Source organism: Procambarus clarkii, chromosome 69 (assembly GCF_040958095.1).
Source record: "Procambarus clarkii isolate CNS0578487 chromosome 69, FALCON_Pclarkii_2.0, whole genome shotgun sequence".
Taxonomy (NCBI): Eukaryota; Metazoa; Arthropoda; class Malacostraca; order Decapoda; family Cambaridae; genus Procambarus; species Procambarus clarkii.
In genome coordinates, this window is record NC_091218.1 from 23796484 (window position 1) to 23867514 (window position 71031).

Genomic DNA, 71031 nt, shown 5'->3' on the forward strand with positions numbered 1-71031 from the left:
TATACAAGAGTTGTTACATTCTTGTACAGCCACTAGTACGCGTAGCGTTTCGGGCAAGTCCTTAATCCTATGGTCCCTGGAATACGATCCCCTGCCGCGAAGAATCGTTTTTTCATCCAAGTACACATTTTACTGTTGCGTTAAACAGAGGCTACAGTTAAGGAATTGCGCCCAGTAAATCCTCCCCGGCCAGGATACGAACCCATGACATAGCGCTCGCGGAACGCCAGGCGAGTGTCTTACCACTACACCACGGAGACTGCAAAATCCTTATCCCTGATTGATTGATGAAGATTAAGCCACCCAAGAGGTGGCACGGACATGAATATCTCGTAAGTGGTAGATTTTGGGGAAGTGAATGTGATCTTTGGTCGTGCATTATCCTGGTGATTGATTGATAAAGATTAAGCCACCCAAAAGGTGGCACGGGCATGAATAGCCCGTAAGTGGAGACACTTTGGAGCCATTACCAGTATTAATAGCTGATACCGGAGATCTGTGGAAGTATCCTGGTGGTGATTTCTCCTGATAGTTCCCCCTCTATACATGCAGTTAATTTAACATAATAACTACCAATTAATGATCAAACTTTAATTATTAATTAAACTACATGCAACCATTTAATTAATTGGATTACCATTGATAGCCTGAGGGCAGTCATATACCGAGAACCCTAACAAAAATCAGCAGACCTAGTTGAGGCAAAGTCTAATTTTGCAGTACGACCCTTTAAGATCGGGATATTAGATGCACTTGAATTATAATGTAAGGTTCTTCTCTTTTGCAGTTTCAGGAAGTCGTCATCCTTTCATTTAATGCTGTTCAATAGGTCTTCTTGCTCTTTCCCCAAGTCTCTTAACCTTAACGTTATCTGGGTTGAAGCCTATAGGCATTTCTCCAACAATCCCTGAAACTTATTTTGCTCGCCTTGCATCTTTTCATAAACCTCATATATTATGACTCTCTTCGGTCGAAATTGAGGGTTTCTGTAAATGTCAAGAAGTTATGTCAGTTTAAAATCCAGCTTAAAAATATCCTCAGGAATAATGGGGGTCTTTGACTAGTCGTCGGCTTCGTGTCCCCTTCGAGGCCACTAGATATGGTGGCTCTCAGGTAAAATAAATGTTTAGTTCTGACGATAAGATGAGTTCCCTATATAGCTGCTTTATCAGATTATCAGGTTAGAGTGGAGTGGCGACTCTCAAGTTCTGCTTGGAAGCTGCCATCTCACCGTGAAGCATCAACACTAGTTCACCCTACTACCAGCTGCTTGCACCAACACTCCTCACTCTCAGTCCTTCTCCTACCTCATACTTTTTTTTAGTGAATACATGCACAAGCACACATACTTGTGCATGTGTGCGCATTGCTACCTAATTTGTGGTTTTATAATACAGAATTCAATCAATATAGTGGCGTACTATCCACGTCTGTCTTTTCATATTTTCACATTTACTTATACATTTTATATACCTTTTTAACACGTTATTTCGTTTTGCAGGACGTGCTTTCCAGCTATCTACAACATCTCTCAGAAAAATGGTTTGCTGACATTCTTCAGTTATTTTTTCCTTATTTGAATTAGTGTAACTCATGTCATGGCAGGTGGCTGCAGGTAATGAATCCCCCAATGGTGAACATTCCAATTGTGAACTAAGTGAACAAGAGCTAGGACATACACTATATGTGATTGCCCTGTTATCAGCGATTTCAGACCAAATGGTATGAGGTACTTTGAACTCTGTAATTACTTAATACACTCACAAATATTGGAAGATATTCTTGTCTTGTACCCAGATAGGGAACTCATCCTAGAGCAACTCGCTTTTTTTGGAGTCAGGGAAGATTTGTTGAATTGAATTAGGGGGTTATTTGAGGAACTTCTGCAGTCATCAATAAAGGGGTTAACATCATGTAACATTGTCATTCATTTCCTCATCTTAAAAAGTCAATATTATGCTTTGCTGTTATTGTAAATATTAAATACTATATAAAACTAAACATATTCTATAATTAAGTAGTCAATGCTCTTCTTCCTCGTTAAGTAAGCTTCAGTTAGACAATGTTAACATTAGCAATAGAAATGACGGAAAGTTCCTTGGCCTATATATAGACAAGAGACTCAATTTCAACACCCACATACAACACATAACCGAAAAGTCTAAAAAACGGTCGGTATATTTTCTGAAATTAGATATTATGTTCCAAACTATGCTATCCTCTCATTATACTACTCGCTAATCTATCCCTATCTTACATACGGTATCTGTGCAGAGGGTTCAATCACTGCAAACTACCTGAAGCTCATCATCACCCAGCAAATACCTACAATCGGAACAATAACAAACTCTGTTTTCAGACAACACACAGCCCTCTGTTAAAATCCCACAGCCTCTCTGTTAAAATCTCACAGCCCCTCTGTTAAAATCCCACAGCCCCTCTGTTAAAATCCCTCAGCCCCTCTGTTAAAATCCCACGGCCCCTCTGTTAAAATCCCACAACCCCTCTGTTAAAATCCCACAGCCCCTCGGTTAAAATCCCTCAGCCCCTCTGTTAAAATCCCTAAGCATGTTAAACATAAACTCCACACATTCTCTTGTGCCATTTACATGTGCAACACCTGTTCCTAAATGCAAATCCTCATATGAAACTCTTCCTTGACAGATATAATAGAACCCATAATCACCAAACCAGAAATCCCCAGAGTAAAACTAAATCTGCGTAAACACTCTTTGCAAATAAAGAGTATGGAACTCACGCCCTAACAAATTGAAAAAATGTCCAACCTACGCCGTATTCAAAAGTAAAACCAAAAAGTACCTCATTTCATCCTCATAGTTTCGTACCTAGTGCTATAACTCGCGCTGTTTCTTGTGCTACCCACTACCGCAATATATGTGCCTAAGCAATACAACTTCACCATTGTAATCACTGCTATCATCTTATATCATGGTTGTTATATTAAACGCAGATTTTACTACAATATACCTAGCAATAATCCTCAAATTATACTACAATGTTCCTGTTGATAATCCTCAAATTTTACTATAGTGTAACTACTAATATTCTTCAAATTTCTTACAATGTACCTGTTAACATTTTCCAAATTTTGCTAGAAATTACCTACTTAAAATTATATGTTAGATTAAGGACCTGCTTGAAACGCTATGCATGTTAGTGGCTTTACAAGAATGTAAAAGCATCAATGCTATGTACTCTCATAAACCCAGTGTACCTTCTTGTATATAAATAAATAAATAAATAAATAAATAAATAAATACAAGTGTGCTTGCAACAAGCCCTAAATATTTAAACATTCTGCTTCCATAATGAACATGTCCTATGCTTGTGGGGACCCCAGGCAAATGCCCCATAGGACCTATGCGATAAGCCGGCTCTGATTATTATAATAATTATTATTGTAATATATACATTTAAATAACCCGGGGAACCATTCATAGAAAACGTAAACCTTGCCACAAAGAAATTAGCGATCATCCGACGCCATCATCACAACATCCGTCCCTCACCGCTCAGTAGCAAGTCTCAGAGAAACGACAACAAACAACATTCAAACTTTTCCTAACCTTCAAACGTTGATCCATTACTGTGACTCCCAATATCACCACTCGTGCAATCATCGGGAGGGAAAACATTCAAGCACACTGCACATATAAAGAAGAGAGGAGCTGAAAGTTTTTTTGAGATTACCTTGTGCTCTCCCTGCTAAGTCAAGATGTCGTACATGCTTCAGCATCTACACAATGGGTGGCAAGTGGACCAGGCAATACTCAGCGAGGAGGACAGAGCAGTGGTAAGTTGAAAGGTGTCACTTCTTGATACTCTTACTATTGCCACAGTTTACAAAGAGATCCCTGCTGTAAGTCGTTAAACGATCTAGCGTGTTTTATTCCGGGGAAGATTTGGATTAAGGACCTGCCCGAAACGCAATGCGTGATTGTGGCTGTACAAATGTGTAAGAATTCTTGTATATATAAATTAATAAATATAAGAATTGTTACCTTTGACATTGCTTATATCCTTTTGCTCTCATATCGTTATCCTGAATGATATCAAGGAACGTTTTATTGTTCTGTGACAGGCAGTGCTAAATAGTCTTCAGGCTTTAGCACCTTTTATTACTGTAATTACTTTGTTAGATAATCTCCCCAAGTGTAACCCGAGGTTGTCTTGAATTTGCTGCAGTGTGGTTAATTAATAGCTGCAAGGCATTGCTATAAGTTGAGGTGATGTATAGCCCCAAGGTTTAGCATTTTTTCCAACAAGGGAACAAGTTGAGCTCATAAATCCCTGTGCCATTGTAGTCCTAAATCAACAACTTTATCATCCATTCATAACTTTTTACTTTATCTATATTAAATAAATTGTAGCTAAATTCTGGTTCCGACTTCCAGTAGGCTCGGCTTGTGCCTGGGAGCCCTGGTGCAAATCCCTAATGCTTGGTAGGCTGTGTGTTATAGCTTGGTGAGCTACTGAATGGTCCACCAGAAAAGGGAATTTTATTATATCCAATGCTATTTTTTTCATATTGTATATGCCAGAATCATGATCCTTTGTTGGGCACTGACTGGGTCTACTATCCATATTGCCCTCCTCTTAATCTGCCATTGAAATAAAGATTTTGACATTGGATTGTACATTCTGTTTGGTACTGATTCAGTAAAAGCATAAAAAAAATAATTTGTAGTTATACTGTATTTAAATTCAATGTACCGTTATCTTGAGGTTATCTTGAGATGATTTCGGGGCTTTAGTGTCCCCGCGGCCCGGTCCTCGACCAGGCCTCCACCCCCAGGAAGCAGCCCGTGACAGCTGACTAACTCCCAGGTACCTATTTACTGCTAGGTAACAGGGGCATTCAGGGTGAAAGAAACTTTGCCCATTTGTTTCTGCCTCGTGCGGGAATCGAACCCGCGCCACAGAATTACGAGTCCTGCGCGCTATCCACCAGGCTACGAGGCCCCATTATGTACACGAAACACGTACACGAAAGCCAACAGCTAATATGAGCAAACTTTTTAATTGCAAAATTGTAATATCATTATACTATGCTCACTATCCTTTAGACATAAGCACATGCTTACACTTGTTGGCAATTGACATTATTAGGATTATAATGGCATTAACCTAAATCAAATGGAAAATTCTTAATGCATAAATAAATTGATAATGGGGGCCAGAATAAGTAAACTATGCTAAATATTTTTCTTGCCGGCTTTTGGAAGTACTGTATGGTATGTACAGTACAGTACTGTATTTCTTTTATTGACAAGTTATGTGTGTGTTCTGTTTTTTCTATATAAACTAGCTGAAGGAAGTTGATATGTATTCGTTTTAATTTCAATTAAAAAATGAGAAACTAATAAACACTGGCAAGGACAATTGTCATCCACATTTCCGTGTAAATAAACATTCCATTCACCTGGGCTGTATGGGTCTCGAACCGTGGACGTCACACATGTGAAGCCGACACACTATCGGGAATGGGCTATGAGCAGTCTTAAAAAGGAAAGTTTCCAGAAGCAGCATCCTGCTGCCAAACTGGAAATTTCGACTTTCCCTGACTACTGTACAGTACTACTGAAACCCAGAGGAATTAATGACCCATGCCCACGTCATATAAATTGTCATCCACACTTCTGTGGAAATAACCATTCCATTCACCTGGGCTGTATGAGTCAAACCGTGGACCTTCACGCGTGGGGTCCATGGTTCGAGACCCATACAGCCCAGGTGAATGGAACTGGTGAGGCCTTTTGGTGATGGAGACAATCTTTCAAACAGTTTTTTTTTTTTTTTAAAGAACTGTGTATTGTCCTGTTTTGCTTTTGCATTAATGGACACTTACTTCTTCTAATTGTTTCTGTATAATGCAAAACGACTGACTTGGATGTGTTGATGCATTGAGATATGTATTCTATGAATGACAAATTTTAATAAACAGATGGTCATTGGCATTTTATAGATAAAATTAAAATTTTTGCATAAAATATTTATTATTGTTTTCTATATAATTAATCTCTACATTGCTGTAGTTAAAATGGGTCTAAAGTAATTTGAGTTAGAGGGAATGGTGTTAGTTTTGTAAATTCTGGATCTAAATGTTTCTGGATTTGATACCATTGTGTGTATTATAGTAATGGCTGCATTCAGATTAGTGAAAGTATATTGTAGGCAGCATAAGTAGTATATTGTATATATACATAGTAAAAGTATATTGTAGGCACCTGCAAGAAACAAGGCAATAGCCTTGCTTCTTGCAGGTTAGCATTTGATCCCAAATGGTCCAAGTAGTTGGACAACATTCTTTCACTCCGTTTTCCGATCCTAGCTTCTATCCTGTCCTAGTATTCTGTGCTATACCAAGTGCTTTATAGCTATTTTAGCTTAGCACGTTCACCTCATAATTTGCTCTCAGCTTGCTATTAACTTGTAAAATTGCCAAACTATATATTGGTGTAAAATACATTAGTCCTTAAAATATTATATCACAGTACAATATTTACTTTGACATAAGGTATTAACTTTTTAACTGAATTCTTTAGAGGTGTGAGAATGTTTTAGCTTCAGTGTGGATTTTCTATGCTTCAGGTACACAAGATGCTGTACCTCCAGGTCTCGCAACCAGAATCATTTCATTTCAGCTCTAACCCAGCTCTTTACAGTAAGACAATTAAATTTTAATAAACTTAGGTTAGGCTTGATGGTACATTACCATATTGATTTGTACATGAACCATAAGAAACAACTCACTGATACCTAAACTGGGATGGTTGTCTGATTGTTAAATTCTCTGCTATTGTTACATTTTCATTATTAAAAAAAAAAAAATCATTTATCACCAGCTTTTGACAAATTTGATTTGATGTTATATAAAGATTTTTATATCGTTTGCATAGAAGTGTGCACGATAAGTGATGTTAAACATGTAATGTTTAACATCACTAAAAGTGACCTTTTCCCTTGTACACTATATGTAAATAATATAAATCCCCCATTTACTGTTCAGTACAGTATTTGTAAAAGTTGAATGAGGCCTAATTGAAATATTTGAAGTTTAGGTTAATTACTTCCACCATTGCTAACCCTTAGACAGCAGTTATGATCGATTGTTGATTCACAACGTAATGCAGTTATCATCATATGAAGATTTAGACAAATTATTGTCTGGTTTTACATGTATGATGCAAATATGGATATAATGGGTCTATGTGGATGTAATGGAGTTTACCTTGACCCATGAAAAAATTCTGTTACCATTTCATGGTACAAATTCAGTTTTTGTCATGAATGTTACTTGGGAAATGCAGTCATCATCATAAGATTATTCACACAGTTGTCTGGGTTTTACATGTGTGATGTAAATATGGATATAAAAGCTCTCTGGATGTAAATAATGAAAAACACATGATAAAACAAACAGTGAAACGTGAGAGAAAAATTCAGGAAGCATCAGCAAAATCGAGCACCAGGCGTTGACAAGTGCCAGACAGAATTAGAGCAACTCCACTCAGTGAAACAATAAATGCTCACTTATCTTAGCGTTTTTATCATATTCTGTATACAAATGAATAATTCTATAATTTTTTTAGGGGGGATATTTTCAGTTTTATTTTTTGTATATAGGCAGGTATGACAGTTTCTCTATAGCCACTGTCTAATGGTTAAAACTACTGTATAATTATGATAATGCTGAGCTATGCTTAATAAATTTTTAGCCACTTTTATTAATTGGCGAAGGTGATGTTTGCGCTCGAAGCATATCTTTCCAAGAATGCTTCCATCGGTGGCGCCTTGAGGTAACTTCCTGGTTAGCTCTAATTTTAAAGCACTGCTTCAGGGCTTGTGAATCATTAATAAGAATAAGAATTTTGTTTTTTACTTAAATTCTTGTTGTCAGGGACAGGAAACCTGTACAATTAAAGGGCTTATCGAGGTCTTCAGAGCAACTACTGACCTCCTGCCGGGTATCAATTTTACTGCTATAGATAAACAAAGGAAATGTGCCCAACATCTGTCTGTGGATTGAACCCGGGTCTCTTGATTATGAGCCGGGGATATAGAATACTGTACTGTGCTTCAGAAAATAATGGACACAGTATTTGTCTATTTTATAAAGCTACTAGTCACATGGCATTTCAGGCATATCTTAAAGCTCAATTCACTCATTGTTTTAAGTGTTTTGGTTTAATACTTAATATCATATGAGAAGTAAGCTAATACTGTTTATATGAATTGTTAAAGAAATTTAGCAAATGGTATTGGCTGGCTTTGCAATTCAGCAGGCAACATTGTCCTTTGTTTTTTAATAAATAAATTATTATGCCAGTGTTTTTTCTTTTTTAGAAATATAGGACGGGCAATAGTTTGCAAACATTTATAGTTAATAAAAAATTCAAGGGCAACTATAGTAAATGGCTGAATGTAAAATGATCATGAACATTAATTCTTGGGGTTCAGCCTACTCGCTCATGCCCTGTACACCTGAGAGGGTGCTGAGAAGTGCATTTATGGAAATACAAAAAGTGTTATTTTAAAAATGGCAGCCTTGGGGTATACACCATAGTAAAAATTATTTTGGCTTGACAGTTAAAATTGTGTGTTCCACATGTGGTAATGATGGGCCCTTTCTATTCTTAAGCAAAATGCACCTTTTAATTCTGACTTCTTTTTAAATTGCTTGACAAATTAATAATATGATGGTTTCTTCACAGGTGATCCGCTTTGGCCACGATTGGGATCCAACCTGCATGAAGATGGATGAAGTTCTATACAACATTGCTGAAAAAGTGAAAAATTTTGCAGTGATATACTTGGTTGATATTACCAAGGTGCCAGATTTTAATAAGATGTATGAACTGTATGACCCCTGCACATGCATGTTTTTCTTCAGGAACAAGCATATTATGATTGATCTTGGCACTGGTAATAACAACAAGATCAACTGGGCTTTGGAGGACAAGCAGGAAATGATTGACATTGTGGAGACAGTGTACCGTGGAGCACGAAAAGGAAGAGGTTTAGTAGTGTCGCCAAAAGATTATTCTACTAAATACAGATATTAAAATACTTCTACTGTACTTGTAAGTTTTGTTTCATATCTACAACTGTGTAATTCTTACCTTTACAATGAAAATGAACTAGAATAGGCTTTGCCAAGATAATTCTGATTCAAAAGATGGTCGGCACCATTTACTTGGTGTTATACAGGGTTGGTTAAAAGGATAATCACACTAGTAGTGGGAGGTCTCTCCAGCTGAGCTCCTGTAGTCTTTAATGAACTGTGAGGCTTTTATTTATTTACTTTGGACCTACTCCATTTCAGTTTAATGCGTTCACCAGAGTAGCCTCAATTATTACCAACTGTGGAAGTCGCCTGATCAGTCTTAGTGTCCCTAGTGAGTATTAGTCATTAAGGCATGGTACATCACCTATCTTCGGAGCCATATCACCTTAACCTCATTGTAGGTCGACCAGATGCTGTCATTAGGTGTACACACTTTCTCTGGTCACTGTTGGCTCACTCCTTAAAGTATTAAGCTGACTTCCTTTGATGTCACTCAATGGTCCCACTTGTAGTTCTAATATACTGTAGTAATATTATGGATGTGCCCCTAAAGATTTATCGCCAGTATACTTTGTAGTAGAAGCAAAGAAAAGAAAGTGTGTAAAACATCATAATTTTCTAAAATAAACATTAACATGCATCAGTAGCCTTTTGATAAACCTCTGGTCCATCATTCTGGAAATTTCTTAAATCACACCTAATATTTACACCTATTGTAGTCTAAAGTAATTATCAAAGAAATTTTTCTTTAGTTGCTCACTGGGAACAAACTAATATTTTGTCAATTTATCAATACTATTTCCAGTAAATATTCCACAACTCTAATTAACCCTCAGACTATATGCCAATATTGAATACCTTTTCCCTTGCACAGTACAGCATATGTAAATAATATAAACCCCATATTATTTTTTTCTTACAATTACTGTGTTGCTAACTAACTGTCCTGTCTTGAGGACCGCTTGGTATTCGCTACCTTGGAATTGAGTTAATTTTAGGGCAGGAGAGATTTCTGAAATAGAGGGATTACAGAAAACATATTCTGCATGCATACACATGATAATGCACCTAAATTATTGGGACCATCTTCCCTCAAAATGTACTCTCTGGAAACGAGACGAGAGATGTCATAATATTTATACGAAAGATACGAGGACAGGTTGCAAAGTTTTACTGCAGAATAAGGACTTGCTAAAGTGAAGGATATGGAAGAAAATTCAGAATAGAACCCGAGAGGTCTAGAGGTGCCATAGGCACAATCAGAGAGCACTGCATGAACATCAGAGGTACATGGCTGTTCAATACTCTCCCAGCAAGCATTAAAAATATTGCTGGAACAAAGGTGGACTTGTTCAAAAAGCAATTGATAGCTTCGTGCAAGAAGTGCTGAACCAACCATGTTGTAGTGGATGTGTTATCCACTACATTTCACATCCACTCTGGGCATTTCTAACTACTGGCCCATGCCTATTCTAAATGGCCATGGGGGGCATTTCTGACTACTGTACATACCATTAGTGAGCTGTAATGTTAGCACCTGCTTAACCGCCTGTTGGACTAAGTTATCACAGGTAGAGGATTGGGCTCTGGGAGTAGAAAAACTGGAACCCATATCCAGATATGCATAAAGCACAAATACTGTGCCATAAAATAAGTTCTCTACAGGCCATTTGTTTAGTTGTGCTGGAGTTGTAAATTTGGTTAGTTTTGGTAGCTGGGGGGTAGTATAGTTATTGGCGGTGAGGTGCAGAGCAACAATCTCTCTCCATTTTATTTTCTTATTTATTTCTTTATTTACTGTGTGATCAAATGAAATATTGGAATATTGCTAATGGTTTCAAAGTATCATATAATGTGAAACATGTATGTACAGATATACTGTCTACATATCACTATATGCACACCCTATATTTATTTAGATCCATATTTATATGAGCTTATTTCTTACAACTGCACTTAACACACATTTTACATGCTAATATATATATGTGGATGTGAGTGATTTGCCGTTTTTAAAAGTTCTGGAGAGTGATGAACAGTGAAATGGTGTAGAGCACACGACTACATCACTTCTATTGCATGAGTATATGCATCATGCCACAAATTTGGGGTAGTGAGGGTTACTCAATACAATCTGATTTCCCTTACTGGTATAGAAGATTGTTTCACTTATGATGGATATTATTCAGGATTCCATGCTCAATAAAACAAACTAACTTTTTCTCCATCAAAATTTGTTTCTTGTGGCATAAAATTTGTTCTACTTGACACATTCTCTCCTTCATGATCATGATATAGAGCCTGCACAATGATCAGTGCTCAATGATGATCACTAGTACTACAATTAGTACAAAACACTATCACTTATTTTCACATTATTAATTGTGGAAGCAAATTTTCTGCAATGGACAACATACAATTTATTGCAATGAAGCTGGTTTTACCTTGGACTATGAACACCAGCATATAGTCTCCACTATAATGATCACTTTCCCACCACATTTTCACCAGACTCTGATGTTGCAACAAATGTGTCATTTTGGATCTCAAAATTTGAGTGCTGTGAGTGCATCATCATGTTAGTCAGCAGCTACACCTCCACTCCTCAGTCACACTTTTCTTGCTGTTAGAGCAGTTTATTTCATATTCTTAGGAATAATATTCAGGTTAACTACCTGTAATATATTCATCACCAAGATCTTCCAGGTTCTTCCAAGTGCTTGCCATTTTTCATGGCATTAATGGTCTGCCAATGGTCTCTAGTGTGGTTACACTGAACATTCAGTGGCTGGATTGTGATGCATCAGACATGGTGTTCATTTTGTCCAATGCCCTGGAAAGAAACTGAGGCTCTTGGGATTTGTTTTCCAATATGGCAAACGATCGCTAGGGGTTTCTAGTGTCAAATGACATTCACACAGAATTGGCTGGACTTATAAATACAGTATTACAAGGGCAGAACAAATCACCTAGGCAAATACCCAATAGTTTGAAAGGGATTGCAGTGGTTTATGGGTTAATTACAAATCACTTTGTTAGATAGTTAGCTTGAATGTACAGTACATACATCAAAACAATAATGATAATAAGAAAATAAAAATCTTAATTTCTCATTAATCAGTGATTATTTTCAAATTACTCATATTACAGTACACCCACCTTTCCATTCACCAAGTCTCTCGTATTTCCTCACTATTCCCTGAACAGAAATTACTTGTGTAGCCATTTGATAAATCCGGCCCAGGGACTGGAGCTTCCCCTACCTAAACACAGCTAGGGGAGGTTCACCTATGAATGACAGGCAGTGCTTTGGGATATGTCCAAATGACTGATCAACTGGGTTTAGATATTTATTTGTTTAACCAATCTTGTTGCATCATTCAATATAGTTAATGCAGTAAATATTGTAATGGGAGAGAAATCAGTTAAAACATACTACAGTCTTTACTTTAATAAACTGTTTTGGCCACTGAAGATATTGATAACAAATGATTAAAGGAGTAGAGTCCAAGCAGATATATATTAATTCACTGTCAACTTACATTAATAAGCATTAAAGTAAAGTAATTTCACAGAGAACATTACAATTATAGCAGATATGGCGGGTGTGTAATAATATTATGTTATTTATGTAAAAAGTACAAACATTTGATGAATGATACAGTGGAGAGTTTGTAGGTAAGAAATGTACAAAGCCACTAATACACACAATGTTTCTAGCACAAGACCTTTAAATTGGGGTCTGTTGAAGATGTCCATAGTGGTACGAAAGCATAACCACGGAACATGAGTAAATTCCTGAGGATACAGGCTTTATTAGTAGCTTTACAAACCTGCACAGAAAATAAGAAACACTTGACTATTTTTACATAGTGTGTATCGTTTCTATAAATATTATAATTATTTGAAGTCTACCTTTTTCTCAAAAACCATTAAATCTATCCTCCGAAGGTTTCAGAGAGCATGGCAATATCTTTAATTACCGTGAGAGCCCTGATAGGTCAAAGGCAGAGGCCTGATAATGTTCTTAAGTTCACGAAATGACAGGTAATATTGATTTAAAGCATGGTATTTTGGATTTTGTGTTAATATTTAATTGTTAGCTGAGAAAGACAAATCTTGTGTAAAGTTATCCGGCCATGTGTTTTTGTTCACATACGTGTTTAGAAGTCATCTCGGGCAATCCGTCGATGGTGTTCAAGAAATGTGTAAATACTTCATTCAAAATGATGTACAGTACTACCAGAAATCATCCAAGTATCCAAAGTTTGCTTACAGTAAGGCAACACATGCACATGACTAAAAGCTGTCAGCCAGTTGAGTGGATGTGAGCAGGATTAGTTTTTTTTTTTTTTTTGTGATATATACAAGAGTTGTTTCATTCTTGTACAACCACTAGTACGCATAGCGTTTCGGGCAGGTCCCTGGAATACGACCCCTGGGAAGAATTGTTTTTACAACCAAGTACCCATTTTACCGTTGAGTTAAACAGAGGCTACAGTTAAGGATTTGCGCCCAGTAAATCCTCCCCGGCCAGGATACGAACCCAGGACAAAGCGCTCGCGGAACGCCAGGCGAGCGTCGCCTGACATGACAATATTTATAAAGATATTGTCATGAAATGGAAAATGCAAGCAGCCTCCCCATGTAGGCTTAGTGTGTATATTTTTAATATCAGTTGTCTAGGGCAGGAAGCTTGAACTTATGCTTATTTAACCCACTACATGACAGTTGCCTAAATCCCTATCTATTTACTGCTAGGTGAACTGAGGCATTATGTGAAAAGAAATGTGTACAACCTTTTTTGCCTGCCGGAAGGTTGAACCCGGGTCCCTGGAATGTGAGTCAAGGATGTAAACGTCTGTGCAACAGGTCCCGATTTATGGTATTCAACTGTCAGGTTCAGGAAGGCAGTTAGGCTTATCGAAATCTCCACTAGTCAAGAGCAAGCCATCCGTGTTGCCACCCAACCAGTTACTGGCCAGTCCCAACAGTATTTAACCGCGACTGACCAGGTGAGGTGCAGTTACAGCCCCTTTCCTGTGCCAGGAAAGTTCACTACAGGCTCACCAGAGCCCGTGCTACTTGGAACTTTTTGTTCAGAGTAGCTGAATCTAAAACAACAACAGGTGAGGTGCAACTCATTCTCTGCAACATTATATTTATTTGCAGTATCACTTGTCAAAGACGGGCAGCATTAGGGTAGATGGGCAGATCCGAACCAACTGAGAATGACAGTTGTCACATAACAGTGCTCAAAACATGTACATCTCTGTTAGGCTATATAGCAAATGCTCAGCATAGTTAGTTCACAGCCCAATGATCCTGGGTAAGACGAGATGTTTAGGAGTTTACTTTCACCTGATGCCTCTGTTCACCTAGCAGTAAAATAGGTACCCGGGAGTTTGACAATTCTTGGGGGTTGCATCATGCTGAAGGTTTGTTTTATTGGCCTAGAGGGACCTTTATAAGCCTAACTGGCTTTCTGTCCCAGATAACTGGAAACAATGTTCCTTTTATTTGGCAAATCAGTAATGAATAATACTGTAATACATACTGTATTTATTTATTTTTTCCTGGGTAGTGTTATTTTCTGACTGTAGTAGCAGGTGAGTAGATAACGTAGGGACTTTTGTTTCTGGGTTTTACTCTGCTCCTTTATCTGTGTGTTTGTCATAGCCAAATAGTATTTAGTGAGTAGATAGTGTTTTTTTGTATGCAATTATTTAACTGTAGTTACAGAATGAAAACTAAGCCTGTTATGTCCCATTTTTCTTTAATATTTGCTGTATAAAGTTTTGAAGCTTCTAATGGTGTTGGCATACACTACCCTCTCATTTAACGGATTTCATCCATCTACCACTGCATAAACAATGTGTCGAGTGAATTGAAACACTCCTGGACCGGGCCGCGGGTACGCTAAGCCCCGAAATCATCTCAAGATAACCTCTAGATAAGGAGATAGATCATAGTGGCTCTAAAGTATAGAAAGTAGCTATTATTCACCTCAAACTTTGCTTTGACTTTTACCTAAGACATCTAAGGAAAGACGTCTTGAAAGTACCTAAAGGTTGTCAACTTAAACAATGTGTCACAACTCTAGGTGAGGAGTCGACATGTCCATCATCCCGCCGTCACTAGTGGAGAACCTCACCACCACTCTGTCGACGTAAATGACCAAATCGTACAATTTCACCTACCATCAGTGTTTCTGATCACCCCGAGATACATAGTCACCCGAATATCTACTGCCTTTTGAACATACTTTTGCCCGAAACGCTATGTGTGCTAGTGGCTTTACAAGAATGTAAAATCAACTTAATTTCTATGTTCTCCGTTAACCCCAATGTAATTTCTTGTATATAAATAAATACTACAGGTAAAAACCAGCCCAGCCGACTCCTTCCTCCTCAGCGGCGTCACTCAGGTCCCCATACTGGGCCAACATCACCCAGTCCGTGGCAAACAACCACTCGTCCAATATAAATACAGGCCAAGAAATGCAGCAGTGGAGAGCCCCCGGCTCGACTTGCCCGGTGGTTACCACCCAACTCTAGAAATTGGGTGTGATAATGAACTGAAAACTTCTGTTAATAGATGTTTTTGTGAAGCAAGAAATCTTTGATGTATCAGAGGACTTGTGACCTTAATTATTGATTCGTAGCCTTATATAAATGGCTGTTGAAGACCTGAGACGATCATTAGCCTACACTTCCCCGCAGATGGTTTGGTTTTCCACCGTATTGTAAGTTGCATCGCTCAGCTTGATTCAACATTTTTTGAACGATAGATTACCACTAAAGCTATTGGTTTTTATTGGTTTTTGTAGTAGGTGGCGCATTCCGTCCTCAGATTATGGATCGTCCATGCAGCGGTCGATCCCAAAGACGACTTCAGCAATTCCAATGTATCGTTGCAGTCATGTGTAAAGTGTTTTTCGTTCATAAACGTGGTTTGGCGGCCGGAGTAACGAGCATTTTGTATTTCTGAGAACAGGCTGCACCCTCATAAACAATGGATGTAACTTGCTTAGTTAAGCTAATTTTGCAGTTAATTTGCTTATCCCATTTTTTGACTCTATATCCATTTTTTCATTACCACTCACAGGATTGGAATGTAAGATGCATTATAAATTAACTAAATAAACTACAGTATCTGCATGCTTATCACTAAGGTCTAGGGTTCAATCCTTATAGTTGGAAAGAAGAGTATTGATATTATAATCTGATGTGACGTAATATTTGATAATTCGTGTGCATTCGTGTCCTGTAGGGTTGTGGTGGTGGGCGTGCGGGTCCAGGCTGCTCCACCACCGCTCCCCCGCTGGGTTCTGGAGGACACCGGCTCGCAGCCTGGCACCCTCCCACTCATCATTCAGTATGTGGTGCAGAGGTGAGTATGAGCGACATTCGTTTTTTTTCACCCGTGCAGGCGGCCAGGAGTTGGACTTGGTTGACAGAGGTTATTGGAGACGCACGCCGTACGGGAACATTTTATAGGTAATGGGAGCTCGTTCCCCATTACCACCCCCTGGCTATGACAATCCTTTGGAACCACCTATGCATCAAAGTGGGATCACCCGCCATGGTGTAAAATGGTGGGTGATCCTACTTTGATGAATGTAGCCTCATTACTTGTATATCTTAATTATCTCGTAAATTGTTGACCTCAGATGCACACATTTAACTTGCTCCTACCTCTCCACTCAAAAAAAAGTATTATCCATCAATCTTAAAAAGTTATAATTTCACTTAAATGTTTTAGAAAAAGTATAAACCTTCTCTTCCAGAGGTTACGAAGATCTGTTTATAAGTATTTTAAATACAATTTATCTCATCCTTCGAAGAAACCATGTAGAGCCTCACCACTCTTAACGAACAACAATACTGCTTTTCCCAGCTTCCTGAAGAATTGTGGTATGGCTCTGTTCTACGACTCCAGAGATGACTCTGGAGATGTAGAAGGCATACTTCATGTGGTTCATCAACCAATAACGGTGTTCGCTCTGGTGAGGTCTCCTGACGGAGGCCTCAGACTACCCGCGGGTACCAAGATCCCGCTCCTCACCACCTGCTCTGCCTATATAATCCTCTCGCAGGATGTAAGTATACACGGGAGACATCTCCCGTCACGCAGGGGTGCAGTCGCACCTCCACAGATCTCCAGTATCAGCTCTTGATACTGGTAATGGCCCAAAAAGGCCACCACTTACGGGCTATTCATGGCCGTGCCACCTTTTAGGTGGCTTAATCTTCATCAATCAATCTGTAAGTATACACACACTACACCAGACGGCACCGCTCCTGTGCCAGGTAAGTCCACTACGGGCTCACCATAGCCCGTTCTACTTGCCACGCTCCTGTGCCAGGTAAGTTACGGGCTCACCATAGCCCGTGCTACTTGGAGCTTGTTCCGAGTAGCTGAATCTATAACAACAACAACATTTAAAGTATATTTACTCACCTAATCAACTACATCAAATATAGTTGTATTTACGGCTGATCAGCTGCTGTTGGGCTCTGTCATGTTTATAATTAAAGCTGAGAGTATATTCTATTTACACCACTTCTATGCCCATTATATTTGTTCACTGCGTTCATATCGTTCACGCGGCACGATTAAGGGGTCTATCTTGTTTGATTCCTGGAATCTCCTGTTGAGTTGGTTTCTCATATACTTCCTTATCATTCTTAGTAAATGTGTACTATCCTATCTTCAGTTGTATCACCTCTTACTTTACTGTTAATTTCCTTGGAAATTAAAGCAACTTGGTTTGGGTGTTTATTTTTATATGCAATGTCCTATTTAAATTGTTGGTGCTGTTGTGTTGCTTTTAGCTTTAGTGTTAATATTTGTGTATAATATTTTGATAGCTATTGTGTTGATATTTGTTGTTGCTGTGTTGATATTTGTTGTTGCTGTGTTAACATTTGTTGTTGCTGTGTTAATATTTGTTGTTGCTGTGTTGATATTTGTTGTTGCTGTGTTGATATTTATGTTTTGTGTTTATATTTATGTTTTGTGTTGATATTTATGTTTTGTGTTGATATTTATGTTTTGTGTTTATATTTATGTTTTGTGTTGATATTTATGTTTTGTGTTGATATTTATGTTTTGTGTTTATATTTATGTTTTGTGTTGATATTTATGTTTTATGTTGATATTTATGTTTTGTGTTGATATTTATGTTTTATGTTGATATTTATGTTTTGTGTTGATTTTTATGTTTTATGTTGATATTTATGTTTTATGTTATCCGTCAATCTTAAAAAGTTATAATTTCACTGTGTTGTCCATGCTGTAGTGTGACAGCCTTATGGCAGGAACTATCTCGCATACTGTTCATTAGCTTGAGGGCACGAACTGTTATTATGTCTAAACTTCAACATAAGGGCAAGGTCTTACCATTTTTAACATAAGTCCGATGACTGGAACTATTTCTTTATTTTTTCCAGCCTGAGAACATAAATTATCTCATTGAGTCGCCTCAAAACGAAAGAGAAGAATTATCTCTCAATGTGTCTCATAGCACTGGGGCAGGAACAATACGTACGCGTTTCTCTTCACTAACCACAGGGACAAAATCTATCTCATGGTATCTCTCTTTCCCAGCATGAAGGTCTGTTGTCTCTGGTGTTGTCAACAGAGTTCCAGACTACGCTCAGCTACCTTGGTCGCTTCATATTCGTGACGGGTTCGGCGTGCAGGGCAGCCAAGGTCATACTGGACAACGAGGTCATGGCTTGGCGACCCCACGCTCTCGTCGTTACCAAGGTCGACAAAGTTAGTGGACTCACACAACTTTCTGGTAGAGGAAACACGTGTTCACTGCACCAACGGCAGTACCTGACTGATACATGATGCTAAGTTTCAGATCAGCTAAAAATATTATATAAAATTAAAGCTGATTTAATTTAAGATCTCTATTTATAAATGGGTTAATTAATATTCTATCATATTGACAAAGGAGTATCTTGGCCTTGATATATCTGTTTGATATATCAAGGAATATATCAAACATACTTCTAATTTATCATATTTGAGACCATACATATATTTTTGTCTAAGATCCAAGCTCACGATAAAAATAATTATATCACGCATGTCACAATAACTAAAAATTAATATTTATGGTTGAGTTTGAACTTTTTATATTTTGTACACATACTAGAGATAACTTTGTTCATCTCTCATGAGAAAAGTTGAACATGTTAGAGCGGTGAAGAGAGAGCAGTTAAAATTCGGTTTTACTACACACTTACAAATTAATCTAATAGGTAACTTTTAAGTTACCTTCGAACCAAGATTGCTTCAAGGGTAGGTTAGACATATATAAATGAGTTTAGTTTGGAGTATATAGGAGTTGCCTCGTATGGACCAATAGGCCACAGGATAGTTGGTGTTGGAATTAAAGCCAATCAACCTCTGGAGAACATTTAAGGCCGTGGTAATAGCTTAATGACCAATCAGCAACAATAATTAAATCGTAAACATACTTCATGACTAAAGTAAACTCACTGTGTATACGCCGACATGCAGGGTACACCTTTTGGTGTATGTATGTCCCTGGTGCCACATCTTCCACACAACTACCAATATCATATATATACGTTGAATGTGCAATAACCTTCGGTCGACAGACACGACGTGGTAAGTTATTCGTGATGGGAATCAGCATATGGCTGCTTAAGAAAAATAACCATTCTAGAGTCCAACCATAACAAAATTATTTTGCATGGAGATGTAGGAACAGGGATAACTGCCTTCAACACTCACACGCGACTCAGGACTAGTGACTGTAGTGAGTCACCCTTGCTTACCCCTGGCAGGAGAGTGACAAGAGGCGCGGCACAGACTACCACCTCTGGAGCCACCAGGTGTTCCGGAAGGACGTGGCGGAGGTCGTGTACCTGGCAGGGCGCTGGCAGCGGGAATCAACTCAGCGTCCCTCCCACCTCTTCCCCGACAAGCTGAACAACTTCCACGGCAACGAGCTGCGGGCGGTGACCTTCGAGCACGCTCCCTCCATAGTGCAGATTCAGGAGGCCTCGGGCGTCTACCACTATGACGGTAGGTCCACTATATAAAATAACAAATTCACCATAATCATCTAAAATTATTTTAATTTTAATCATTTAACAGGTAGGAGATACCACAGTGTTGACAGATGGTGTCTGAGGGCTAGGTCCTCCCAGACACAAGGCTGGTGTAAAGGGCTACACTGTATTCCCGTGTTACTTTAGACGTAACTTTATCACAGTTGGGTGGCTGAGTTATGGCTGTGGTGGCCGTGTTGTGTACAGTACCTACAACAAGGTTATACAAATAAACGTGTTGTGTACATTACCTTAAATAAAGTCATAACGGTCATAAAGTCATGAATACAGTTCACCAGTTGATTGACAGTTGAAAGGCGGGACCAAAGAGCCAGAACTCAACCCCCGCAAGCACAACTAGATGAGTACGGTGTGTCTGAAGTATGTCTGATAAAGTCATAAGGTATGTTTAAGGGATTTAAGGCATAAACATAAGGCATGTTTAGAGATTTAAACAGGGGGGGGTCTGAGTGTTGTCTAAAAGCCGAGTTTGTTATTGTTCTGATAGCAGATTTTTGCTGGGTGATGATAGGCTTGAGGTGGTTTGCAAAGGTTAAACCCCATGCACAGATACCATATGTAAGATAGGAATGGATTAGTGCATAGTATAGTGAGAGGAGAGCAGGGTTTGGAACATAATATCTGATTTTAGAGAGTATACCAACCGTTTTTGAGACTTTCTTGGTTATGTGTTGTATGTGGGTGCTGAAGTTGAGTCTCTTGTCTAAGTATAGGCCAAGGAACTTTCCATAATTTTTATTGCTGATGTCAACATTGTCTATCTGAAGCTGAATTGCATTTGTTGATTTGCTTCTAAATAAGATGTAGTAGGTCTTTTTTTATGTTTAGTGTGAGTTTGTTGGTTGACATCCATAAGTGAACTTTTTTTAGTTCATTGTTTAAACATTATTTAGTGTGTATGGGTTGGGGTCTGAGTAGATGAGGGTAGTATCGTCAGCAAATAATATAGGTCTAAGAATGTTAGAGATATTAGGCAGATCATTGATGTATATAAGAAATAGGAGAGGTCCTAGGATGCTGCCTTGTGGCACCCCTACGGTTAGTGGTAGAGTTGGAGAGGTTTTATCATTGATGGCTACATATTGGTGTCTGTCACTAAGATAGGATCGGGTATAGTTCAGGGCATGGCCTCGGACTCCATAATGGCGGAGTTTAAGTAAAACTCTAATAAAGTAATATGTTGTCTGTAGTATGTCTAATAAACTTATAACGTGTATGAACTACGTTTAATAACGTGTTGTATACAGTGCGTCTAATAACGTATTGTCTGCAGTAAGTGTAAGGTGTTACTGTAATACGTCCAATAAAATCAGTGTTGTCTGTAGGAGGTTATCTCTAACATGACTATTATCGCCTCAGGAATCGACATTCGTCTCCTGCACATCCTGGCTGACGCTCTCAACTTCCGTCTGAAGATCGTGAATCCTTCGGATGGAGACAAGTGGGGCTCGCCCATGGCCAATGGTTCCTGGTCAGGGCTCACGGGGGACCTAACCCAGCACAGAGCACACATGGGTGTCGCCAACCTCTTCATTCACATTCATTATCTTGAGGTTAGTACTGCAAACACGCGCCCTTTGATGGTGTAGGATGAAGCCCTTAGGCAGACGCCGGCTTTGTTGATGGAACGTTTCAAACGCTTGCCAATTGGCCTAAATTTCACCATTCAGGTCAAAGGTGGGCAGGTTATACAATAATTAACCACCACTTCTTTAGTCTCGAAGATGAATAATTTTTTATATTGATGTACCTATAATATATTTATTAACTTCTACCTTTCTTGCTTATTGACAGTAGGCTTTTAAAATAGAAGAAAAGTGGTAAGCCTTTGAATTTTTGCTCATAGATGGAGTGTCTACCACTTTACTGCTTGTTCTTCTATTGCCTTAGGGTTCAAGGAACGTTTCAACAGCTTCACGTTGTTAGGCGTCCAGATAGTCTTTAGCACTGGTAAAGGATTTCTTAATATAATGAAATGGTTTGTTTTAGCTAGAATAATTCAAAATTTATTCTATCTAGAATATATAATAGCATATATAATGCGAAAAGGTAATTTAATAAATTTTTGTGTTCAAACCGTATTATATTTTACACTATGATTTGTTTTCAAGATGAATTATTATATTGATACGAACTATGAATAGATTTAAGCATAAACTATGCAAATTATGCATGGAAACGCTTAGTCAGAGGAGCATCTTACTGACTGATCTTTTCAAAGGCATTTTTTTTACCATACCATGTCTGAAGTATGTATATCAGTCTGAAGCTCATGCATTTTGAACAGTTGAAGGTCCATTTTAACTACCTGCTCTTAAATACAAATCCCCATGCAGGCCTTAAGCATAATGGTTGGCCATTATTTGTCCGGAGAGTATTTGTTGTTGTTTGTGATGTATGACCAATCAGCTTTGTCTGACGACCTTATGCTGCTTCACATCCTAGTCTGACGACCCATGCTGCTTCACATCCTAGTCTGACGACCTTATGCTGCTTCACATCCTAGTCTGACGACCCATGCTGCTTCACATCCTAGTCTGACGACCTTATGCTGCTTCACATCCTAGTCTGACGACCCATGCTGCTTCACATCCTAGTCTGACGACTCATGCTGCTTCACATCCTAGTCTGACGACTCATGCTGCTTCACATCCTAGTCTGACGACTCATGCTGCTTCACATCCTAGTCTGACGACTCATGCTGCTTCACAACCTAGTCTGACGACTCATGCTGCTTCACATCCTAGTCTGACGACTCATGCTGCTTCACATCCTAGTCTGACGACCCATGCTGCTTCACATCCTAGTCTGACGACTCATGCTGCTTCACAACCTAGTCTGACGACTCATGCTGCTTCACATCCTAGTCTGACGACCCATGCTGCTTAACTTGAATCACAATAATTAGTCCCTTCGTTGTTGAAGATGCAGATCATAATGGTCCTTCATCTGTCAGAGTGTCGTCAAGAGTGAGGTGCTAATTGTAGCCTCCAAGAAAACAAAACGCAGACATACGACGGAAGTTGATTACATATTTTGCTTACATGTTAATGTGCTATTAAGTGTATGACGGTCATCTGGGAACAGGTGGTGGATATGACGGTGCCCTATGATATGGAGTTCGGCTGTTTCATCACTCCCTTACCCAAGCCGCTGCCACAGTGGGTCGCCCTTGTCTACCCCTTCAGTTCTCAGGTATTTAAAAGGTGCAAGAGAACATACGCGTCAAAAAAAAAACGGCAACTAGATCAAACAGCCCCGCTCCTGTGCCAGGTAAGTCCACTACGGGCTCACCATAGTCCGTGCTACTTGCCCCGCTCCTGTGCCAGGTAAGCTACGGGCTCATCATAGCCCGTGCTACTTGGAACTTGTTCCGAGTAGCTGAATCTATAACAACAACAACAAACAACATACGCGTTTAGTTATGGAGGTATCAGCAACCTACTCCATTAGCTGCTAAATCAATTTGAATTTAATTTTTAATATGTGCTTTTTATGAAGTTATAATTTCATAAATATTTTCTTTGTAGGTTGCAAGAATTCACAAAGAACAAAATTTTGCTCATTGTCACTACTGCACTGTTGATAGATGTAGTTAGGAAAGCAGTCCACGTTACCAGTGACAATGTTACTAGCATAAGCTCAATATCAAAACATAAACCCCAAACCACAAATGCAATGTGTAAAAGTTATCAAACTTATTAGAAACTTTATTACTGCTCTAAAGTGATTTTTTGTAATAATGTGATAATTACAATAATGGACGTGATAAAGTTTCGGAATATTCGTAATACTTTTTATTCTTTATCAATAAAAAAATGCCTAGCCGTATTCAGAATCCACTTTAGTTATACCAACTGGGAGCCAGATTATTTCTGAATTGAGAATAAAGTATGCCAATTAAGGTAAAATAAATCTAGCCATTAGTTGCTGTTATTAAATTTGATTCCGAGTATGTCCAGAGAGATATAGCTCGTGTGTTGTTCCTTGACAGGTGTGGTGGCTTACCCTGGCGTTCCTGATGGCGGGGACGCCGCTCCTGTACCTCGCGTCCCGCCTCGCCCACTACTTCCTCCAAGACGAGACGACGTGGGCCACCAACCTCGGTAACAACCTCTTCTACGGCACCGCTATCTTCTTCGGCATGGGGATGCCAAAGGTTAGGCCAGGGGCTGCCTGCAAGAGGATCATGCTCATCACCATTTTTATTCCAAAAACAAATTTAAGATCCTGTTTAGGACAGAGGCGTTGGGCGCCAGAGGTGCCGGACCAGCCGCGTTTTAATGTGTATGTGTACCTGCGGGCCTCTCCAAGCAACAACAGCCTTTTAAATCAATTTATCACAAGATAAGCCTGCTCTCAAGCCGGGTTTGGGAAGTAGATGAACTCCCAGAACCCACTTCAGACTTACTTAAGAGTGTATTTTGCCTTAAATAGTCACTTGGTGACTTCTTAAGAAAGAAAATGATTTAAACATTTATAGGAGGCTAAGTCAGAGTAATAAAAATAATGACTTGTCTTTGCCTCAGATATAAAGACAAGATTTTGAGAACTTTGTTAAGATTAAATGAATATAATCATGTCAGTGTTAATTTAAGCTGAAAATGGTAGATCCTCAGTGTTATTGTGTATGGTTCTGGGTAACCATTGATCAATATCAAATATAATGTAGATAAATATAATGTAGTTATGATTGATACGGAGTGTCCTACATTATAACTAACATGGTCCACATTATAACTAACATGGCCCACATTATAACTAACATGGTTCACATTATAACTAAGAGGGTGGCCATTGCTTGGTGCTGCAGTTGCCTGAGAGCGACGTGACGCGGGGGTACTTCATCATGTGGGTGTGGTACGGTCTGCTGGTGACGGTGGTGTACCGCTCCGCCCTCACCGCCTTCCTCACCATCCCCCTGGAGCCGCCGCCCATCAACACCCTCAACCAGGTCATCATTTCCTTGTGTCTAACTCTCTGTGGTTCGCCAACGGAGTTTTTGTTGCATTAAAACCCAACTTGGCGTAACCCAACCTAAGCCAAGTTAACCTGTGGATTCAGGGGACGCCTAGGTTGTATAACTTACATGTGCCATGTACTGGTCCACAGGTTAAGTGTGCGGCTTGGGAGTACTCAGATCCAGGGTTCGATTCTCCGCATTGCTCTGATATTCACATTGATATATAACGGTAGTGTAATGTCCTTGCGTATTATTATTATTATTATTATTATTATTATTATTATTATTATTATTATTATTATTATTATTATTATTATTATTATTATTACCAACCACTTGGGGTGGACCGTAGAGCGACGGTCTCGCTTCATGCAGGTCGGCGTTCAATTCCCGACCGTCCAAGTGGTTGGGCACCATTCCTTTCCCCCGTCCCATCCCAAATTCTTATCCTGACCTCCTTCCAGGTGCTATAAAGTTGTAATGGCTTGGCGCTTTCCCTGATAATTAAACATTATTATTATTATTATTATTATTATTATTATAAGCCTTAGCTTTATCTCGACATTATTACAATAATTCCTGTTGTTGGGAACAGGAAGCCTGCGTATGTACTTCAGGCCTGTATGGTCAGTGTACTGACCCTCCCCAGGATGCAACCCAACAACAATTTCCCAACTTTCTGGTACCTATTTACTGCTAGGTGAACAGAGGCATTAGGTGAAATGAAACGTGCCTAACCATGTCTCTTCCACTCGGGATCCCTAAGCGAGTCAAGAACAAGGTACTACGAGACTACCATATAACTACATGTCCACAGCAAACATAATAATGTTTGCTGTTGTTATGCTGAAATGTAAGCTAAGGGTTATGCTGCAGCTGGCCGGGTCATCACTACCGGCATGGGGAGCCCCGGGGCTCACCTTCAAGAAGATGCTGGAGGAGAACCCGGACCCGACGGTACAGAGGCTGGCCCGCCGCTACCTGCCCGTCAGCGACGCTCAAGAGGGCATCACTCTCACCGCCCAGGGCAAGTGGGTACTGCTGACCCTCTTATTCACTCACCAATTAACGTACATGTTGACGATTGTTTACAATGATTAGGGCAACATCTTTATTTTTGACAGTTGATGCAACTGAGCATAAGAACATATGAGACTGCATAAGAGTATAATAAAGGGGATACTACAGTCTCCGTGGTGTAGTGGTATGACACTCGCCTGGCGTTCCGTGAGCGCTTTGTCCTAGACACAGCAGGAGTGAGCGCCTGTATCAGAGGGGGGGGGGGAACTGTAGAAGTAACGTATGAATAGCAAGTCAATATAAGAATATGATAATAATCGATTCTGCAGAACGTTTATATTTATTAACAGACACAACAGGTGTGTCCCCTTCAGGTGTGGCATTTGGTACTGGTCAACGCTCGGAAGTTTTTCAACATTTTGGCTCTTGCTTTGTCGTATATTTCATCCTTCAACGGCCTCACCCATCTCTCTCACCCATCTCTCTCACCCCTCACTGTCACTCCTGCCACATCCAACCCTCACACGCCTCACTCCTCCCTCTCACTCAACTTTTGCAGAGATCTAAAAAAAAAAGAAAAAAACATACCCGCTGGCATTTCTTCTATTTTATATTCGAACAACTCCAACAGAATTATTTTCTTGACACCTCGGGCTGAGTAAATATATTTCGCTTCGGTACTGCGGCCGGTAGGTTGCCGACCCTGCACTAAATAGTACCCTATTTAAATACATAAAAAGATAATTACAGATAGTGTAAAAAAGCCTATGGATTCATTAACATAACACAAAGGCTATGGTCAGGCACGCTAAACATATATGTGTAGAAGGTGGTATGAAGAGTCTGGCGGTCGGCAGGTACGCCTTGATGGAGAACCGCCAGTTTCTGGAGTACACCATCGCTACCAGCTACACCAACCAGCACGGCGAGGAGACCCTCCATGTTATGAAGGAGTGCTTCCTCCCCTTCAGGTGAGTGCTCACTCCCCTTCAGGTGAGTGGTCCCTCCCCTTCAGGTGAGTGGTCCCTCCCCTTCAGGTGAGTGGTCCCTCCCCTTCAGGTGAGTGGTCCCTCCCCTTCAGGCGAGTGGTCCCTCCCCTTCAGGTGAGTGGTACCTCCCCTTCAGGTGAGTGGTCCCTCCCCTTCAGGTGAGTGGTCCCTCCCCTTCAGGTGAGTGGTCCCTCCCCTTCAGGTGAGTGGTCCCTTCCCTTTAGGTGAGTGGTCCCTCAGCACTCCTCCCTCACACCTCGCTAAGACATTTAATACTCATCACCTATCATTGTATACTGATGAGGTATATTTAGGACCTAATGTCATATGCTGGTGAGCTAACTTTATGTACTGATGATGTAACATCATAACATATAGCCGTCTTCCTCTCAGGATAGGGATGGCGATGCCCAAGAGATCACCATACAAACCCAACTTCGACAAGATCGTCACCAGAGTGGTCGAGGCAGGTCTGGTGAGTTTGCACGTGCATGTGTGTACGTATGTGTGTGTGCATGTCTGTATACACGTGCTCACCTAGTTGTGTTTATCGGGTCGAATTATTTAAAGGCGAGGCTAGGGGTAAACTCTCCGTTCCAGCAGATTGAAAGTTACCCTAGACTCGCCTTTCCATCTTCTGGTCAGTTAATGCAATGGCTTTCATTCGTCCTATTTCTTGTCGTATTTCTCTTTGCATTTAATAGGTGTTCTTACGCTGAAGAAATTTTCTTGACGTGTCTTCCGCTCACCTGTGTCTCCAGCTTCCTCCCGTGTCCTCTGGTCCTACCGTTGCTTATTTAGAGAATTGCCTCTCTGTTCACCCTATACGTTCTCGTTAATATCTTGTTAGCTGTTATCAATTCCCTCTTCCTTTGCATTTCCTCTAACGTGGCGAGTTTGAGCTCGCTCAACCTTACCCTGTAGGTCTGTAGGTGAGGTCCCATCACCTCTAGGTGTGGATTCCATGCCTGTACTGACCACTCAAAACTTTGACGTAAGTTATATATAGCATTCTGAAGGGTTCTTTGTCTAGGTTCATGAAGGCTATCCTGGTTGTTATCTTTCTAAGCCATCTTGCTCCACTTTTTAACCTGCAGACAACTATCAATTTGCGCTTTGTCTTCCAAGTCCGTGTTGGTGCTATGTATCTGTGTATGAATGAATGTATGCGTGTAGGTGTTGACCGCATCATGGCCCGGCCTGCCCTCTTCTCTACAGGTCCGGAAGTGGTTCCATGATATCCTCTTCATGAGTCGCCATCGTGGGTCGGACGAGGACCAGGACACCAGGAGTGGGGCCTTCTCCCTTGACAACCTCCAGGTATTGCCCTCAACCCTCACTCCACCTCACCTCTCAGCCCCACACCACTTCTTATCTTAACCTAAATTCCCATATCTTTATCTCACCTGTATCCTTCCCAACTATTCTCCTTCATCACTGACCTCACACCACATCTCCCATATCCCTAAATCCCATCTCTCCTTAATATTCAATGAATATCCGCCTTACTCTAAACTCCCCCACGCTCCAATCCTCCCTCTCACCCCACTCCTCTCCCTCACCCCACTCCTCCCCCTCACCCCACTCCTCCCCCTCACCCCACTCCTCCCCCTCACCCAACTCCTTTGATTGAATTCTCAAGTCAGCTCGTGTGCACTACAATACTACATTGTTCTCCCACCTGCAAACGGCTGTTATAATCCCCACCTGATGTGTGGTGCAGGGCGCGTGGCTGTTGCTGGGGGCCGGGCTCCTCGTGTCCCTGGTGGCGTTCCTGCTGGAGTCCCTCACCGGGTACATGTGCCGTCACAGGGACCTCTCCCTAGGACACTAGGAGCGCGTATGCTTGCTACAAGGATCTCTACCCTAGGTACTAGGGGCGCCCTATGGCTGCTGCAGCAGAAGGATGCTAGTCCCGTGAACATATAAACGATGCTGAAAATACAGCTGAAGAAATTTGCCGAGTAAATTTGAGAATATTTACATATAAACAAATTATGAAATGAAAATTATAAACATTTTCTTTATGTCCTCACTTATAATTCAAATACGTAGTTTAACAAATGTATTGCTATTTTATTCTAGGGATCAATTGCCATGGAAATATAATTTTGTATACTTTAATACCAGAGGTATATGTGTTGTAATAATATAAATTTAGTATATATTTATTTTTATTAAATTGAAGGCATCATGTAAAATAAAGCTTTTAATCGACAAATTATATTTTTAGTTTGCAAATATATAGTACACGGAACCTTAAAAACTATATAAAAATGAGCTTCAGTGAATAATATACGTTCAGACGTCAAAGCTGAATGGCTGACTCCCGCTGTCGGGGACAGGATGCCTGCACATTGGCTTCTTGAAATCCCCCACCTCCCTACACCACCACCTGACCTTCCCCAGGGTGAAACACACAATAGTTGCTTAGCTAACTCCCAGGTAACTATTTAACTGCTAGATGATATCAGGTGAATGGATGCTGTACCCATAATAGATACTCCATCTCCTTTAACCACAATAGATATTTCACCAGCTGCAACCATAACAGACACACCCCTTGCTGTAACTATACCAGATATAACTATCTAAAAAAATATTTAAAGTTTTTTGCATTTCTCCACAAAGTGACAGAGGGGAGGGTGCACGAAGAATTTCAGCCTAGCCTAACAATATATATATTTTTAACAATCATAAAACGAGCTGTCGAACCGTTTTGTGTACGAGTTAACCTTAACCCCTTGTCATTTTCTTAGAAAAACCCAACTCTCAGATATTTAATTGTTATTCAAGCCTGTCTCATGGTCTACCTGGCTTGATGAGTTCAAGCCAGGTAGACCGCTTCAATTTGAGTTAACAGACTCTAATAACGCCCCAGAAGGCTAGAATATATAATAATAATAATAATAATAATAATAATAATAATTGTGTTGATAAGAATGTGTACAAAGGACATTATATAAAGGGACAATTGTAGGTTCAGGGGTTACTCATAAAAATGAAGCAACTAACTACTACGCAAATCCTTTCTAGCAAACTCAAGAAATAATACATTTCTCGAGTTTGAAAAAAGTAAAGAAGAAATTATCAATAGTATAAACACACTAACAATTAACTGCAAATGATTAAGACATAAAGAAGGAGTGGAAAACCGGCATTATAACAAACACAAGAGTTAAACTCCCATACCATTATTTTCCACGATATAAAAAAGATAGTTGTTGCTAACCTCCGCCACCACCTTCACTCTCACTGGGACTGCAACTGCCGTCACCGTGGGAACCCGTCCATACTTGTCTTCCGTTATCTGTGTACGGGTTCAGCCGCTAGGTTTACACCACATTTACACGCACTCATTATTGTACATTGTGCAGGAATATGTTGACTTGTTTAGTCTATGTTCATTCGTTTATTAAATCAATTCTATTTGTACACACGGCTGCTCTTTCTCAAGCTTTGAAGGCTTTGTTTATATTTATTTCTTCCTATCCAGCAGGATGGCGAGTGTTTCTTTCCAACATGATGTTAGTTGTTTCTATCCAGCAGAGTAGCGGTTCTTCTTATTAGGCAGGACGACATATACTTCTATCCTTGCACCACACTGCAAAATTCATCTATCAGTTTAATCACCCAAACTTTGACTTTCATAACCAGTCCGCTACTTCCCTGTTCTTCATCTATATTCTCCCGTTTCACGGAGGTATACTGTCAGTCATTATCTTCCTTATAACATCTCCTATGCGTAATTATTGGCTTTATATAATATACAATTATTATTGTTAATATTTGTATTAATAATTGTAATTACAAGTACTCTCGTTGTAATTGTTATCTCCATTACAATATGGGGCGTGTTGTTGCTAGTGTGAGAGCCAGAGCCACGCCGCCACTGTCAAGACGCTAGTTACTAGGACAAGTGTCGAGGTTCCCAGCGACGACCATGGCTGGCTACCCGGACTTACCCTGTGTCATCACTCTCAACTCTTATGTTCCTGTTGACGGCGGCCAGTGTCACACTGCATCACGCACCAAACTTGTGTATCACCTTCATGGTTCAGGGTAAACCTAGGTATCATACTCGTGGCTCAGGGTAAACATTTGCATCATACTCGTGGCTCAGGGTAAACTTATAATGAAGGATCAGTGTAAACTTTTGTATGATACTCAGAGTTTAGAGTAAACTCAGTTCGACTGAAAAAATAAAATTTTTAAATAAACAATAGGTTGACAGTCACGCGTTAAGATATTTTCACATGAAACAGCTGGAGATTGAAGAAATTTCAGGTATGCACGAAATCCATGATAACCTGTTCGGATTGGAACAGTTAACAAGCCTAAATTATTCACTTTAAATGAATAATCCATTCTCAAGTTTACGAAGTTCTAAATAGGATTTTATGATGTTATCGACTGAATTACTCATCCTTCAGTTACAAAGTTTTCAGGAGAACTTAATAATGATTTTCCTACTTGGAACATAATAGATATTCAACGATGAACTAAATTCTAGATTCAAGATCGATATGTTGAGAGAATACTTAACCCATTGATTCATACAACGGATATGTCTTGGAAGCTGTCTCTGAGAGTGCTTCTTTATGTTCTATTTGAAGCCTACTTCAGAGGAAGCTTCATCCATGTACCTAAAACACAAAACACACGTTTGCCATACACAATATAAGGATTTGCCGACCTTATGCAGAATGCGGTGGGGCAAGGGGGATTGATCAGTTGTCAGGGAGGTGACCCTGGGAGACTGGCCCTGAGAGTCTACCCTGGGAGACTGACCCTGAGAGTGTACCCCCTGATAGTACCGCCACGGCCCTCCACGCTGCCTCTGCACACGAAACGCTAATGGGTTTTTTCCACACGTTTTCTGGTTAGCGCAGTCGGTATACTAATTATCACCGACTAGATGGGGTATCCGGCGGTGCCCGGGTCTCGCTATCTCGATTCTCTTTTTCGCTATCTATCCCATTCTCCCCCCCCCTCTCCTCAAACATACAGACAGACAGACTTTCTATTTTATAGATACAATCTAGATAGGGTCCCCAGAGGTGCCCCGGTCTATGTCGATTTGTTTCTCTCCTTCCCTCCTAGTCTCCCATTCTTCCCTCTTTCATTCTCTATCCCTTTATCCATCCCTATTTCTCTCCCAGTGGACAAGGTATACTCGAGGAATGTTGACTCAACGTTATCGACGTTGTTGTTGTTAGCGTTGACTCAACGTTATCGACGTTCTTGTTAATAACGTTGATTTATTGTCGATAACAAACCCCCCCCCCCCCCTCAAAAAAATAAATATGTTGGTTAACACTGTATGGACACTCAAACCTATATTTTAGACTTCGTAGCAGTCGTTGGTTGTCGTTGTAAGTCAATCCTCTTTAAGGAGTGGCATAGGAAATCACATGAAAGAAAGCATCCTGCTTATATGAGAGCCTCTCACCATGTCATATGAGAGCCTCTCATCATGTCATATGAGAGCCTCTCATCATGTCATATGAGAGCCTCTCATCATGTCATATGAGAGCCTCTCATCATGTCATATAAGAGCCTCTCATCATGTCATATGAGAGCCTCTCATCATGTCATATGAGAGCCTCTCATCATGCATATGAGAGCCTCTCATCATGTCATATGAGAGCCTCTCATCATGTCATATGAGAGCCTCTCATCATGTCATATGAAAGCCTCTCATCATGTGATATGAGAGCCTCTCATCATGTCATATGACAGCCTCTCATCATGTCATATGAGAGCCTCTCACCATATGCCCACGGAAGCCTTAACTTCTTGAATAAACCTTCCAAAACCCCAGGCTCATCACTGAACCATTTTTATTGCAGAATAAATTTATCTTGTTGACGAATAGGCTCTCTGCCTCGTCTTGTTGACGAACAGGCTCTCTGCCTCGTCTTGTTGACGAACAGGCTCTCTGCTTCGTCTTGTTGACGAACAGGCTCTCTGCTTCGTCTTGTTGACGAACAGGCTCTCTGCTTCGTCTTGTTGACGAACAGGCTCTCTGCCTCGTCTTGTTGACGAACAGGCTCTCTGCTTCGTCTTGTTGACGAACAGGCTCTCTGCTTCGTCTTGTTGACGAACAGGCTCTCTGCTTCGTCTTGTTGACGAACAGGCTCTCTGCTTCGTCTTGTTGACGAACAGGCTCTCTGTTTCGTCTTGTTGACGAACAGGCTCTCTGCTTCGTCTTGTTGACGAACAGGCTCTCTGCTTCGTCTTGTTGACGAACAGGCTCTCTGCTTCGTCTTGTTGACGAACAGGCTCTCTGCTTCGTCTTGTTGACGAGTCAGGAGAGTAAATTTTACACTTTATTAAATAAATCACTCTAGCATTATCATAGTGCTCGATAATCTTAGACCAGCGAACTTTAACAAATAAAATCACGCTTTCAGTCATTGGTTGTATATTTATTTAACTAGTATTCTGTTTGGGACTGCTTTTGAATATGCTCTTTGTTTTATCAATGCAATTTAGGAAATAGAACAATAATAACACTAGTAAATAATTATACCACCACTCCTACTACTGCCAATAATGATAATAATAATAATAATAAATAAAAATAATAATATATATAGTAAAAAAGTAATACTACTAATTGCAATAATAATAATAATTATAATAATAAATAAAAATAATGTTATGATAATAAAAACGTAATACTAATAATTGCAATAATAATAATTATAATAATAAATAAAAATAAAGTTATGATAATAAAAATGTAATACTACTAATTGCAATAATAATAATAAGTTAATCAAAATAATTAAAATAAAAATCTCCCATACATGCGACTTTTGAGACGTGCAGAAGACGCTGAGTCAGCCGTCTAGGAGCCCCGTAGAGACTGCTGGCTATCTTCTCAAGGACAAATAGCATGTCTTGTAGCTCAGGTACAAAGATTTCTTCTATCTTTAGTGAAAATTTATAACACATGTTGGTGGTTTCAGGAAACTGTGGTGAGAGGGTGGAGGTATATAATGGGCAGTGGGTCTCCAGCTCCCCACAGTCAGCACCATGTCGCTCCTAACACAGGTCATCCTCGCTTCAGCTCTGGCTTTGGCCGGTGAGTCCAGTTACCGCTGTTATTTTGGTTGACAACAGTACATTTTGCTTATAGAGAATAACAAAGGAGATATATACTCTGAGAAATGTACCAAGCTTTTCGGTGTGTATACATTGAGAGTTTACGTTAATTCCGAGATACGTCTAGGACTAAAGTATACTTGTAGTTAGTCAATGAGTACGTGTGTAGCCTTCATATCCCTCCAGAGGTTGATTGGCCGAAAGCAAATAATAAATAACTCAAAACCATTTATCATTCATTCGGTGATATTCATTATATTATTAATATCTCCACTACACAGTAATCGCACTAACGTGATGTATCAATGAGAAAATCCGTAGGAGCCGTGATGAGGATTCGAACCTATGCGGTGGGTAGTCCCACGCACACGCCCCAGACAATCTGGCCACATGGTCAAGTATTGCAATCTGGAGTTCTTCTGAACACACGAGAGTATCACACGAGCATCTGAGGTAGAATATTCCTAGATGACAGCCAGAGTACATAAGGGGATTGTGTGAAAATCCTGGACCAGCTTCAGTGGAAGCCTCAGGAAAGCCTCGTGTGTTCATCAGAACTTCAGGTTGCAAGCCTTGACCATGTCGTGGTCAGATTGTCTGGGGCGTGTACGTGGAACTACCCACAGCATAGGTTCGAATCGTCATCACGGCTCCTATGGTTTTCTCAATATCTGTACTCTTAACAGTCTGGTTATTTCCATAAAATTTAAAATAATGTTGAAATTTAACAATTTAAAATATCAGCTTCATAATTTAAAACCATCAAGCTTCTCATTCTATAACTATTGCAAGTCTATGCACATGGGTCTGTACAGTACATTCATTTATTTCGTTGCCTTCCTGGAACAAGTATTTTTGGCCTTATTTTCCTCCAGGCCGTATGCATCTACATCACAATTTCTTGATTCGGAAATTTCTCTTTTTTTTTACAAATCTCTTTCCTTGGCTATCTCCTAAATGTGATAAACTGTGTATACTCCCAAGCTACAAGAAATTTATTTCATCCTAAACCTGTTTCCAGCACTAGAAGACCTGTGCTTTGCCTTCCTTTCATATCTGAACTTTAACAATCCTCACTAACACCCCCCCCCCCCTTCGTCTTCTTGATGTAAAACTGCTCTATAGATTGATCTTCTAAATTAATCATTCCTGCCTCTACGCTCCACAGACGGTGTCTTGTTGAACCGGCTGTCATACACAACAGGGGCTAAACAAAACTGTTGACTCTTCCCTTTTTCACTACATTGATAATGTTCTAATCTTCTTAGCAAGCACGATCTGACTTACCTGTTTACCCCTATATGCTCGCCTTTTTTCTTTTTGTTTCCATCTCTTTGTCTTAATTTTAATTCTCTGACGTCATTTTCACTTTTTTCCTTCTAGCATGTCTCCGTTTCTGCTTACTTTGCTAAGCTGCCATTAGATTTTCTGTAATGACGTTTATTCCTCAGAATGTTACCTCAGGTTTCATTCTTCTCCACTTTCCCCTTCCTCACTTTCTTTCCCTTCACCTTCCTTCTTGCCTTATACTGACACTCTCCCACTCTTCCTTGTCACGACGTCATCACTTTCATATCATTTCATATGTGTGGGCTGGGTTATTTTCTTATTATATATCCATTGCTGGGTGTTCTATTTGTATTGATATATTTAAAACTTAATTCTTATTTAATTTATTACACCCTTCTTTAGTCTCCTTCTTTCAAAGGTAAACAAGGTATGCCCAATAATTTTAATTTCACACGTGTGGGTTCTGTTATTTGTTTCAGCCACATTATTACGACTCATTATTTGCATTATGTAATAGTATATTTGTGGTTGTGTCAGCGAGTCAGTGCCCCAGTGAATTCTTCGAGGCCGGCACTAATTGCTACGCTGTCATCGACGAACCGGGTTCAAACATAACGTGGAGTGAGTGTCGCACCCTCTGCCAGGGACTGGCCTTCGATGCTTGGAGCGTCGACCTCGCCACCTTCGACAATGCTGAGCAACTGGAAGCCTTCTCAATCGCCTGGCTCACAGAAAGTAAGTTAAGGTGAAATATTGTTCGTAAATGTGTCAAGAAAGTTAAGTTTAGCATCTCTTCGCTATCAACAATGGTACTTTTTTATACTAATTATTGATATCACTCATGCTTTTCTGCAGCCGCCAACTATGATCCCTACCCCTACATGTGGATTGGCGTTAGCAAAGTTGACGGAGCATGGCAGTCGCTGGATGGAACGCCTCTATCCCTGCAGAGCAACATGTGGGGTCAAGGTCACCCACACGAGATGGGAATGACGGCGTTCCTCGACGACGTTACCATGGCAAACGACGAGGAATCCTATGGTCGTCAGTACTTCCACTGTTCCATGGGCATGTACGAGTACCACCGACGCTGCCTGTGTAGAGCCCAATAGTTGCTGGACTGGTTGGCCACGCAAGACTGTCACCTCCCTGGGGAGTTTTTTTTTTAAGTCTTTCACGTAATTTTTTAAATATCCCATCAGCAAATGATAATGCAAATTAATTTGTTGTCACAACATCGACACTGATCGCGTTATTCCAAGATGTAATTAATAATTTGATAGGCACATATATAGCCTTGTTATTCATTAATAAACAATTAATAAAACTTTTCTCAGTAGTTATCGGGTTTCCTTTGCTCGTGAAACTAATATATCTGGTAACCAATAAAACTAGCCTCAGAAGGAGCTGCTACCGGAAAGTACCCTCTCAGGGAAAACCTTAAAGATGTGATTAAAAATGGAAATATGTGGATATGAGTTTATGTACTTTAGCAAGAATCAAATAATTAACTAGGAAAGTTGTATAGCCGATTATATATATTTTGTCCGACTTTATGGTAATGCAACAGATACATGACAATATCTTTCTAGGAACCAACTATGAATCACTTAGTTTGATAGAAGAGTTTCATATATGTTTGATATATATAATCGGCAGTAGAACAACAGAAGTACACTTATATCACATCAGGCTTGGATACCCATGTGCTTGGGAAATAGGCTTAGAGGTTCCGGAAGATGAGACGAAATGTCAGCACTGTGGAGAAATGCCCGACAGACCACTGGAACATTATTTAACACAGTGCAGAGTTACAAACCCATTAAGATTTCAACTTAGATTCAACAGAGCAGAAGAAGTTGTTAAACTCATGGAACAAAATCTTACTGAATCGACCATACGAGTCCTAAATACTCATACTCCGCCCAAGTAAAACAGAAACAAGCAACACTTATTGGGCCAGCCAGAGGCTAAGTAAATTTGTATCCCTGCAAAAAAAAAAAAAAAATGATGAAGCCAAGGCTGCCTTCGTCTGTTAAGAACACAAGAATAAAGGTAACTGAAGTAGCCTACTGGTCCGTACGAGGCAATACCAAGTTATATCCGCCTAAACTCATTCCTATATATGAACATAAAGTTACTGCCCTGACTTAAGTGGCCTCAGCTTGCCTCGCCGAGTCACTGCATAGAGCAAATCTTTCATGTGGAATGTCTTGGTGTGCTATTTATGGTGTTTCATTTAATACTTGTATAGTCACATTCAATATGACTGGCAACTCTTTGCCTTCTTTAGTCTAGGAAGATGGTTGAAGCTTTCTTTGATAATTTGATAATACTTTCATCCAGTAGCATCCTAACTCAAGACCCGGCTCAACTACTCATTAAGACCCGATTCAGCTACTCAGAATATAAAGATACAATTCAAAATCATGTTATCAAAGATTTTTTAATATGAATTATTTTGTGATTTATATTGATAAGAAAGTGGCGAAAACAATCTTCCTTCATTTCTCTCATAATATTTAATATCAATACGTTCATTGTTGATGTAATTAGTAAACCAGCCAGAGACTTCTCCATCCAACCCCCCACTCCAAAAAAAATGTTTATGTAATATGGTTAAGCGTCATCGTCAGCGCCATCTACTATTTAGCAACCAAACTTCAAGAGTTAAAGATTTCGCGCTCCCACTTACTGTATATGAGTTAGTTGCCGACCTGGGTATACAGTCTGATGTTATTGCAGCAGTTTTCATTGTCCAGGCAAGTGCGTCTTCCTTACGTCTTATTGGCAAAAAGGGTACGGGTCTCTTGTGAATAACATTTTGCAAGTTATATACTTTATGACTAGTAAGATTACGTTAGATTGTATCGGAGATGATTTTCAAGTGCTCGTCATTTCGGAGTGCGTCTGACAAGAGGAATGTTCCGTGGTGGTGATAAACATGGCAGCGGACAGTGAAGTGATGTGGCCAGTGACGACCGTTATGGCGGGGACAGGCTTGGCTGTATCGTCCGTTGGACGTCTACTGTAAACACGTTGTATGCATCAGGTAATGTTAAAAGGTTATTTGCACTAGTAACTGCATTTTCTCTATATAATTACATTGTATAAGTAAATTTTGTGTAACAAAACTGCTTATTTTTTCCGTTGAATGGCATGTTGGTTTTTATTGTTGAAAACTTAATAGGTCTAATTTTAGGTTTAAGTAATTTGTTAATTTTTAAATTAAGAATATTTTAAAACGTTACTGCAAATTATTCGTTGTAATAGGCTGGCCAAGCCTAGTCCACATCCGTCTACCCCCTGGCCAACATAGTCATAGTCCTTCCCTTCCGTGGTGCAATATCTGGCACGAAGGACTGTAGTTCTCATGGATAACACTCTGTGCTTTAAGCTGTGGAAGTGATCACTAGTTAGTGGTGGTGGTGGTGGAGGAGCAGCCTGAAGCACCAGACACCCTGCAGCACCAGCTGTGGGAGGGCTCAGACATCACTAGAAACTCTTTACTTAACCTTGTGACATTCATAATTGGGTCACCAACATTGTACATCAATGTTAAATAGTATGTTCTAGGCTTGTGACCATCCATAATACTTGTTGCTTATTAATCTGAGAAACGTAAAGCAGAACTTCATTATTTACTCATGATGTACAAAGAAAATTCGAAATGCATGTTAAATTTACAGGCAAAAAATGTAGTGACCGTTGACAGAATTAATACAAAAATAAATTATGCATTTTATATAATAGAAATTATCTCCAGCCCTCTAGACTGTTGAGAAGACAGACAAGTAGGTATCATGAGTATTCTGGCGAAGCGGCTGTCCACCTGTGTGCCCCCGGAGGTGGTAACCTCTCCCAGGCGTGCTTCCTTCAGCGCGTGTGAGGGCGCTGCTTCTCTCCTTCAGCCCGACACCCCTGCCTCTCCATTTTTGAAGCATGCCAGCTTTCATCTGCTTCGCAGTCCTGTACAACTTCTACCTGGCAAGTCTACATGCACATCAGATCATAGAGCTTCTGTTGGACCCTCTGATTTGCTGCTAGAACAGCCGTCCGCCAGTTATCTTCGCCGTAAGAGGACATCTCTAGACCCTTCTTGGCTTTCCTCAAGCCTAAATTATCAGGATGAATCGATCCGGTTAGTAAATATTCGTTGTTGTTGTTGTTTCAGATTTAGCTACTCAGAACGAAGTGTCCATGTAGCACGGGCTATGGTAAGCCCGTAAGGTCAAAAGGTAAATATTCACTAACTGGTTATTAAATATCAGTTGTTACTAGTTACAATTCTTCTATGGTTAGGCGTGAGCTAAGTTTGGTTCGTTGTCAACTTGTAGTCGGGAATCCCGGGCGGGATAGAAATGGTTGACATGTTTACTATCACCTAATGCAACTGTTCACCTAGGAATAAATAGATACCCTGGAGTTGGTCAACTTGGGGGGGGGGGTTGCATCTTTGGGGGTTAATAGTTCCACCTGGGAGGACATCCATATAAGCCTAATTTACGTGTGGCTTGTAAATACGTTTACAAGCCACGGGCGTACATTGGCGTACATATACAGTCTGCCTGTCCCTGACAAAATTATTAAGTTATTGAATCTTCAAATATTGCACGTATAACATTGAAAAATCACGTGGCATGTCGTGCAATATATTGCACGACATGCCACGTGATTTCATACTACTAATACCTTTTATTTTTATACCTTTTAATTTTTATACTACTAATACTACATACTACTAATATATATTAGTAGTATGTGCAAGACTGGTATGTGTGTGTTAAATGCACAATATCACATTAACCTTGTGTATCAATCAGCAGAAGCCATGATAATACGAAGCCTCTCGCCTGGTACTCCCAAGTAAGCGGGGTTTTCCACGAACGTGGTAAAACTAGTGCTACCCACGGCGGCTCATTCACCAAGCAATTGTCTTGCACATGAACTATCATTTCCTGCATCAGCTTAGTCTTCTATCAATACTCTCACAACTGGAGCCTTAATAGTATCATTGTTCTAGCTTTCCCCACTTGTCACACCTGAAGTGACATTGTAAACACGCGGCTGCATCAGAGGTGTTTCACTAATCAGTCCCCCTCACATGGAGAATATATATAATCATAACATAATCCTTCCATGTTGCTCTCACGCCATAACCTATCAAAGTATTAGTACCATTGCTCACCTTTGTCATGTATTATGAATGACATTACGAGAACTTGGTAATGTTCGTACTTGTACTAATCTTATTAATTAGGATGCACTGCACAACTTTAGCTTGCCAAGTTACAGAAAGCACTTGTGTGCACACTTCTTTTACGCAAGTTAGTTGTGTATTCTTATCTATTTGCTGTATAGTGTTGCAACACAGCAGCTACCAAAGATTTAAGTTGTATCCCAAATGTCAGGGAATGCTAGCTTTTATTTTTTAGTATTCACCGAGCTGCCGTCAGTCAGGAAAGCCTGAGATAGTATTAGGCTTTGGATAGTTAAGAGCTGGGTGTAAAAGGGATAAAAGCCCAGTGAAGGTTTATCCTAAATAAGATTTATAGTCGCAGGCATTTGCAAATTATGCGGCTGTAAAATTCCACAGGTGATGGTCAATTACAGGTAATTAAGATGGTGACAACCAGGGATTGATGGTAGTCAAGGCAAGCCCGGTACACCATAGTGTAGTGGCTAGCGCGCCAGCCTCCCCTCCCTTCCCTTGCCTCCCTAGCCCCACAACTCTGGTTACAGTAGGTGTAATGATTGGACATATAATTCTTATACTGTTCCCCCGACAGTGGTGGGGAAACCCATGTGTTAAACTGGAGGACAGCATTAGAGAAAATCATGGGATTGAGTAACTTGCCTGGTTTAAGACCTAAATACCATACTTTCCCCCCCCCCCCCCTCCCACCCACCAAAAAAATAGTAATATTATTCGGCACACTAAGTAAAATTAACCTTTTACTTGAATACACATCGCCAGATACAAGCAAGACACTATAATAAGTCCTAAATTATAAATTTAATTTAGTTAGGGAAATAAAATATAAAATCAGTGAAGTTTTGTATTTCTTGCTATATAAATTGACTTGATACTCTTGTTCATAAATTGTTTTTGTATCGAAGTACTTATGAAGAGTACGAGTTAACGTTGTGAAGGGTTGAATAATTATTTTTCGCTTGTACTAAGATCGCCAGTGGGGGCTGCTGGACACCATGGGAGCCCCAACCTGGAGTGTAAGAAGCCAGTCCCCTTGTACATCCCTGATGGGGACTCCCCCTCCCCCTCGCAAAGTTTCATTCGAGCATCTGAGCCCCAGAATGTCCTGCCGGTCAGCCCGAGGAACCAGCTCACGCCCAACGCTTACAGACGGAACACATTTCACCACCTGTTGGAGACGATCCCAACACCACCTTCCTTGCGACGAAGGACCTGCAGCACCCACATCATCTCTCCTGCAGCTGATTTTCTCGGCTCTTCCCTGGTAATTCAATCGTTTAACACAAGTTTTCAGGCAACCTAACCACGTTTCTGTCCCTTAACATTTTCACGAGCATGTTTTAACTTGAATGAGACATGCCTTCATTGCCTTCGAACATACACTCGCAGAGGGACGAGTAATAAGATACCAATGTTAGGTATTTAAGGCCTTGGTAAAGTGTATATGTGCCCTAAATATATATAACAAATTGATTTGGTTAAATTGCTCAATATCAGCATGGTTCCAACCATGTACTTTTCAAGTTGGATCTGCCCAGATGTTTACACTTGTCATTTGAAAGATACACACCTACATTAGCCCTTAGTGCTGTCCTCAAGATTGTTTTACACACCGGCAGACTCAACGGTGATCCAATAGTTCAGTGGTGTTCCCTAGCAGTCAAGCATACATGAATTTTTAAGTATGGTTCTTACCCTAGCTTGCAGATACCTCACTGCTGTATGTATTTCCTTAAAAAAGTTTGGTCCTCGCTCACACGAACATGTGCAGATATTTCACGATACAGAATGTTTATAAATAACTAGGCAAGAAAGTTAATAAATTTGATGGTATTAAATAAATAAATCCACAAGGCCCATGACGAGGGTTCGAACCTGAAAGTATTTCAGATAGTATTGAAATTTGATTATTAGTATGTTTGAATATTTTTTTGAATATATATAGTATTGAATATTTGATAGTATTTTCCATACCCTTTCATCAAGAAATATTTATAAATATTTTTTAACACTTTAGGGCTAATGTTGGGTACATGCAGAAGTTTCTCCAGTATTTGTTGGTTGTCACTATTCCAGATAGTGTAACAGTCTTGCAGTTTAATAACAATTTTGTGTATGACTACAAAGTTGTCAGGTGGGAACTCTTGAGAACATTGGCTTCCTTTTTAACGGTAAGCCCACAGCCATTCTCTAAATCAAATCGTAGTTACTGGAGACCGACTTGACACTCAAATTACAGGTCAAATGTTACTTGTATCAGAACTTTTTTTCTTCTAAGGTCACTAAGTTTTAAGTAAGGTTTCTAAGTAAGGTTTCTTCTATCAGGAGTGTCAGTGTAGACTACCCCGCAGGGCAGGAGTGTAATTTATTAAAATCACTTCTTTGACCCAGGATAGGGAACAAAATGTGTTACGTTCTCGATCTATGGATGGGTTCTGTGACACTGTTGGGCCGTACAACCCTCTTCCTTCCGGATTGGTTGGACCCGAATATAGATTGTAGATCTAACTTTAAAAATAGTTAAGAATTGTCTATAGGGCATGCTGTTAAGGACCTCATTGCTATAGCATAAATAAATTAATAATCCACTTAATCATTCAACCTTCTATGGCCAGGTTACCGAGAGTTGCGTAAGACGGAGTCCTTTCAGCACCTGTAAGCACCTCTCTCCCTGCTTTGAGCTTTCGCCCCCCAACACCCACTTTGACTTCAACCCATGTGACCAGGAGGGCGGGAAGGAGGAAGACCTGGAGGATACTGGAAATAGGTTGCTAGGCTTGAGGAAGGGGAGAGCACTGAGCGTGGATCACGGTGGAAGGCGCTTGGAGGTACCTCGTATTGCTCTGAACTCGCCAGAAACCTGTGAGTTGTGGCGTCTTGTTACATATAACTTTAACTAAATGACATATAACTGTTGTCTCTTGGGTGTGAACGTTGTGCAGCATAGTATTGTGGATTTCTTTAAAATGCTTTGTAATGGTTCAGGGTTTACTTCATCGCTGCACGTTTTATTATTGATAATATTGACCATGCACCTATGTACCTTATTCTCTCAAGCTCATCAAATGTTTGCTTTAGCCCTGGCAGTATCTTGCAAGTCTCCTGCCTTAGACCCTACTCCCTCTAGTCTGGGGTTAAGCCCTAAAATAGCGGCCCTCTACCACCTGCAACACCATACCCTGGCAACGCCCCGCCCGCCTGGAGTCACTGAAGGAAGAGTGGGCTTACGGGCTGCCCCTCGCTGTTCCCTGGCGGTGGAGCAACCCACGAGTGTTGGTCCGGGCTTAGCTTCTAGGAGAGCCTCCTGGCATGTCTCCGACGGTGGCCATCTTGATCCCTGGGTCAAGACGCACCTCTCTAATTTACACTCGACCAGGTAAGATTCTCGTTCAGAACACAGTAACGTCATCTCCATTGTTCAATCTCTTAAACATGCACATCATTGCAATGCATTGTTCATACGTGTCTACTTACGTGTTCATACGTGTTATACTTGATCATAAATGAACACGTTATAAAAAGTATTTCACCACCTCAGGTGTAGCCCCTGGGTCCCCTGCCCCATAATCACCACATCACAGCTCCCAGGCAGCCCTCGCCCTAGCTACAGGACTGCAACAATCAATCTTCACTAGTATGAGGAATTTGACCGAAATAGTAGCCTCGGCGCTAGGAAGGCTATAAAGTTCACTCACTACTACTAATGCTGGTAGTCGAAGAGGCTTGATAACCGAAAAGCAGGATTAGCGCCAAAAAAAATAAAAACATGCAATTCCATGCTAAAGTACAAATCAGAATATTACCTTGAAAACAATTATACAAGTCCCCACAAACATTATCGTAAATTGGAACAGCGAAACGAGTATATAAGCATTGGAGTGTGCATAAATTAATTGTCCTAGACATTAACATCAAGGCGGGGAATGGGGGAGGACGACGACAGTCAGCCTGTTATAACTCCATATTCGACATCTCCAACTTTTCCTTCGTCTGTCTCTTCATAACGTTTACTCGTTAAACACATTTATAACTCGTCTTTTCCCCTCAGGTACTCGTCAGTTATCGCCTTCCTCGACCATCGGAGAGAGTGCCAGTCGGTGGATGTCACTCCTCGAGTAGGCAGGGTCATGGGACGTGGCGGGTTTGGCACCGTAAAAGTTGGATGCCACAGAGGTTTGGCATCATGTATATGTTGAAAGTTTTAAGTTTTTGTAAATCGCCTCATTATTTGACTCTGCACGTTTGTCACGGTACATGTTCGCACATTAAATTAATTCTGCATGTTTCAATTTGTTTACGCGAGCATGCATCTATTCTCATATTACTAAGAGTTGTCTCAAACTTAAATGACAGACAAATCGACTGTGAATGTTTCGTGCCTAGTTATAATGAATATGATTTGTTAATGTATTTAATCTATATACACTGATGGGGTTCCCGTCGTTTTGGTAATTTCGCCCATCATTTTTAGTCAATATTTACTAACGTAATTTAAATTTGTTGAAGAATAGCCTTAGAAATTATACTTGGCAATTCAACAGACATTTCAAGGTTGATAAAATATATTACACTGCACATGGACGGGTCAAGGTGTGAAGGTGGCCATCAAGGTGTTGCGGGGTACGAGAGCAGCGACCTCCTCCCGCAGAGAAGCCCACGCCCTCTTGCTCACTCCTCACGCCCACCTGGCCTCCACACACGCCCTCGTCACGCCCACGCTTACAACTGGCGAAGCTTGCATCACCTGGGCCACCGCCTACCTCAAGGACCGCCAAGAGAAGGTAAATAAAAGTAGGCATTTTTTATTTTTACTTGTTAAATACTAAAACATTGTGATTGTTCTTTATAGGTTAAATTTTCCCATGGTAAGCTATTATACTTGTTACAGCGTGTATTTTGACCAGATCACACACTAGAAGTTGAAGGGACGACGACGTTTCGGTCCGTCCTGGACCATTCTCAAGTCGATTGTGAGCAGGTCGATCAAGTCGACCGAAACGTCGTCGTCTCTTCAACTTCTAGTGTGTGGTCTGGTCAACATACTTCAGCCACGTTATTGTGACTCATCGCCTGCTTACAGCGTCATATAACAGAACACTTACCTGATCCTGTGTTGGTCCTGTAGCACAGTGGTCTATGTCCTCGGCTCCCAACCGAGGGACCAGGCTTCAATTCCCGGGCAGAACAGAAACGGTTGAGCACGTTTCCTTTCACCTGTTTGTCCACCAATTAGTAAAATAGGTACCCGGGAGTTAGGCAGCTGTTGTGGGTTGCAACCTTGGTTAGGTCATTAGTCTGTCTGGGGGAATGTCGATAAGCCTAAGTACAGCTAGGCTTCCTGTACACGACATTGGAATTATATCCCGGCCAGCTGTAAGCATGTCAATGTGCCAGTCCTATTTCAAAAGACGATTTTTTTGTCGAACTCATCGACTCTGAAGATATCCGACTTTCACCCTTAGAGCCCACAACAGCCCATATGTCAAGATACCCTAATGGGTGAGCGGGAAAGTGGGGGATAGGGGGAAGAATTAGTGGGGGTGAGAGGAAGGATTTTCAGGATGAGGTAAAGTGCCAGGGCTAGACCCAGCTGCATAGCATTAAAACTTTACTACCAGACTAAGCAATGGAGGCAAGGAATCGAATTTTTGTGACATTTCGTCTTTCGGCGCGCCCACGGAGATAGCAGCCCTCAGTTGGGTGTGCCCTGGAGGCTCACACCAGTTGTGGTCTTGGATTTGCTAATCACCCCGAGTCACTAATAAACGGGAGCTAACAGGTCCCCACCTAAAGATGAGGAGAAGCGTTAAATAGGCTATGGAGTTCGGAGCTATGTGATTGAGTAGTGGTATAGGAGGAGAGAGGAGTCGTGTAAATGACGGAGCAGGTGGGTCGTCAATCAGGTTAGAGGTTGTGCGTATGTCCGGGTCTACTAAGGTTGTTTCTGAGGAAGGTGTTGCGCTGGGCATGTTGTGTATGACAGCCGAATCTGAAACTTAACCACTTTTCTTGTCATTAGTTTTCATATTAAACCCGTTTTTGTTTCCTTAGAAACAAATTGTGCCGAGAGAGGTGGCGGCGTCAATGTTTTCCCTTGGCCCGGAGGACGCCAGTGGGTGCCAGAGTGTGGGGGAGGAAGAGGACGAGTGCTGGGGTAGGCCTGGGTAGGCCTGGGTGGTGAGCGAGCTCTGCACGCCTCACAGCCTCCTCACACTCCTCAACGAATCTGACCTCGAACTATCCATAGGGGCAAAAATAAGGCAAGTCGCAAGTTTTTTTTCTTTAATAAAATACAATGAATCATACATAAATCAAGGTGAAATTAAACGGTACTCGCCTAGTAGTGATGAAAGGGTCGATGATAAGCGACCATGTAATACTTGTGTGGTAATGGCGCCAAATCTGTAATTTAAATCTGTAATCGTATATGTTGAGTGTGGGAGACTTCAAAACTATTAGACTTTAAAATTACCAAATGTGCTGATCCTATTAACTCAAATATAGTTTTGCATGTGATGATTCCTTACCATATGTCTTAATGTAATCAAATTGGTATTGCAAAGGGCACAAGAATTTATACAAAGTGAGACGCAAAGTGATGATGATCCCGCTCTGCAGGTACACAAGCGAGTTGGCTAGCGGACTGGCTTACCTGCACTCCCACGACCTGGTCCACCTGGACGTGAAGCCTGCCAACGCCCTCCTCACCCGCCACGGCCACTTGAAGCTCGCCGACTTCGGCTGCTGCGCCAGGATTGATAACGATGAGGACCCGGCAAGTCACTTTGAAATGCTCTAGGGAATAGTTCATGGAGGGTAGTGTTTTGACGTGTAGAATTTAGGTGTTAATTGCATTTTCTACGTGTGGATGTACTTTTGTGACGTGTGGAGAAAGAGGGGCGGGGTTTGCAACTTGCAGAGAAGTTGGGGAACGTTGCCGTATTGTAAGTCTCGGGATAAATTGTTTTACTGTAGTCTGTTGTAGGCAAAAAGCATCTGGAGGGACACGCAATGTTTTGGCTTTGTACTCCAGCACATTGGATGGAGAATGACAGTAAAGTTTAAGCGAACATTTTCAGGTATTAACGTCTATATCTAGTGGACCGCGTAGGTACTACAGCTCTTTATGCAGTACCATATATTTCATAGAATCAAAAGTAATTAGATATATTATGGTTCGTAAATGGCTATATTTCTATAGTTGCACCAGTAAACAGAAAAACACTAGGTCAAAGTTGTTTGACACCATTCTTGCCTCGGCCTATCCCGGCTCTTTATCCTCGTGTTCCCTTCCAAGTGCTATAGTCATACTGTCTTAGTGCTTTCTCCATAATTACCTTGCCTAACGATTCAACGACACAATTGGCCATGTGTTCAACTACTTTTGGTCCCCTACAATGGGACTGTAATTCACACTCGGTTCACCAGATATGGATGCAGATGCTCTCAAAATAAAGCGAAAAGTTTATTTTAACCCCCATAAAAATTGTATAATTTCATAACTAATGTACCGGGGTACTGAGCCAAAACGATAAACATTTTCCAAAATACTTACGGATTTCACTATACAGTATACGTGTAGTGGTTAGTGCAGACGCATCATAACTGAGTAGCTCCCAGGGTCGATTCCAGGTTAGGGTGAGAAGTGTGTTGACGTAGCATTAGCTAGTAACTTAGGAGGTATTCCGGTGGGCTGTATCCTGGAGACTACAAGTCATTGGCTGGGGGGGGGGGGGAGCACCTAGATAAGTATTGCAGGCTTCCCCACTCCCACAATGGGGAAACCATTTTTTTTATTTTTTTCTGCAGCCTCGGATTCTATTATATTAAGGAAAATCTTTATTTTTCTATTGTCTAGTTCTTGGTTTCCCTCTCTATATTCTGTAATAGTCCTTATATGATCCCTTTGGCAATTGGGTGTAGATATTTTATTTAGAGGAATATTTAGTATTATCAGCAAAAGACTAGTTTAAAAAGTATGGTATATTACCTTCCTTAAATGTTTTCATACAGTATTTGTTGATGGGCGAATATCTGTCGTCAGAAGTGTTAATTGTCTGCCTGAGTTTTCTGACTTCAGTTGCTGCTTGCTCTGTATTAACCAAAATCCTTGGTACAATATTTTCAATTAAGCAATCACTCCACGAGTATCAAAGATTTGTATCTTTAATACATTAATTAAATTAAGTGGACTCCAGCAGGTGTTGGGGACGGTGGTGTACCAGGCGCCGGAGGTGCTGAGGGGCGGGGCGGCCGGGCCCCACAGCGACGTCTTCTCCCTGGGTGTGACCATCTGGCACATGCTCACCCGTAGTACCCCTTACCAGGGCATTCATCCGCATGTTGTCCTGTTTCAGGTGAGTCTTGGTATTCTCTAGAGGACCCAACCATTTACTGCGCCATCAGGTAAGCCCTATCCATCTAGTCACTGCCAACCCCATCCACCAGGCATATCTAACCTCCCTAACCTCTCTGGGTGAGTAGCAGTTGGCAGATGTCACCTACAACAGGAAGGTGTTTCCACTTGCCCATCCGCCTTCTAGGTGCATCCCGATATCATTCTAAATTCCAATTGTCAGGCACAGGAAGCCTGTACCTATGCTTATCGAGGCTCCTACAGGCCTAGAACAACTATATATATACTGACCTATCCTTGGATGCATCCCATTACAATTGTTTAACTCCCGGATATTTTACTGTTAGATGAACAGAGGCACCATTTACAAATTAAACGTGCCCAACTGTTTGTTCTGCCCGGGGATTGAACCCAGGTCCCTCGAGAGCTGACGTAGATCACTGTATCGGTGTATAAATTAGAAAATCCACAAGAGCTGTGAGGTGTCGCGAACCTGCGACCAAGGCACTGCCAGCCACATAATCCACCACTAGACAGCTTTATTGTACGCGTCAGCTGTGGTCTAGTGGCAGAGTACGCGGCTGTCAGTGGCTGGTCGTAGGTTTGTGCCACCTCACAACCCTAGTGGATTTTATCATTGATACATAGAAATCATATTAACACGATATATATTAGTGTATATACATTAATAATTTAAAGTAATATGCATATGTAAGCCGGTGCAGTTTTCTAAGACCTTTTACGCTGGCAGGTAGTGCACTTGAGACACCGGCCAACAGACCACCACCCGCAGGAGAGCACCCACACCACCACCACCCTGGAGGCGCTCCTGTGGCACCTGGCTAGGAGCTGCTGGGCGGAGGAGCCCGAGGACCGCCCCGCCGTCAGTGACCTCTGCAGGACACTGAACGCCATGATTATGTTGTCCCCCGAGGGAGGAAGGATGTTTGGGCTATGACAGGATTACATGGAATATAGTGATTTCTTTAATTTCTTTGAGTACTCGGCCTGTTCGTTACTTCCTGCAAATCTGGAACAACGGAGCGAGCTACGTGCTAGCAGTACGCGGCCAACTACACTCCACCTGAAAATATGAAGAGTTGTGCCAAAAAAAAAAAGGTAACGCTGTTACTTCGGAAGACTTTAGAATTATGTGCATAGAGGTGTGTGACGCTCTTAAAATATTCCTGTATTTTAGTTTTAAGAAATGACATAAGTAATGAGTAGGTTTGCTAGTTATACTAGTCAGAAATATATTATGTATAGTTGTATACATTAATAATTTTATCTTGAATAATATTAACATCGTTTTAAAAATTAATTATAAATTCATGTCTTGCCTGTAATCATATGACCAATTGTCCATTTAATACTTAATTTTTCAATAGTTTTTACTTGGTTTAAGGAGTTATTACGTAGTTTTTATTCTGCACCATTTTTGCCCACTTTTCATTAGTTTTGTGATCTTTTTAGATATTTTATGTATTGCTTTCGTAAAGTTATTGTTTAATTTTTAAGTACTGAACTGGTGCTAGAGTTGAGATACTAGATATTATTTAAATTAAGTGCGAATTGTGTGTTTTGGGATTTACTTTAAAAGTAAACATTTACTGAATCTGGGTGCAAGTTTTGTAATTGCAGCTGTTTTCGGCTAGTGTTTGTATTAACTTGTGCAAGTATTGATAAGTGTGTACGGGAGAGTGAGGGCCTAGCTCTATATGCCCCGCCTACAAGCCCTGGTGTACTTGTTGCGTTATAATTCAACTTCTCATGTTCGAATTTATTTTCGAATCTGGCCTTAAGTTGAGGAAACCACCACCGTCCACAACTACCTCAGAGCATTCCACGTGTTGACCTCTCATACGAGCATTCCATCAAATTTCTTTGACTCGTTTAGATTTGCAGCTTCCATTTGTCCTCTTGGCACTCTTTAAAAGAGGTTATCTTTGTCCACCTTGTCTCTTTCCTATCAGCATCTTGGATGTTGTGGTTATATCCCCCTATATTTCTTCCATCTTTTAGAGGAGTTTTGATAAAATAATCTTCATAACTTAACTCTTGGCTTTGGCACCAATCTTGTTGCAAACCTCTTTTAAATTCTGGCTTTATTCTTCACAAGGTGCAGATTCATTGCTGGTGCTATATTTTCTAGTATTGGTCTAACAAATGTGTAGATTGCCAGGAATACACACAGAAACCACAGTAGCGTGATATATCAAATGAACAAATCTAAAAGGGCCGTGGTGAGGGTTCAAATCTACGTACGGGATGGTTCCCAGCTGTGCCTAAGTCAACTGTGCCTCAATGGAGCGCCGCTCAGCTCCTTATTGTCCAAATTGCGTTGTCCCTCTTACCGTCGTGCATATCTTTGTTAAATGTCCTGATTTCCAGAACGAGCGTGTCTTGCTTTCCGACCGTCCCTCGTGGTCACTTGTCCCTCGATAGACTCCTTGGTGACTCGGATACTTTTGATATCGTTCGCCTTATGCGTTTCTGTTCTCATATTGGCATCCTTGGTGATATTTAGCGCCCTCTGATTATTTCGCACATTTGATGGTGCTACATAGCCTTTACGGTTTGGTGCCTTCTTTTTGATAATTAGTCAACTGTGCCGTCAGTTGTGAGGGGCAGTAGCACTCCAGGCTGCAATTCAATTACCATGTCGTGGCACTGTCGAGTAGGCGCAGCTGGGAACATCCCGTGCGTAGGTTCGAACCCTCATCACGGCCCCTGTGGATTTGTTTATTGCCTTCAAGTTCTGATTTAAGTTTTTAAACGATGACCTAATATTTGCCAGCGTCCCATATGCTGTCGATGTTATCCTGTTTGTGCGCGCTTTCGGTGTTTTAGTGTTGGAATGATGTCCATTCCCAAATCTCTGAATCCTGTAGTTGCCTTTCTTTGTGGACACCATTTGGTCGCCTTTTCCCCATCATTTCCTTTAACGTGTTGGGATTGAATACCAACAACCATTTGTTTGCTCACTCCTGGAGATAAAGGACCTCTCAACTTTCTGCGGTCCTTCCGTTTTTACATTTCTCATCAGCTTTGGGTCATGTTCAAATATGGAGACTACAGAGCTCTCTGGAGTGAGGCCGTCTGTATAAAATCGTTCACACAAATTAGGACAAATGTGTACCCAGACCAACCCTTGTGGGACCTAACCCCCTCCCCGCTCAGCTCGTTGTCGCCGTCTGGGGGCTTAGTGGGCGGCTGCCGGAGTGTGATGCTCCTTGGGACAGTCCTCTGTCCTTTTCTAGCCTTGTGCTCCTGCTGCCGTCCTCTCCAATTCTGCTGGGCATCTTTTCCTTTTCCTTCTGTTTCGTTTTTCTCCCCCCTCTTCTCCTATCTGCTTGCCGTTTCCTGCCGACCTTTTGCTCGTTCTGGTTCTTCCCTTGGACTTCTTCTACTTTGACGCCCGGGTGCTTGAGGAGGCATACTCTTGCACCCGTAGAACTGCAGTACCCGACGTCGAGAGCGAGGGGAACCTTTTATTGTCAATCCCCACTTCGTCACTGAACCCGATCTCGACGGACTGTCGGTTTCTTAAGGTGGCGTTTGTGGGGCGTATACTCATGACGCACCCCTAGGAGGCCCCGACAAGATCGGCGATAGCTTCTTGTTGGGTGTCCTGCCTCTAATTGTGGCTCCATGGTGGGTGTGGGGGCACATTCGTGAGTGAATTCGTAATTTCGTCAGGATGATAACCCCTGTTTCGGCTGCTTCTGGCTTACCTTTTCAGGCTCGTGGGGTGGGCGACCAAGCCCCCGAGTCGGTCCGTATTGGAAGATCGGGCTCTGTAGCCTCCGCTGCATTGGGCCCCGACCTTGCTCCTCCTTTGGCCTCTCTGACTCCTTCCCCTGGCTCCCCTCCCTCCTCTGTGGTTGAGTCGAGCCCCAAGCCCCCAGTGGTGACTACCTCGTCCCCTGGCGCGGCTCCTTCTCTAATTGTAACTACTGCGCCTTTTAACCCCTCTCTCTCTGGGGGTTCTCACCGCCGTTCTCGTCACGGCCGCCCTCGCTCGATTCCTTCCAGTTCTGCTACCTATCAAGCCTTGTTTGGTCCCGCTTCGTGGGCCAAATATTTTGATCTCCTCCCTCTTGATTCTGCGCCTCCTGACGATTTCTCCCTTCATCGACATCTCATTGATTCCGTGGATGCCTCCATTACTTTTAACCCCACTCGTCTCGGTACGCGTGTCGTTGCTGCTCCTTCTCAGGATGCTGCTTCCCGCTTGGCTGCCTTATCCTGCCTTGGCGAGACCCCCGTTCGGGTCTCGAAGAACGTTCAGTTGAATGCCAGTGTTGGCACTATTTTGCTCCCGCCCCATGTTGCGACCGGTGTTCGGGACCTACGCGACTGCCACGATGATATTCGACATATCCTCGCTGCCCAGGGCCATTCTATTCTCCAGGTGGACACGTTTACTCGTCCCCCTCGTGGTAGTCGCCGTCAACCCCTCCGGGTTGTGAAGATTACCTTTGATGGTAGGACCCTTCCACCCTCTGTCATTCTTGCTGGTGCCAGGTGCTCTGTCCAGGAGTACATTCCTTCTCCTCGGCTCTGCAACAAGTGCTGGAGGTTTGGGCATGGTGCCCTCCGCTGCTCCGGGACTGTCTCTCTCTGTCCTTTGTGTGGTGGCGAAGGTCACTCTAAGTCGGAGTGCGCTTCTCCCCAGGCTCGTTGCCTCAACTGCGGTGAGGCCCATCCTACCTTCTCCCGTGCGTGTGTCCATTACAAGCTTGAGGCAGCCGTCCTCAACTTGAAGCACCGGGAGCGTTTATCTTTTCCTGAGGCGAGGCGCCAGGTTCGCCGGCTCCCGCCTTATGCTAATATCTCTTATGCTCGCATGTTGCGCTCTTCCTCTCCTCGTCCTTCCCGCCTTCCTCAGACTCACAACCGTTTCCAGGCCTTGGACCCTGATGCGCCCACTGCCCCCTCTGTCCCTTTGGGTTCTCTCCCGAAGGATCCTCCTCCTGGTCCTCTGTCTGGGGTTCCCCTTCCTTCTACCCGGTCTGTCGTGTCTTCTGTGTCTCCTTCCTCGTCCCCCTCCGATCCTCCTTCCCATCCTCTTCCTCCATCTATCGGCTCTCCCCGCCGCCTGTCGGTGCGGGCGGATGTCCATCGCTCTCCTAACGGCCGTCGTGTGTGCTCTCGTTCGGCTTCTCCTGTTGAGACACTGGAATCCGTTGCCCGGTACGTAGTTGCTGGGACACCGGTCTCTTTAAGTCAGAAGCGTAAGCCTGGCTCCTCTCCTTCCTCTTCTCCGGCGGGTAAGAAGGCTTCGCTTTCTTCCTCAGCTCCTCCTTCTGGCTCTGTTGCTCCTTCCACTCCCGTTTCAGTGCTTGCGCCCCCTGTTCCTGCTATGGAGGTTTCTTTGGCCCCTGCTTCCCTTTCGGTTGCTGCTCTTGCTGGGGTGCGCTCCTCTCTTTCTACTCCCCCTCTTCCTGCTGCTGTCCTTGACTGCTCCTCTCCGTTGTCTCCTCCTCCTCCTCCTCCTCCGGACCCTGCCCGCCCACCTCTGATCTGTTCTCCCGTTTCCTTCCCTCCGTCTTTGCTCAGTTTACCCATGCCCCCTAACCCTGACTTTGCTGACCCTGATCCCGACCCTGATATTCTTTAACGTGCTCTGTTGGTCTTTCGCCTTTGTTTCTTCCTTGTTCTCTGTTTTTGTCCTTTCTCTTCTCGTCGTTGTCCATTCTTCAATGGAACGTTCGAGGTTATTACGCCAATTTCCTCGAACTCCAACTTCTGGTTTCGCGGTTTTCGCCCCTTTGTGTCTGTCTCCAGGAGCCGATGCTTGGTGCTCGTCCTGGTCGTTTTCGTGGCTATTCCTTTCTCTCCCCCCCCCCAGCCATTGCTGGGGCTTCTAATTCTTCTGCTCTCTTGATTCGGGCTGATGTTCCCTTTGTTCCTTTACTTTTTCCTTCGCCTCTCCATTGTTCTGCTGCTCGTATCTTTGTGGGGAAATGGTACACAGTTTGTTCCATTTATCTCCCCCCGAGTGTCCCGCTCTCTCTTCCTGATTTGAAACACCTCCTAGACTCCTTGCCGGAGCCTGTGCTCCTGCTGGGTGACTTCAATTGTCGTCATTCTCTTTGGGGTGACGTTCTGACGAATACCCGGGGTCGCCTCCTTGAGCCGTTTCTCCTCTCTTCTTCCCTGTCTCTTCTGAATTCTGGTGAGCCCACTCATTTGGACTCTCGAACTCGCACCCTTTCTTGTCTTGATCTTTCTCTCTGCTCTTCTTCTCTTTACTTAGATTTCACATGGCAGGTTCTTGATGACCTCCATGGAAGTGATCATTTCCCCATCCTTGTTTCCTTTTTCTCTTTTCGCCCTTCCCTCTCTTTCCCTAGGTGGCAGTTTGCAAAGGCGGACTGGACCCTATTTTCCCTCGGTGCTACTCTCTCTGACCTCTCCCTTCTGCCCCTCTCTCGCGCTCTCCTCCTTTTTCATGACACTGTCTTCGACGCTGCCCTCCGCTCTATTCCTCGCTCTTCCTCTCGGGGTCCACGGAAGTGCGTTCCCTGGTGGAATGCGGACTGTGCTCGGGCTGTCCGCTGTAAGCGTGCAGCCTGGAAGAAGCACCGCCGTAGGCAGACGACCGATTCTTTTCTTTTCTTTCGGAAAGCGAGTGCGGTGGCCCGTAGGGCCATCCGTACGGCTAAACGTGAATGTTGGGCATCTTATGTCTCGACAATTACGTCCGAAACCCCTCTGGCCCAGATCTGGAAGCGTATCCGCAAGATAGCGGGTAAGTTCGTTCCCGATGTTTCACCGGTCCTTCACCTCCATGATACTCTTGTGGCGGACCCGTTGCAGGTCGCTTCCGAACTGGGTTCCCACTTTTCTTCTGTTAGCTCTGGTCTTCATCTTCCCCAATCTTTCCTTCTTCGTAAACCTGTCCTTGAGTCTCGTCCTTTAGATTTCTGCACTCATCTTCAGCTTCCCTATAATGATCCCTTCTCTCTCTCTGAACTTCGTTCTGCCCTGGCCCTCTGCGGTTCTACGGCGGCGGGCTCCGATGGTATTCATTATGAGATGCTTCGCCATCTCCCTCCGAGCACGTCTCAGTGTTTACTGAGTCTGTATAATCGGATCTGGGAGTCGTCGTCAGTCCCTGAGGACTGGCTCGATGCCGTTGTCCTCCCTGTTCGCAAACCGGGGTCTCTGGGTACTTCCCCTAAGGACTTTCGCCCTATTGCTCTCACAAGTTGTGTCTGCAAACTCTTTGAACGTATGGTTAACGTTCGTCTGATGTGGTTCCTGGAACACCATCACCTCCTCTCCCCTTCTCAATTTGGTTTCCGCAAGTGCCGCAGCACGACAGATGTCCTGGTGAACTTGGAGGTCTATATACGTACTGCTTTTGCTGCGAAGACCTCCGTTGTTGCCGTCCTTTTTGACCTAGAAAAGGCTTACGACACCACTTGGCGTTATCATATCCTATCTCAACTTCATTCTTTTGGCCTTCGTGGTCATCTCCCTCTCTTTCTCCGCAGCTTCCTCTCTCGTCGTTCCTTTCGGGTGCGCCTTGGTACCGCTCTCTCTCCCTCTTTTCAGCAATACGAAGGTGTGCCCCAGGGTAGTGTTCTGAGCACTACTCTTTTTCTGGTTGCCCTCAATGGTCTTCTTTCCTCTCTTCCTTCTGGTGTCTTCTCCGCTCTCTATGTCGATGATCTTACCCTTTGTTGTCAGGGTGATGATTCGCCTCTCCTTCAACGCCGGCTTCAACTTGCGATTGATGCCGTGTCGTCTTGGGCCACAGGTCATGGCTTCAAGTTCTCTACTTCTAAGACTTGTGCCATGACTTTTACGCGGAAACGGGTTGTTCTTCGTCCCTCTTTGTCACTTTATGGTCATCCCCTTGAATACAAAGATTCCGCGAAGCTTTTGGGGTTATTCCTTGACACTCGTTTGTCTTGGTCTCCCCATATCTCTTACCTCCGTGTTGAGTGCTCTAAGTCCCTTACCCTCCTTCGGGTCTTGTCCCATACTTCTTGGGGGGCAGATAGGCGCACTCTCCTTGCTTTACATTCCTCTCTCGTCCTGTCTAAGCTCGATTATGGTTGCCCTGCTTACTCGTCTGCTTCTCCTTCTACTCTTCGCCGTCTTGATGCTTTGCACCATACTGGGTTGCGCCTCAGTTCTGGTGCCTTTCGTTCGACTCCCGTCCTTAGCTTGTATGTTGACACTGGCTTCCTGTCTCTCCAGGACCGCCGTGATCGCTACTGTCTTCGCTATCTTGCGCGGTCCTTGCAACATCCTTCCTCTCGTCTCTGTCGTGCTTTAACTTTTACCCCTCCTGCGGTTCCTGTTCCTCTTCACCACCTCCCTCTTTCTGTCCGGTTATCTCGCCTGCAGGATTCTCTTTCCGTTCGTATTTCTGATGTTTCTCCTCGTGTTGTTCCTTCTTTGCCCCCGTGGAGGGTCCCTCTTCCGCGGTTTTGTACATCCTTGACTCGTATCACTAAAGCTTTTACCCCTCCTACAGTTCTAAAACGCCTTTTCCTCGAGCACTTTTCTTCTCACTCCCGCTCCGTTTCTGTCTTCACCGATGGGTCTAAGTCAGCGGACGGTGTTGGCTACTCTGTTGTTTTTCCTGATCGCACTTATATGTGTCGCTTGCCTCCGGAGACTAGCATCTTTACAGCGGAACTTTATGCTATTCTCTATGCTCTTCGTCTCCTGCTTTCTCGTTGTCAGTCTTCCTTTGTGGTTGTTGTTGACTCTCGTAGTGCCCTCATGGCTCTCGGGTGCTTTAATCCAGTTCATCCGGTAGTTGTCGAGATCCAGCATTGGCTGTTTCTCGTTCACAGTAAATTTAAGTCGGTTGAGTTTTGTTGGGTTCCCAGCCATATTGGCGTGTCTTTAAATGAGCGTGCGGATGCTGCCGCTAAGGAAGCTGTCCGCTCTTGTCCCATCTCTCGTAAAGGCATTCCGTATTCCGACTTTTACCCGGTTATCCATTCCTCAGTCCTTACCCGTTGGCAGGCTTCTTGGTTGTCTGTTACTGGTAACAAGCTACGTACTCTTAAATGTTGTGTTTCCTCGTGGCCGTCCTCCTTCCACCGTAACCGGCGGTGGGAAACAGCTCTAGCGAGGTTGCGTATTGGCCATACTCGCTTAACCCATGGTCACTTGATGGAGCGCCGCCCTGCTCCTTATTGTCCTAGTTGCATTGTCCCTCTTACGGTCGTGCATGTCCTTCTTGAATGTCCTGACTTCCAGGACGAGCGTGTGTCTTGCTTTCCGACCGCCCCTCGCGGTCACCTGTCCCTCGATAGAATTCTTGGTGACTCGGATACTTTTGATATCGTTCGCCTTATGCGTTTTTGTTCTCGTATTGGCATCCTTGGTGATATTTAGCGCCCTCTGATTATTTTGCGTATTTGATGGTGCTACATAGCCTTCCCGGTTTGGTGCCTTCTTTTGATAATTACTTACTTACTTACTTGTGGGACCTAAATTGTTAAATTTCTCCAGGTCAAAACCACCTCTTATTTAGACTTTCTCTTCGGGTACTCCTCGCCCAGTTATTGCAGCCCGATTCTCTATTTTGTAAACAATATTTCATGAGAGTTTCGAATGCCTTGTGCACATTTAGGGAAATAGTCTACCAAATAGTCTTCCCCCCCCCCCCCCCCGTGTTATTTTAGTAACACTTAAACTAACGTCGTCGTCTCTTCACTTTCTAGTGTGTGGTTTGGTCAACATTTTTCAGCCACGTTATTGTGACTCCTCATCTGCAGACCACTAAAGTTTTTAGGCACGATTTTTCCCTTTTAAAATCCATGTTGTCTCTATTGTTACATAGTTGGTCTTTGTGGCATAAGCTTCTCTATTTTATCTCCACATTTCTGAAGAGTGAATTTCATTTGCTGTGTTCTCCCGTTGGACTTATCACGTTCACTCATCTTATTGTAGTCTCCATGTCTCTTATCTCATCTTAAACAGGTTTCTTTGTCTAACTTTTGAGCTTAACCATGTACTCAAATATAATGCAGTGGTCGCTTGCTCCTAGAGGAGGCATATTCTAATTACATCATTTTTGGAAAACGCCCGGTCTGGTGTTGGTGTCTTGCCTTACTAACTGTGTAATATGCTGCTTTTGGAAGTTTATCCGCCATGTCTACCGGTCTTGCTCTCCATGTCTAATCACCCTCGTGGGGAGGTACTTTGTCTAGTCTGCACATTTGATGGTGCTACATAGCCTTCCCGGTTTGGTGCCTTCTTTAGATAATTACTTACTTACTTACCTCGGCGACTTGGGTTGGAATAATTGGTGTGAAGAGATCGAATGTAGTGAAGGTAAAAATGTGCACCAAACTGACCCCGAAAGTAACATTGGGCAGTGGTGGGCACGCTTGGGCACAAATCTTCATATCTGCAAAAACAAAAATAGAGCGGGATATAAGTTCAGAAGACAGTCGCTGCAAGACAATTTAAGATTACCTTTATAAATGGACAAAAGATTGGCAGATGAAATTGAAAGCCGAAATATACAGGATTCCGATCTTGGATAATAGTTACTAGGTATCAGGCCTTCTTTTTGATAATTACTTTGTTCAGCCGATACCTGGTAAATAATAATGTTAAATGCGAAATTTATGATAATCAGGAACTAGTAGTTTAAATGACAGATTAGTAAATGTAAAGAATAAAGCAGATAGGATGCTAGTTCATGTCTAGCAGCGTTTAGTCTTCCAGGCTTGGGGTTCTTAGCTTGATAATAGTTTACCCATGTTAAAAAAAAAGTTTGAGGCTGATTAGTCCTCGTATCCTCTACGAAGCTTGCTTACTTTGGCATTACAATAGTGAAAACAATTTTTTATACACATTTTATTACAGGAAGTTTCCTTAGTTGAAAATCGTGTATAGTTACGATATTTTTATTTGTAATTAAAATGGGACTGAAAAGTTTGAAGTTTTAACATGTCCTTGAACTTTTGAAAATCCTGCGACATAGATGGTGCAAGTCTCCCCGGCTTGGTGCCTTATTTAGATAATTACTTTGGCGAACATTATATTAAATATTTTAAATTGTATACTGGTTTTTAATTGCCAAAGATTGCGGCATCAGACTCCTACCATATTAGGCAAATAAAGTTGATGTTGCATCAACGATGAGAACGTTGATTCAACATTGATTAAACGTTATTCTGGCATATTGTTGCCAGCTGGGCTTACGTCGCATCATACATATTTACACAAGTATTGTGCACGACGAGCTCGGTACTTGTTATTGTGCCAGATATTCTAGTAATGACCATAAGTTAGATGGAGCCAGCAGTGGTCAAAACATACAAGATGGAAATGAAGTCTCGAGTAAAGTACATGTTTATAAAGTTAAAAATCTAGCAAAATTGAAAAATACAACCTGGAGGATTAAGACAAAGGCTTAATTTCCTTCCCCAAACGACACCGCAGTGTTTTTGGCGCGGGTAGTGGTTTGCATGGGGCGGCTGGCAATGGGAATTGACAGCCCCCAGAGATGAGACCTTCTGGCACGGTTCTCATCGTGGGAGAAGATAGGCATTACATGACCCATATACTGCTGTGTAGTTCACTTCTCACCGTGGTGGGACTCTGGCAGCTTGGCGAGGGTAGCAACAACCAGCGACGTGACCAGCGTCACCTTGCTGGCCTGTAATCTATACGAGGCGGCACGATCAGCTTGTCTTTCCTCAGTATCGGCATTTTGAATGCCGATACTCGGTGTTAAGTATTTGAAAATTCATATTTGCATCAGAAAATGCACATTAAAAAATTCAGTGACAGTTGCATAACTATACTAGCTCGCTTTCATTTATTTTACATTTATAATTACCAGGATGTGGTTATCGTACAACTCCGGACAAGTGTCTTATCAGCCATGACGTCTGGTAGCGCCCGAGGCCACAGGACTTGTAACTCCCTTGACCTTAATGCTGACATGCAAACTCGTGATGATGATGTTGCTACGCAGCCTTCCTGCTGCTCTGTCGCGACTAATTTAGCTTCCCATATTTCGGGAATTAAGATTGGTTCTCGCCTCCATCCTCCCCGAAAATCGCATCGTAAATCTCTACTTTGACTTAATCATGCGACGAGGGCAATCATATATTTCTTTACTCTTAACATCAGTCTTTTTCTCTGCTGCTCCACGGTAGCGGGCTACGAGGGTATTTACTAAGACACTCTTATCTCCCTTCGAATACTTTAGTCTTTATTACGTCTTAATAATAATATTTCTTAGGACAATTATTTATGTATGTACATAAATACAAGCACAGTAGAGGATTTACAAGTAGCATAAGCACTAAGCCAAATATAAAACACGATCTCTGCTAGATACAGATGCTCTGTCCGCCAGTATACCCGATACAAAGGGCAATCCGCCTAGGTATTTTCGCCGCATCACATTGGCCATTTACTTTAGCTATTTGAACGAATGATTATTGTATCACTTAGTCTATAGCATCACTGATAGACAATAAAACCGCCAGCCGTCTACGGCAGCACCTCACTAGAGTACAGTTATTCAGAGTTATAATTTACCACAAACCAGTCATTTAACACAGCAGTTACAACCCCGCTCCTTATGCCAGGTAAGTCCACTACAGGCTCACCATAGCCCGTGTTACTTGGAAATTTGTTCCCAGTAGCTGAATCTTGAACAACAAGAAGTCATTTAACCCAGACCGCTTCCACCCAGTCTTGAATTTGATTGTATACAGAGTTGTTTAGAGACGTCAAAACATTGTATACAGCACCATGAGAAAGGATGTAGGTTACATACGAAAATTTGTTTAATACACTTAAACATATATTGGATCTTTCCTTTACCTTAACGTCAAAATATTATATCAAAACCACACATTAGAAAATGAAGAAACGATGACACTTCGGTCCATCCTGGACCATGATTCGGAATAATGATTTGGTTAGAGGTTGGTGATGAATAGTGCGTCTCCGTTGTGATGGGTTGGGACCTTTATATGTTTGCCATAGAATATCTTTGAATGTGGAGTAGCAACCACATTCAATATAATGTGGTTGCTACAAAGGTAATGATGGTAGTTGCATATGGCGTACCCGGAGATGGCCGCGTTCTAAAGATTGTTAGTGAAGAGGTGACCTGTCACGCGAGCAATGCTGGGTCCCCCTCTAGAGTTCTTGATAAATGAAAATACATTTTCTGTGATGATAAAAAGCTTGCACAGAAAACTGTACAAGTAAATCTGTATATTTTCATAGACCGAGTTCAAGGAAATTACATTTGTAAAATATTTTGTTCATTATCGAAGATAATGAACAAAATATTTTACTGTTTAATGCAGCCCACAACAGTCGCTTAACAAACGACACCTGTTTACTCAGGGTACTAATCAACTGGCTTTACTGAAATAGTTTTCATGTTGACATCAGGCTATGACATGAGTAACGGCACAGGTGGTAGCTATGGCGTGACAGTAACAGCACATGAGGAGGAATGACATGACAGTAACAGCACATGAAGAGGAATGACATAACAGTAACAGCACATGTGGAGGAATGGCATGACAGTAATAGCACATGTGGAGGGATGACATGACAGTAACAGCACATGTGGAGGAAGGAATGACACGACAGTAACAGTACATGTGGAGGTATGACATGACAGAAACAGAATATATGGTTCCAGCAAGATATAAATGTGTAGTGTGAATTAATCCTATCGAGGACCGAAAAAAACATGTTGATAGCTTACACGTTACACATTTGTGAGACTCTGTGCGAGCCTAGCATGTTCAAGGATTTGAAGAAATAACTGCCCATTCTTCATGACAGTAGCTGGGTACTGAATGCAAGTAGGTTTCCCGACCTTTTAATACTTACAATGTGATGGACAGCTGGGTGGGAATTGTATTGGGCTGCTACCCCTGGCGCCAGGCCTTGGTTCGAATCCTTGAGGGATCATTTAGTCTCTTGAAAAACTTATACTATTTTATTTTACCGTGTAAAATTGTACTTCAAACTTAATGTAATAGAGCATTTTGGTATAAATATTTTATTTTTTCAGTCTTCGTAATAACAGAAATGTGATTGTTAGGCTAGTTCGTTAATGGCTCGTTACGTAGGTTTTTACATTAGATTGAAAACAGTTATTAAATGTTTATTCACGTGTTGAACATTTCTACGTGCTGTGTGATGCACACGAGGGAAGCTGTTTCACTTGGTTATGACTCACTCTTACATGAAAGAAGATACCGGTTGTTGGAGTGTTTATATACATTGTCAAGCCTTATAACGTCGTCAAATACATTATGAATTGTGATATTTTAATATTAGAAACTTCTGATGACTGATTGCTACATAGTGTTCCCGTCTTGGTGCCTTCTTTTGATAATTACTTCTGTTGACTGAGAAGCCTAACTGTTGACTAATCTACCTACCTTCCTTAAATCATCATCTCGTTTTCCTGATGGTATGCGCCTCGCTGGCAACTCGTCCATAGCCTAGCACTAGAAAAGAAATTTATTATAAACAAATATTTGCTATGAATTTAGTAACATACTTAGTCTATCCTGGTTAATATTCATTTCGTAGAACAATATTGTGGGGAGTGAGCTCACTATAATGCGACTGTAACTGAAATTAAGAAAATATTAAGACTCGTTTGATATGTTGAACAAGATGGACTGTCACAAACTGGACGTACTGAAGCTGGGACGGAAGTTGGAATGTGAATCTCATCAAAGACAGAATCTAATCAGACTTGATACATATTCATATCACTCTCTCTGACTTTTCCCAATTAAGAACCCTTCAAGTAGGGCTGGCAGCCTGGGGCCTTTGCAGCTGAAAGTCTAACTTAATGCATTACATAAAACACGAGACACGGCTAGACATCTTAATACACGTGGCTCGTGCATTACGTCCAGATTCAACACACGACACACACCCCGTCCTCAGGCTAAGCCAAGCAACAATAACATCTAGGAGTCTGCTGATTTTGTTGGATGATCCATAGATGTGTGGCTCTTCGAACATTTCGAACATCTCTCGAACAGTGCTTCGATGACGACCCCATGTTCGAATTGTACCTCTATAAACAACCCGTCCTCCAAACAAAGTCACAAAAATGATTCCATGCACCCGCCAACCCCCCTGTTTATGAATGAAAAATGGTTTACACACGACTCGCAACTGATTTCGTTCGAACACTTCCGGAACAAGTGCTTCACTGACGAATTTTGTTCGAACCACAACGCTATAAATGCTTTACCCACGTACTACAAATAATCGCCAACAGAACCTAACCTATGCCTATATATGCACAATATGCATATAATATTAATTAATATTTGAGAAAATTCCTGTTTTGAATGAACAGCATGTAAAAAAATATGAATGCGTCTGGTGAGGTCGACCGCTGGATGTAATGGACATGAGTCGAGGACGGGTTGCTATAAATGCTTCACCCATGTACTACAAATATAAATAATCGTCAACAAAGACTACACACCTAACCTACACCACCCTATACATAGAACATTTATAATATTAATTTACATATGAGAGTAAATCTATTTTAACACGTTAAACATGATGAATGCGTCTTGGGGGACGGCTGCTGGATGTCTGAGGACGGGTTGGTTTAAAATCTCTCATTCATATTAGAGGTTTTGGTGACTGGATTAACGAGCATTTGGTCTATATATGAGAACGGCTGCAGCTTGGACGACCATAACCTGATTCTCAGTTTGATTCCGGTGGCAGGACAGTGACTCTTGGACACGTTTACTTTAACCTGATGCCTTTGTTTAGCATTAAATTGGTATCCAGGATTTAAGCAACTGTTGTGGGCTTCGCAATAGAAAGAGATTCAAGCACTGTAATATTGACGTGTTGTGCCTCGACATAGTAAGTTGTGCTGGTTTCTTGGGTTCGTATGATTATGGTTAGGCAAAACAGTAGATTTTTTTTACGGAGTGGCATATGGAGAGAACGGGCCGAGTTGTTGACCCATGGAAACCTCAGTAAACCTAAAGTAATGGGGACCCAGGGTTTATTAAAGCGCCCTAAATAACGCCCATAGTACGTTCTCTTTTCGGATGATTACCAGAATAGGCACTCAACCCGTCGTCTTCAATACTGTATGTTCAAGATAATATATATATATATATATATATATATATATATATATATATATGTAATAATAATAATAATAATAATATATATAGATATAATAATATGTGCGTTTTGGCATATAAATTCCTAAGGCCAAAAACTGATGTACATTTATAGCGGCTCGAAAAATTGATATGGTGTCCCGTTTTCTATTCGTGGGTCCTCCGTTAGGTTTGGTTCAGACAATTTAGTACGTCAGTTTTGAGCCGTTGTAAACGGTCGAGAGAACGGGCTGGACTCTAACCCATCAGGTCCTTGGAAGTCAAGTATTCTACCAAACCATATGCTCTTTGTTGTTTACAATATTTTGACATCATTGTTGTCTCAAATTTGAACACAAATACCAACATTTAATATAATAATTCATACAACAATACCAGCATAAAACTTTTAATATATGATACTGCGCACAATAAAGTTCTTTTTCCAAGCAGTCTTTTTCTGGGAGGCGAAGTTCTCCCCCGAGGCCCGTCTGGGCGTCCTGGGAAATCACCAGGAGCCTGCAGATGAAATACGTTCTCTGCCTGCGGAGAGCTGACGAATGTACTGGTAAACTCTACCGCCATTGTCATCATTACGACAAAATATACCGCCACTCAAACATTAATGTTTTATTTTCGTGTTTTATATTTTGCATTGAGTCTCATCGTGTCTGCGGTGGTTGAACCGTTTGGGCTGGACGATACAGCGACCGGTGCAAGACGTGTATATATGCTGGTTAGCATTGTAAATGTGTGGCCACGTCTGTGGTAGAAAATAATAATAATAAAAAAAACTAGTTTGCTTCACCTCTTTCTTTCTGATTTGTTACAACGAAACACGAGACAGTGAAGAATAAAGATCAAACAGTAAAGGATGTAGTAGATAAGACTGTGAAAGATGAGGTAGATTAGTCAGCGAAGAATGATAATACAGTAAATAATGAATTAGTGAAGGAAGTAAGGAAGAAAAGGTTTTTAATGGCAAAAGACAACTTGGATCTGAAATATGGTAATAGCAACACTGGTGATGGGATCTGCACAGGAAGGAATAACACGGCTATAAGCTAAGGGCAAAAATAAACTACAAATCGCCCGTCACAAAAAATTAATTTCCCTCTTCAAAAACAACGCAAACTCATTTAGTGAACCCAAAATGCTCAACAAAAACCTGTAAAGGTCATACAAATAAAATCTAAAACATTCATCAATAAATCTCTTAAATGCCCAATAATAAAAATAAAAATTTGACAAATTTAAAAACGCAATTGAAAAATCCCACTTGAAACGCCCCACTAAAAAATCCAAAACTAAAAAGAAAAAAAACTTAACCCCCCCACCTCCCAGACAGCATCAGAGCATCCCACAAAAATAACTAAAAAAAAATATCCAGAATGTAACTAAATTAAAAAACTCCCCCCCCCCCCCCAATAAAAAATTTCTCGTCCAGTTGGTAACGTCTTGTCAACAAACACAGCAGTTTATGGTCGTTAACACCACTCGTTAACTTCTCGGGAGCACATGGCGTAAAGGGCGTGTTAGTTGAACATCTCAGAGTTGTGATTAAAACATCCACAAGTTTCTTAATTTCAGGTTAAGTGTAGTTCATTAAAGGTACCTGAAGGCTGATGTATTTCTGAAATTATTGAGGCTGTTAAATGGGATCGAACCCGCATCCATGGACTTCACAAGGACAAGCACTACCATCTGAACAACAGTGCGTGTGCCTGGGAAGGTTAAGGATGGGGGGTTCGATCCCATTATATGGCCTCAATATTTCCTCATAGATGCCTCACATTCTTCTGATGTCCTTGTGCGTTGAATAGTTTGTCTGGTGTAGTAGGGAGTGAGCCTGGGCGGGTCACAGAGACGTCTGGTGACGGACAGGCGAACAGTTCCAACTGTCTAAGTTGTGTGTGGTCCCCCTAGCCAGCATCTGTCCTTTCTCAGGACGCACAACAAACACCGAGCCCTCGGGCATCTATTTACTGTTAAGTGAACAGAAGCATTGGGTGTAAGAAAACGTGCTCAAACAATACCCCTTGTACAGTAACCAAGCCAAATAACAATGGGGGGGTGAGCCGAGTGCTCTAATCACTGCGCTCCAGCATGTATGGGCACATGTTAATTAAGCAATTTCCACTACCAACCATTCCACCTGATGGTGGGTATACGCTGATGGCCAGAACGGCCCGAGAAGCAGAGTTGGGTCAAGGGACCCTATCAGGAGTGAGGGTGGGTCGTTGATGTGAACGGCAATGTCTCTAATACCCACATCAAGGGAGATAAGATGCTCATGAGAAGTCGGTGATGCTGATCTGGAGAAGGTGGCACACTTGTCTCACGCTCTCACTGGGCGCTGGGAGTGTTACCTCACACTGGGCGCTGGGAGTGTTACCTCACACTGGGCGCTGGGAGTGTTACCTCACACTGGGCGCTGGGAGGGCGTTAGAGCCAGGAGACTTACCTCCATCAGACATGAACAATTATATTGTTCGTGATATTTAATTTGTTAAATTTTGGTTTATGTAATTCAGTCATGTCTTTTTATAATGAGGATACATGCAGGATAGTGAGAATGGTGTTCATATTCACTGTCCCACAGGATAGTGAGGATGCTGCACTGCCCCACAGGATGCAGCTCATTGTCACTGAGATTCAGTACAGTATACTGATCATGTTCACTGACACAAATGACAGTGATAATACAGCTCACATTATCTGGCAGACAAGACAAGATGTTGCTCATATTCACTACCAAACACCACAAATCTGTCTGATTAAATTGTCTTCATCACAATTTTATTTAATTACATAACTTACAGGCTACTAAATGCTATATCAACTTTATATATAACATTTAATTTCAAAATTAAAAAAATATATATATATGCTGCTCTTGTTCACGAAGAAAAATGAAAGTGAATAAGAAAGAAACCGTGCATGTGGAGCAGGGAAATAAATCTAACGTAGAAAGATGGGATGCAAAATTGTTTTTAACACAGACTAAGAAACCATTTACGAAACCCGTTCATCTTTCCTCAGTCATGGCAGCACTGAGAGGTCGTTTATATTAGTAATACCCTTGGAATGTAAAGTTTCGAAAGTGCTAAATTGTTTAGTAAATGTAAACGAGGGCGCCATGATTGAGGAAAGATGCACTTGCTTCGTAAGTGGATGTGTAAATGCTTCATGGATCCTGGAACAGAGAGCTCTCTGCGGGCAATATGACCTGTACTAAATAAACACGAGATTCACATTACAATATGTTAAACTGTAGAAATAATGATAAACTGTGTAGAAATAATGACTAACAGAAGTTTGATAAAGATATGTTGATTGACACATCTACTGGGAACACCCATAGGCGAAAAACACTCCTCTCCCGCCTATTAAGAGTCATCCTTCCCCCTTGTACATAACCCAGAAGACACCTAGTTTCGTTTCATTATATTTAGAGGGAGGCGTGATGCCCAAAATTTGAATGATTTAAGTTTTAAGTTCGGCGGGGAAGGGGTGAGAATGTGCGGTGCAGCAAATATGGCGGCGCGACCCGGGTGGGCGACGACTGTAAGCCCGCCATAATACTCGGCACGTCAGGGCACCGAGTCTCCCGGGTTTCGGAGATTATGATTGGTCGAACGTTGGGGCGCGACCAATCGGAGAGCGCCCTGGGCGTGACGTAGTGTGACGTCAGCGCCCAGGGTCAAGGCGGGAAAATTGGAGGCCGTCATTGCATCCCAGGTGACGAAGGTGGCAGGTTGCGTCACTCGTTGCTCCCGTCAGATGTTACCTCTCAGGGCGCCAAGTGACCAGCTGTGGGAGAAGAGAGGGAAGAAATCTACAGGAATCAAGTAGATGACCTAATGAACCATGTACCAACCTCAACAAGCTGCTAAGACTGATGTAAATGTTCAACAGTGTATAAAGGTACATTCAATTCCTTCCTCATTCCCTTTCTGATGTTGACGAAGTGTTCTAGGAACACCAAATATTTTTCTTGTGGCGAGCGAGCCGGTAGATTTATATGTATATTTATGTATATTTGTAGACTAATTGGTACACTCGTACTTGCTTAATAAAAAAAAACTAAGTTAATTTCAGAGTAGACCACTACCATTAACCGCCCACCACGGCTATCCATAACCGCCCACCACCACTACCACTAACCGCCTACCACTATCACTAACCGCCCACCACTACCACTAACCACCCACTACTACCACTAACCGCTCATCACTACCACTAACCGCCCACCACTACCACTAACCGGTCATCACTACCACCAACCGCACACTACCACTAACCGCCCACCACCACTACCACTAACCGCCCACCACTAACCGCCCACCACTAACCGCCCACCACCTACCACTCACCGCCTACCACCTACCACTAACCGCCCACTTCCACTAACCGCTCACTACCACTAACCACCCACCACCACTACCACTAACCACCCACCACCACTACCACTAACCATCCACCACCACTACCACTAACCACCCACCACCACTACCATTAACAACCCACCACTACCACTAACCACCCACCACTACCACTAACAGCCCAGTACTACCACTAATCGTCCACTACTACCACTAACCACCCACCACCACTACCATTAACCACCCACCACCACTACCATTAACCACCCACCACCACTACCACTAACCACCCACCACCACTATCTCTTACCACGCGCCACTTCCACTAACCGCCCACCACTACCACTAACCGCCCACCACTACCACTAACCACCCACAACTACCACTAACCACCCACCACTACCACTAACCGTCTCCCGTAAATCATCGACCTCTAACCCCAGCCACTACTCATATACCATCTAGCCAATAATGTAGTCACACACACACACACACACACATACACACACACACACACACACACACACACACACACACACACACACACACACACACACACACACACACACACACTGTTTTAATTGATTGACAGTTGAGAGGCGGGACCAAAGAGCCTTGTACATAACCCAGAAGATACCTAGTTTCGTTTCATTATATTTAGAGGGAAGCTTGATGCCCAAAATTTGAATGATTTAAGTTTTAAGTTCGGCGGGGAAGGGGTAAGATTGTGCGGTGCAGCAAATATGGCGGCGCGACCCGGGTGGGCGACGACTGTAAACCCGCCATAATACTCGGCACGTCAGGGCACCGAGTCTCCCGGGTTTCGGAGAATATGATTGGTCGAACGTCGGGGCGCGACCAATCGGAGAGCGCCCTGGGCGTGACGTAGTGTGACGTCAGCGCCCAGGGTCTAGGCGGGAAAGTTGGAGGCCGTCATTGCATCCCAGGTGACGAAGGTGGCAGGTTGCGTCACTCGTTGCTCCCGTCAGATGTCACCTCTCAGGGCGCCAAGTGACCAGCTGTGGGAGAAGAGAGGGAAGAAATCTACAGGAATCAAGTAGATGACCTAATGAACCATGTACCAACCTCAACAAGCTGCTAAGACTGATGTAAATGTTCAACAGTGTATAAAGGTACATTCAATTCCTTCCTCATTCCCTTTCTGATGTTGACGAAGTGTTCTAGGAACACCAAATAATTTTCCTGTGGCGAGCGAGCCGGTAGATTTATGTATACTTGTAAACTAATTGGTACACTCGTACTTGCTTAATCAAGAAAAACTAAGTTAATTTCAGAGTAGATCAAGGCAACCACTATATAGTGAGTCAAGTAATATATGCTAGAGAATACTGGGTA

The 71031-nt window shown here is 42.0% G+C and overlaps 5 protein-coding genes and 1 long non-coding RNA gene across 15 annotated transcripts; 5 read left to right on the forward strand and 1 right to left on the reverse strand.

Moving 5' to 3' along the window:
* Positions 1-3476: 3476 nt before the first annotated feature.
* On the forward strand, positions 3477-9731 carry Dim1 (thioredoxin-like protein Dim1). 2 transcript variants are annotated; one of them, XM_045765166.2, is made up of 3 exons: positions 3477-3814; positions 6613-6685; positions 8736-9731. In XM_045765166.2, exons 1-3 carry the CDS (start codon positions 3765-3767, stop codon positions 9084-9086), a joined length of 474 nt encoding a protein of 157 aa, XP_045621122.1. In that variant the 5' UTR covers positions 3477-3764; the 3' UTR covers positions 9087-9731. The 2 variants fall into 2 exon arrangements, with proteins under 2 accessions (XP_045621122.1, XP_045621123.1); XM_045765167.2 differs by lacking the exon at positions 6613-6685 and having other exon boundaries at positions 3482-3814.
* Positions 9732-11086: 1355 nt separating this feature from the next.
* Positions 11087-32047, reverse strand: LOC123772148 (uncharacterized). 2 transcript variants are annotated; one of them, XR_006774627.2, is made up of 5 exons: positions 31874-32047; positions 28885-29124; positions 24214-24381; positions 19909-20167; positions 11087-11921 (listed from the first exon to the last, which is right to left on the reverse strand). It is a non-coding gene; the product is annotated as an uncharacterized lncRNA (long non-coding RNA). The 2 variants fall into 2 exon arrangements; XR_006774626.2 differs by lacking the exon at positions 11087-11921 and adding an exon at positions 18256-18893 and having other exon boundaries at positions 31874-32046.
* On the forward strand, positions 15561-34270 carry LOC123772143 (ionotropic receptor 21a). Of its 3 annotated transcripts, XM_045765162.2 has the most exons (14): positions 15561-15833; positions 16361-16480; positions 16988-17189; positions 18701-18871; positions 19918-20158; positions 21565-21758; positions 23293-23400; positions 24200-24364; positions 25019-25159; positions 26045-26199; positions 27046-27159; positions 27571-27652; positions 28396-28497; positions 28901-29398. In XM_045765162.2, the coding sequence occupies exons 1-14, from the start codon at positions 15763-15765 to the stop codon at positions 29009-29011; spliced, it is 1977 nt and encodes a 658-aa protein (XP_045621118.2). In that variant the 5' UTR covers positions 15561-15762; the 3' UTR covers positions 29012-29398. The 3 variants fall into 3 exon arrangements, 1 of the variants encoding a protein (XP_045621118.2); XR_011224044.1 differs by lacking the exons at positions 27046-27159; positions 27571-27652; positions 28901-29398 and adding an exon at positions 34155-34270; XR_011224043.1 differs by lacking the exons at positions 27046-27159; positions 27571-27652.
* On the forward strand, positions 34155-36919 carry LOC123772146 (C-type lectin domain family 4 member D). The gene is made up of 3 exons (XM_045765165.2): positions 34155-34270; positions 36118-36315; positions 36436-36919. The coding sequence occupies exons 1-3, from the start codon at positions 34222-34224 to the stop codon at positions 36690-36692; spliced, it is 504 nt and encodes a 167-aa protein (XP_045621121.1). The 5' UTR covers positions 34155-34221; the 3' UTR covers positions 36693-36919.
* Positions 36920-38299: 1380 nt separating this feature from the next.
* On the forward strand, positions 38300-56631 carry LOC123772144 (uncharacterized). 6 transcript variants are annotated; one of them, XM_069311256.1, is made up of 11 exons: positions 38300-38632; positions 39334-39721; positions 41765-42059; positions 43411-43657; positions 43874-44171; positions 44844-44968; positions 45337-45576; positions 46847-47055; positions 47414-47570; positions 48997-49152; positions 49903-52315. In XM_069311256.1, exons 2-8 carry the CDS (start codon positions 39384-39386, stop codon positions 46951-46953), a joined length of 1650 nt encoding a protein of 549 aa, XP_069167357.1. In that variant the 5' UTR covers positions 38300-38632; positions 39334-39383; the 3' UTR covers positions 46954-47055; positions 47414-47570; positions 48997-49152; positions 49903-52315. The 6 variants fall into 6 exon arrangements, with proteins under 6 accessions (XP_069167357.1, XP_069167356.1, XP_045621119.2 ...); XM_069311255.1 differs by having other exon boundaries at positions 39347-39721; XM_045765163.2 differs by having other exon boundaries at positions 38301-38632; positions 39347-39721; positions 44844-44980; positions 45386-45576.
* LOC138355891 (proto-oncogene serine/threonine-protein kinase mos-like) lies at positions 47397-50109 on the forward strand. The gene is made up of 3 exons (XM_069311442.1): positions 47397-47570; positions 48997-49152; positions 49903-50109. The coding sequence occupies exons 1-3, from the start codon at positions 47397-47399 to the stop codon at positions 50107-50109; spliced, it is 537 nt and encodes a 178-aa protein (XP_069167543.1).
* Positions 56632-71031: the final 14400 nt, after the last annotated feature.

Excerpts from the sequence above, each read along its gene's own strand:
- Dim1 (XM_045765166.2), top strand. The coding sequence starts at position 3,765 with ATGGGTGGCAAGTGGACCAGGCAATACTCAGCGAGGAGGACAGAGCAG. Across the intron at positions 3,815-6,612 it reads GCGAGGAGGACAGAGCAGTG|GTACACAAGATGCTGTACCT; the intron begins GTAAGTTGAAAG and ends TCTATGCTTCAG. Across the intron at positions 6,686-8,735 it reads CTCTAACCCAGCTCTTTACA|GTGATCCGCTTTGGCCACGA; the intron begins GTAAGACAATTA and ends GTTTCTTCACAG.
- LOC123772143 (XM_045765162.2), top strand. The coding sequence starts at position 15,763 with ATGGCTGTTGAAGACCTGAGACGATCATTAGCCTACACTTCCCCGCAG. Across the intron at positions 23,401-24,199 it reads TCTACCCCTTCAGTTCTCAG|GTGTGGTGGCTTACCCTGGC; the intron begins GTATTTAAAAGG and ends GTTCCTTGACAG. Across the intron at positions 26,200-27,045 it reads ACTCTCACCGCCCAGGGCAA|GTACGCCTTGATGGAGAACC; the intron begins GTGGGTACTGCT and ends GGCGGTCGGCAG.
- LOC123772146 (XM_045765165.2), top strand. The coding sequence starts at position 34,222 with ATGTCGCTCCTAACACAGGTCATCCTCGCTTCAGCTCTGGCTTTGGCC. Across the intron at positions 34,271-36,117 it reads TTCAGCTCTGGCTTTGGCCG|CGAGTCAGTGCCCCAGTGAA; the intron begins GTGAGTCCAGTT and ends TGGTTGTGTCAG. Across the intron at positions 36,316-36,435 it reads AATCGCCTGGCTCACAGAAA|CCGCCAACTATGATCCCTAC; the intron begins GTAAGTTAAGGT and ends GCTTTTCTGCAG.
- LOC138355891 (XM_069311442.1), top strand. The coding sequence starts at position 47,397 with ATGATCCCGCTCTGCAGGTACACAAGCGAGTTGGCTAGCGGACTGGCT. Across the intron at positions 47,571-48,996 it reads TTGATAACGATGAGGACCCG|GTGTTGGGGACGGTGGTGTA; the intron begins GCAAGTCACTTT and ends GGACTCCAGCAG. Across the intron at positions 49,153-49,902 it reads CGCATGTTGTCCTGTTTCAG|GTAGTGCACTTGAGACACCG; the intron begins GTGAGTCTTGGT and ends TTACGCTGGCAG.
- LOC123772144 (XM_069311254.1), top strand. The coding sequence starts at position 52,852 with ATGATAACCCCTGTTTCGGCTGCTTCTGGCTTACCTTTTCAGGCTCGT.